The sequence below is a fragment of the Medicago sativa genome, chromosome 5, assembly GCF_051527215.1.
Source record: "Medicago sativa cultivar Bolivia chromosome 5, Bolivia_mono, whole genome shotgun sequence".
NCBI classification, from domain to species: Eukaryota; Viridiplantae; Streptophyta; class Magnoliopsida; order Fabales; family Fabaceae; genus Medicago; species Medicago sativa.
In genome coordinates, this window is record NC_140753.1 from 52714313 (window position 1) to 52780923 (window position 66611).

Below are 66611 nucleotides of genomic sequence, written 5' to 3' on the forward strand. Positions count from 1 at the left end.
CATTCCAAAAAAAACTCTAGTATTTGATATATTAGTTTTGTCTTCACACATTTGAATGGCATGTTTCATTTTTTTTTTTTATCGTAAATAATAATACATTTTGGCATATAGCCATTTTTATTTATAAAAAGAACTTATCTACAATAACAACTTTAAATTTTAACTTTTATTAGTAACTTTTTAGAATAAAACAACATTTTCCCATTTATTTATATAGGCCTCCTATTAATAAGTGACATTAGTAATTATCTCAATAAAAACAAAATTGCTTAAGAAAGTTAATTTAGTTGATCATAAGACATCTTCTATCATTAGACATCTTCTATCAACATCGATAAATTTTAATGTATACTTTGACCCTGATGAGTCCCGAGCTAATTCACCCAAACTTTTTGTCATAAAAAAAGATTTTAAAATTGCATAAAGGAACAATATTTTTTGTTGAAACACTTTCTTTAAATTAAAGTCTATAATTTTTTAATACATTGTGTCCAGTTTATGTTACTTTGTGACAAATGGAGGATTCTTAGTTTTTGTTTCTTCTTTCCTTTCTCTTTGTACTGTCAACCAAAACCTCTAAACTCTCTCACTTCTCTTCTTCTTCTTCTTCACTCTTTTGATCTTGCTCATTCTTCAGGTAACATTTCTTCATCTTCACCTTCCATGTTTTGCTTCCATTTTTCTCTCTAACATGTCACCAAAAAACTCATGAAACTATCCACCAGTTTTTTTAGACCAATCCATTAACACAAGTATCAATTTCTATGAAATGGGTCATCAAAAAATTTATGAAAGTTTATATCTTTATGCTAAAATGGTGGTTGGAAAGTGATTTAGTTAATAGTTTGTTTCATGAGTTTTGCACTTAATTTAACTATGTTATGTTTTTGTTAAAGTACTATGTTGTGTTTTTCAATGTTCTTGGTTTAGGAACAATAACAAATGTTGTTTATTCTTTGATGTGTTTTTCATGAGTTCTACATTACATATGTTATGTTTTTGTTTTAGTACTATGTTGTGTTTTTCAATGTTTTTGGTTAAGGAACAATAACAAATGTTGTTCTTTTTTCATAGGGTATTGAAAGATTGAAGCTTTTTTTACTTGTTTGAAACTTTGAATTCATTGTGATGTCTCTACCAAGGCTAGGAATAGGTGATGAAGAAAGTAAAAACAATGTTACTTTGTTGGAAAAAAGTGTGTGTTTGAATGGTTCAAAACCAAAAGAGTTCAACTACATGGGATTATCATCCTCTAATTGTTCATCAGTGGATAGTTCAGTTCCAAAAATTCAATCTTTTAAAGATGAGACCAAAAGTAACTTGAATCTTAAAGCTACTGAGCTTAGATTGGGACTTCCAGGATCACTTTCTCCTGAAAGAGATTCATTAGATTTTTGTTTGAGAAGTTCAAAGCAGTTTGATGAAAAGCCTCTTTTTCCTTTGCACCCTCAAAAAGATGATCATCTTTTTGAATCAAAGCCTGCTGTTTTAGGTAACAAAAGAGGGTTTTCTGATGCCATGAATGTTTTCTCAGAGGTAAATTGTCAATTCAATCGAAAGTGTATGATGGTTTTAAATTGCGGTTCAAGCTATGCTGCGAACTTTTATATTGCAGTTAAAATGCGGAAAAATGCTGTTTATGCAACCCGCAATTGAGTTGCGGACTGCAATTTAGAACTGAAAGTGTATGATCTATCTAATTTTTTATAAAATAATGGAAGATTGTACTAAATATTAAAGTTCCCTCTGAATTGATTATGCAGGAGAAATTGAAGCCTAGCTCCAAAATGCTTGAGAATGTTGCCGGGCAGAAAGTGAAAGCCGATGAAATAGCAACAGTTAAGATTGGTCTTGAGAGGCCTAATGGTGTCGGTGAAAGCAAACCAAGTCTTAATGGTTCTGCAACTAATGGAAATAGCACTGCTCCTGCTAGCAAGTAAGTAGGGTGGTGTGAATTGGCATTAGAGTTTACCGCAAGGTTTTAAATTTAGGACATGTTACGTTTTTTGATACTGCGAATCAAATGCTGTTGATGCAGCCTGAATCACAGTTACTTACAAATGCGGCGACATCAAAAGCCATGATGTCGCAGCTCAGATTGCGGTCAAATAGTGGCCGCATTTCAATTTTTGTGATTTTTGAGAGTCATAGTCAAATGCAGCTGATGCAGCTTGAATCACGATTGTATCACGGTCATGCCAACATCAAAAACCACGATGTCGCGGCCCAGACTTCGGCTGCAAACTTTTTTTAGAAGCTTGGTTTGGCTTAACAATGAAAATGAACTCGGAATGGTGATTGATGAATCTTGTGTGACAGGGCACAGGTTGTTGGTTGGCCTCCAATAAGATCGTTTAGGAAAAATTCATTGACCACTGCTTCAAAGAACAATGAAGAGGTTGATGGAAAATTGGGATCAGGAGGTGCTGTGTTTGTGAAGGTCAGCATGGATGGTGCTCCGTATTTGAGAAAAGTAGACTTGAAGAATTACACTGCATATTCACAACTATCTTCTTCTCTTGAGAAGATGTTCAGCTGTTTCACCATAGGTAGGTAGGAATAGGTTCATTTTTGAATAAAAGAAAAATAGTCTTTCAACGATTTGAGGCAATTTTTGTGTCTGGATCAAGTTACTGCTTATGTTGATGTGATTTCAGGTCAATGTGAATCTCATGGAAATCAGATGCTGAATGAAACCAAGCTGAGGGATCTGCTTCATGGTTCAGAATATGTTATTACTTATGAGGATAAAGATGGTGATTGGATGCTTGTGGGTGATGTTCCCTGGGAGTAAGTTTATGTACTTGGTTTTCTTTCATGCGATTAATGAAGCACAGACACGGATATGACACCGACATCGTCGACATTGGTAGTATGTTTAGAAAATAGAATAATTGAATGTAACCACGTGTGTTGGTGTTGTGTCGGCACACATTCAATCTACATCTACATAAGTATACATCATCAACATTCTACGTAGATAAGTTTTAGACAAACGATTAATCACATTTTATTATCTTATCACGGCGTAAACACATAATGAAGTAGTTAAACTTATGTGTAAAATTTATTTATACAGTCTGATTATGCTGATAAAAATAATGAGTTGTTTTAAAATAATTAGAGAAATACAAATTTTGCAGCATTGTGATTTTAGTTTGAAATAGGTGGTCCATGTAAGGTATATTAATAGAAGGTAAGAAACTGCCATTTTTGGCATTATTGAAGACTGTACAAAAGCAATAAAAGCTTGAATGATAATGGATATAAACCATACTGTACTATTTGTACTGCGTTGGTGACACGTGAGTATAATCAGAACAATGTGACTTCAAATTAAAATGGACCAACAATTTAAGCCAATTCAAAACTTAGCGCTTGTTTAGATTAGCCGTAGTTAGACGAAATAATGGTGTAGCACAATAATTTTGACATAAGTTACACTTTAGAGCTTAAACAAAATCGCAGTGCTACCATGATTCCAATTTCCAAACATGCAGTCATACACTAAATGAATATGTTACATGGGGCTTAGGATTTTGATTATCCTGTTTTCAATTTTGCGTTTCATAGTATTTATTGCTTATTTCGTAAATAATCCATAGCGAATTTGATACGATTTTATTGAAAGGGATGAGGAAAATTCTTAGAGAGGGTCTATGTTTATAAACAAAGTTTTACTAACCTTGTTTACTTCACTTTGATTTTATATCTGCACCCTGCAAACTAATTCCAACACCTAATATATCTCAACTCTTTGCAGGATGTTTATTGATACATGCAGGAGGCTAAGAATCATGAAGAGCTCTGATGCCATTGGTTTAGGTTAGTATTCCATTCATTTAACACAATCAATCTTAAAAATTGTATTGCATATATATACAAAATGATCTTCAAAAAAAGAGATATTTGTTCACTTATCACAAAATAACAGAATCCTACTTCAACTTAATTTACTTTGCCAATTTCTATTTTTGATAAAAATTTTATATATATTATACTATATGTTAGCATTTCCAATTCAAGTACAAATTATGTGTTGTGGTCCATTTTGCAGCCCCCAGAGCAGTTGAAAAAAGTAAAAGCAGGAACTAAGCAGTATCAATAATGGTCACACACACTCTATCTATCTAACTGTCTATGGTGTGAAAATGTTTCTGTTTTTTTGCTTTTATTATTGTCACGATTTATATAATCCCTAAGACATTTTAGTGTGAAAGATTCTTATATGTCTTGTTGTGAAGGATTAGTGTGTGAAACTGTGAAATATTGCATTATATATGTTTGTGGTTTTGTGTGTTGTTGAAAACAAAAAACTGTTTAACTTAATATGGAATGTAACTTTTACAGTTTCTATGACATTGTTTTTAACTTTTGTTACATGTCTATGTCATTCGCTTGTTGCATATAGTAGTTAGGTGTTGGCAAGAACTGACACAAAAAAGATTGAATTCCCATAGTTTAGAGTTGGTATTATTTTTTATGATCACATTTTTAGCCAAACAGTGGTCCCCAACTTGTAACCTTTCTGAATATGGAACAAGATTCTAGTATGACACTTTGAATTGATGAAGTTGGCCTATGAAGCATCGACACTATTCGAATTTGAGATGTTTCGGTGTCGGACACACGTCGGTGTCCAACACTGACACAACACCTATGATTACACTGAAATATGTCATTTTCTCAAATTATTATCCGTGTCGGAGTGTCGGTGTCCGTGCTTCATAGTATATTGGTGATCATTCGATTAAAATAGACGAATTCATATTTTAGGCTCAGATTTTACAGCAAAAAATTAAAAAAATTGCATATTTTATGATATGTTCGATCTAAATTCAATGATCATCGATGTATTGATTGTGTGAATATATGCTGCAAGAAATCGAATTTTGTTGTAACCAATTTGAAAATGGTCATACATAAAACGGCAAAATCCGCGTAAATTTTATACGATAGAGTGATCTTTAGAAAGAGAGTGTTACTTACTGGCCAGACTCGGAGCTCTTGAATCAAAAGAAAGAATAAAAATGTTGTGGTTGGTGATGGTTTGAGTCATTTGCATTAAATAATAGAGATACTGTGACATTGTTGGATACGGTTGTCGGGTTGTCCAGTAGCATAGCATGTGAAGCACTGATTATTGGGTGCAGTGCAGTGCATGGATCTTCCTGCTTCATTCAACTGAAGCATGCACAGTCACAGAAGTGGCATCATCAACAATGCCGAGCCTTCATTGGCTCTTGTTTTTTTGTTAATGAAACATTGTTTGAAGTTCTCGAGATCAAAAAGTCCTTGCATATATAAGAACCTACAGGCTACATAGCCACCCTTTTTTTAGGGTTGGTTTATGTCATATAGACATGAATTTAAATTGGACAGTGATAATATGAGCTTTTTATTAACTTAACTAGGAAAGATACACCATTTAAGATTTGGAAAAAATTGTAACAAAAAAAAAGTAAATAATCACTTTGGTCTTTGACTCTGCACATCATTGCCACAAAGGTCTATGATTTAGGTGGTATGCATGAGATGTCATAGGGTTAAAGTAGAAAATGGTCACTTTGGTCACTTTGGGGATTAAATTCGGGATTTTGGGGATTTGAGATTCAATTTTGGTGTTATTGATTTTCAGTTCAAGGATCAAAGTGATCATTTTCTACTTTCACTTTAGTCTCTGTAATACCTCATGCACGTCACCTCATCAGTTTGCAGAAGTTTTTAAATCTAATGACTAAACTGATAACGGAAGTGCACATTCAGGAACTACTTTGTATTTAATCTTGAATCCAGAACCTTTATGACAACGAGGTACATAGTCAGGGACTAAAATGACCATTTACTCAAAAAAGATTTAGAAGAAATATTAATCTTTATTAGATGGCTGGATTTTGTATCGTTTGAAACTAGAGTGAATGACCATTTACAACATGTTTCTACGAAACTACCTAGCATTGACACCATTGCACATTTGGTCTCTGCATGTCATAGAGATTCGATAAAATTCTACATTTACTATCGAGGCTTAACACAACTATATCCTTTTCATCTAGGCTTGGGACCGACTATGTATAGCAAGGCTGACATATGCAAGATTATACATATAAAATTTAGATTCAATTCTATATATAAGGTAATAAATTAAATTTAAGTAATGTTAACCAAAATTCATAGGAAAACATATACTTATATAACTCATGATGATAATATATGGAGATCTGAAATTTTTGGGGTATTTAGTCATCAATTTTAAAGTGAAAATTAAAACTGATTTCTACATGTAAAAATAACAAACTAAATTTTATCCTCTGTAAAAAAAAAAATTAGATCCAAAATTTTAGTCTTGTAATTTAAGTGATGATGATAAATGGATTGCATATAAAATCAAATAACCACATTTACCTCCTTCTTTTAAATTTAATTTTTAATTTAATTAAATTGAGTTTTTCATACTAGTGATATTTTTTTTTTCATTTTCAATCAAACCAAAATTTTTGTTTATAATTCAATTAATTTAATATTTAAAAAATTAGATGATTATGAATAAATAAATAATTTATTGCAACCATTTAATAATTCTTTTGAGGTCCCCTAAAAAAATCTTATAAGGTTTTGAGTTTGAGAGAAGTGGTTACTAAGTATTAGTTATACGAAAACTGTTAAACACTCAAACAGATGTGGATGCTCTAAGCAGCGAAGAAGTCACGAAAAAAAAAATCTCAGATGTGGAGGGTGAAGACGTAGTGTGGAGAAGGACCCTCGTCCAACCTAACCCATCACAAAGGGCCCCTAAAGACCTCCCTTGATATTCTACAAGGACGAATGAGAAAGAGTTAGAAAAAATCTTCTCCTATAAGTCAAGTTTTATTTTTAATCAAAAAAAAAAAAATTCCAGAAGAAGGATGAATTGATGTGTATGAATGGTATTTCAAGGAAACAACTCATATAAGTCAAGTGACTCGGTGAATTGTTATTTTTGAAAAAAAATATATAGTGAAGTATTATAAGTTAATCTTTTTTTTTTCTTTCATTATTCTAAATAGAGCAATGCTATTTATCAAGAAAGATTTTATCAAGAATTCTTCAAGAATAAAGAATAGCCAATCACAATGCACTATTTGCCACAATTCAAGGAGGTGTGGCTGAAAAATAGGAAGTGGACAAATAAATCATCCAATTAAAATTTGCCAACTATTTCTTGAAAAATTCTTAAGAGGTGTGGCTGAAAAATAGGAAGTGGACAAATAAATCATCCAATTAAAATTTGCCAACTATTTCTTGAAAAATTCTTAAAGCTTTTTTTCTTGAGAAGTAGCATTTTCCTTCTAAATATTATTTTGCTCTCCTTCTTTTGCGAATTTGAATATTGACATATGATCCCAAAAAAAAAAAAAAATCACAAACAACCTAAATTGTTATTTTTGTTGATGCCGAGAAAGTTAACATTCAATATGAATTAGGGGGTATGAATTAGAGAGTGTACGGGATTAAGATTTTAAAAGACAATTTTTCTTTAAAAAAGTTTTGTGAATTTTAAAAGCACTAACAATATTCATAATAGTGTGTCATCAACTTAATTTAAGGTACAACAAGAAGTACGTGACACAACAAATGAAACTGGGAACAAGAAACAACATCTTCTTTGGCATAGATACTGTGTAATACATGAAAGAATAGAAAAGAAATAATCACAAGAATAATGACTCAAATTCTTGAAGGGATTATAGGAACATTGTTTAGTAAATAAGCACTTGCAGCAGCAACTCCACTTCCGAGCTGGACAGGGTAACCCACATCTTTGAGTGTCATCTCCACACCAGCAAGACAACCCAAAAGTTGCAACTGCAAATATATAACATATGAAATGATTATAATTTTTTTTTATAAATGACAATTTTGTATATTATAAATTTTTAACATTGTCTAATGATTTTTTTTATTTGTACTTTGATTTATTAAATTAATGTAATAGTATAAATAACAACATCAACAATAGTTAGTTTATGCTATTATGATTAAATAAAAGCTAGCCTATGCTATTAGATAATTGAATAAATTAATGTCTCTATCTAAAGAAAAGCCAAAAAAAAAAAAATCTTTGACTAATATCCGTGCAATCCCGGAAACAGACTCTTGTGTAAAAACGGGGTAAAGTTGCGTACAATACACCAAAAATGGTGGGACCCCTTCCCGGACTCTGCGTATGCGGGAGCCTTAGTGCATCAGATTGCCCTTTTTAATATCCGTGCAATATGTGACAGTGATGTATGTATGAAAAATAAATAGTTTACCTCATTTAGATGGCCAACATGTCCTATTCTGAAAACTTTCCCAGCAACTTTGTTCAATCCACCTCCTAAGCTTAAATTGTATCTCTTCCATGCCCTACTAACTATTTCACCACTATCAATGTTAGGAGGAACAACAATAGCAGTCACACTAGCACTATACCACTCCTCCTTTTGGCAACAATTCTTCAATCCCCATGCCTCTACTGCAAGCCTACATATAGCATATAAGACATAGGAAACACAATAAATTCAAGTAATAGAAATAAGAATTTTTCGATCCGCATAAAAATTACTTTGACCAAATCTCTAGTTGATGTGCGATTTCAACATATCTCTCTTGCCCAGAACTAGACATCTGAAGTATGGACAAATACCTGACTCAAATACACCGAATTATGAATTACCTGGTTGCTTTGGCTAAACGCTTGTGCCTTAAAATCACATTTTCAAATCCTTCCTCAAAAACCAAGTCAAGGGCTGCTCTTAGACCATAGAGCAACTGAATGGAAGGAGTGTATGGCCAATAAGTTCCCAAGTTGTAGCATTTCAAGTAACCATTCCAATCAAAGAAAGATCTAAGTGATGTAGCAGATTTTGAAGCCTCAATGGCTTTAGGTCCTGCACATACAATTCCCATTCCTGTAGGAAGAGAAAGAGCTTTCTGAGAGCTAGTCACTACCACGTCTACACCCCATTCATCCATGCGGAAATCAAGAGCACCAATGGAAGACACAGCATCAACAATAATGAGTGCTGGGTGCTGGTACTTGTCTGAGTAAAAAAAAAAAAAATACACAAAGTTGTGATGATGACAAAAATATTTAACATAATAATTGAATAACATTCATAATTAGAAGGGATTCTCACCAAGGATTTTTCTCACTTTAGTCAAGTCATTTGTGACCCCTGTTGTTGTCTCATTGTGAACAATACAAATTGCCTTTATGGTATGTGTTTTATCTGAAGCAAGTTTTGATTCTAGAGCATCAAAATCAGCACCCTGACCCCATTCACTTTCTACAACATCAACCTTAAAGTTGAGGCGTTTTTGTTGTTCAATCCAAAGCAAGCTGAATTGGCCAATTAGAAAAGATACAGTACGATCCCCGGGAGACAATGTATTTGTCAATGCACTCTCCCATGCACCGGTACCTGAAACAAAACAAATGAAGAGTCATATATAAACAGATTAATGAACAATTTGTCAAGGCCAATTATACATTACCGGTTGTGGGGATGAGAAATGGGATTCCAGAAGTAGTCTTGAAAATTTTCTTGACATCATCAAGTAAAGTTTTTGTCAATGTTGTTATTGCTGGAGTACGATGATTCTCATTGTTTCTGTTCATTGCACGAATAACATGTTCAGGAATGTTGGTAGGCCCAGGAACAAAGAGATGGTTTCTTCCAGGTCCATAAGCAAAATCCATCTTACTTCTATGCTTCAAATCTCAATCTTCAACCTATTTCAATTCAACCAAAATATAAAATCCATTAAAAATAAATATTTATCATGTTAATTACAATGATCCTTGATATCATTAATTGCCTTATAAGAACGATTTTATGATTTCCAAAACTAAAATTCTTTGTTGAAGAAACTTTCCTTGAAACCTCAGCTCAAATTTTTACATAATAAAAGTTGCGGCTAGAACAACCTAGAATAGCTACGCCTACTATGACACATTGTAGTCAATCTCGGATAGCGGTGTGTAGTGGCCGACCTAAAAAGTGGGATAATGTATAGTCGTATAACAAATGACGGTTACCGATATTTGATTATTTTTTTGGACAAATTACATGAACAATACTATAAGGTATAAATAAACTTATATATTTCTCAAAAAAAAAAAACTTATTTTTAATATAAAATTAAATTTAACACTTAAATCTCGTGAGACATTCATAAATCAAATTACCTAAAAACAAAAAATAGAGAACAAATATAAAAAACCATAAAACAAGAGAAAGCATAAGATAGAAGAGTGTGTTTCGTGGAGGAGAAAAAGAGTTGAAAAAATGTTCCGGTTTACAAAATCCTCAAAATGCCCTAAAAAAAAGTTTTAAAAATAGGGTCAATTTGAAAATTTCCTACTAAAACCAAATAGCGGCGGCCGCTATCCACTAAGCCGCTATAGCATCCAAAGAGGCGGCTATTTGATTACGCACGATTAGCATTAATTGCTGTTTATCGCCATTACGCTACGCGTGGCCGCTATAGCGTCGCTATCGGCCGCTATTGACTACTACGCATATGACATATCACAATTTTATGTGTTATGTGGGTTCTTCATAAACTCTCTTTGAGTCTACATTTCACATAAGATCATCTACTTTGTTTCACAAAAAACTTTGACAATAGTTAAGAGTGGTATCATCTATCTACCTCTACCCTCAAAACTTGAATTTTCCAATTCTAAAACATTTTTGATCGGAGAAAGAATAAGATTATAATGAAATGAAAGTTACATATACAAATATGTTTTTGAAGGCTCCAATTGACGAAATCAAACATAAAATACATGCAGATATATCAAATAGCACGTGAAATTTCTGTGCATAAAATAAGTACATGATTTGATTGAAACAATGATCATCATATGCTAATTTTTTAATTTTTCGAGAAGGTTAGATGGCAAGTGACAATGAGGAAGAAAGGAAGAGAAGTACCTGTGGCGGCCTCTTGTGATGCGATAGAAATTGTGTGCAAAGTGTTAATGAGTCAAAGCCTGTTTATAACAGATATGTAACGTATCATTAATATTAGCTTTTTTATATTCAAATTTCCTAATATAGAGACTATGGAGATAGGATCCATGTCATCATACCGTACGTGGCTGCAGATATATGTTAGGAGAAGAAACAGTCGTTCATATTTTTTCTGTTTTTGTTTTTTTAGCAATGGGTTTTATTTGTTTTCAAACTTGTAATAAAACATGAGTATTAAAAAAAAAACTTTAAATGAAATGAAAGTGGCGGAAGGATAGGACTTAATGCCTCATCATATGTGTCTCATCGATGTCCATCTATGAATTAATTAAGAGTCCGTTTGTTATAACATTTTTAATAGAAAAGTCACTTTTTTTAAATAATCACTTTTAAGAGTATTATATCTGTTTGTTACAGTTTTTAAAAAAAATCAGAATCTAAAAAAAATCTAAAAACAACTTCAAATAAGAAGCTGTTAAGAGCAGCTTCTCAAAAAATAGAATAGATTTTTTTTAGAGGGAAGAGAAAATATGATTTAAAATATTGAACTAATTTTGTAACAAAAAATCCCTTTTATATAGTTGTATCCAAACAAACTAAATTATTTGTTTTAAAAAAAGTAATTTTTATCACGGTAAACAAACTTAAAATAGATTCTGATTTTCATTTTTCATAAAATCACTAAAATATTTTATGTCAAAATCACAAAAAACATTTTTTTTTTCACTACCAAAAAAAATTGTTTTTTTAATCCTCGTAAATGTTATACATATTATATTATAATTCGTTAATCAACTCATATTAAACTTTTGAAAATTAATAAGCAAAACAATTTTAAAAAACTTGAGTTATGTATCAATAATTTACATAGTGTCCCGTAAGTGTAGCTCAGTTGGTAGAGGGACAATGTTTGCAGGGGCCGGGGTTCGAACCCCGGATTCCCCACTTCTCCACACTTTAAAAGTGTGTGATCTAGCCACTAAGCTATTGAACAAAAAAAAAAAATTTACATAGTTAAAAAAGTGTAAATAATTTAACATGCATGCTCCCATCAAACGTCTAAAAATAAACAAGCGAAATGACATTTATAAAAATTATTTTCTGAACATCGTCACGTAATAAAACAAGGGGAGTGCTATGTATAGCGAAAATAACCTCGCGAATTTATCCCGAGCGTACTTTTAACATGTATAGGCTACTAGCTTTCAATTTTTTTAGTGCACACTAACATTCAATATTTACAAGTTTTTAAACACATTAAATTTTTACAAGTTTGTTTTGTTATTTTTTAGTTTAATTTTGGTTTAATGACATTTTTTTTTAAAGAGTTTTAATGACATGTTTGGTCTCTGATGTTTATTTTAAGTTTTAAGTTTTTTTTTATTTGGTACAAGAATTTTAAGTTTTAAGTTAATCCCTTATATTTTAAAAGTTTCAAGTTGATGGAAAATGTTACTCACATTGAAGTAAGTTAATCCCTTCCGTCACTCAACCGTTTAAAGATTTAGGTTGACAATATGAGTGATGAAATTTAACTTATTTAAAAAGTCAGTTTTAATACATTTTTTAATTTTTTTTGTTTTATTAAACTCAGCATCATGCCGCGGAAGGGACTAACTTATTCCTACGTGAGTAACGTTTTGGACCAACTTAAACCTTAAAATAAGCATAAGGGTTCAAGCATGCAATTAAGCCAAAATATGTCTAATTTGTATACATTTAAAGTGTAATTTTTTTTGGCGTGATTTGATTGAATGTCTTAATAAAAAATTTACACTATCAATACATAAAAGTTAAGGTGAACACGATTGTATCCTGAAGTCTAGTTTGATATGTACACATCATTCAATTATTCAGTGTCATATTATATTTTTATATTTATTTATTTAAAAAACATTTGAAAGAATTTTGCCCGTAGGATACCGATACTCAACCAAACTTTAGGGTATCTAAGAATTTACTAAAAATTAATTTACTTTCTTTTTTATAACTATATTTTTATTTTCTATTCCAATAATAAAAGTCATGGAGTATCTCTTCAAAAACAAAAACAAAAAAGGTTCCCCTTAAAAAAATAAAAAAAGGTAATTGAGTAAGTAACCGCTTTTGCACAAAAAAGGTTCCCCTTAAAAAAATAAAAAAAGGTAATTGAGTAAGTAACCGCTTTTGCACTTGTGTCATGTGTGATGATTACTAAGCCAAAACGCAGCTATCCACTCAAAATAAATGTCGTGAGTCTATCGTGAAAATAAGTGTCGCGAGATTAAGCATTTCCGATAAAACAATGCTCCACAATTATCAAACACTCAACAACGTAACAATGTGGTTATTTAACAGATTAGGAGGGACATTCCTTTAAAATCCAAAATTGTTTTAACGTTTAAGTAACCAATTGATGAGTCCAATATTCCAAAAATGATCATTTTTCATCCAAACTCACGAAATTGCTTTGATAATTTGAACTTTAAAATTCTTGTTATTCAAAATGCCATAAAACGGAATGAAAAATGGATATTTGGGCTAAAATGGATAAATGGCAGAATTTTGACCCAAACAGATTTTGTGGATAAAATGGAGAAATGAAATGGAAAGAAAGGGACGCCACACTTTCTAATCCAAGAAAGTGATAAGTCTATGGGATTGAGGATCACCACAAGAAAGGATTCTTGATATGATCAAAATTGGTCCAATCCTGAACCAAAGAGCAATTGCTCAAAAACACACATGGTGTAGTTTTTCACTCAAAATAGTCTTGTTTTTATTCATAATTTTCGCCCCTTATATATATATGAAAGAGGTCACATGCTGTAATACAAGGAATATCAAAGAAAATAACTCATAAAAACTCTAAGAATTCAGCCATTAGTCTAACATTAATGCCTAGTGCTGAATAATTGCAAAAATGGTTACAAATTGATTTAGAATGAGATTGTGCAGCCACAATTGATGGTGGGGGCGTCTCCCATGATGCTAAAAACGTCTCCAATTGATTTCTTCAATGAATGGCCTGAAAGAAAACAATTTATTGTGCTTTAAAGTGTGGCAGCACCACTTCCTTCTTTCCCTTGATGTCATGTGCTATTTTTCTCCCTCCCATTAATGTTCTTGATTTCTTTTCACTATAGTTGATTCAGCATATTATTTTCTTTTTAAAAAAAAGCAAGCACGCCATTTAAAGCTTTTGAAAGCTTTAAAATGGATAAAATACACTAGAAATTCAAACTTAGTGTTTTTGGCCAGAATTGGTCCCTTACACTTTTATTACAACATAAAAATAAAAAACATCAAAATGGGCAGCAAGCAAGCCCTCCCTCCATTCCATTGTGGCCCTCATCATCAATGAATTGATTGATAGAATGATGCTACAGACTTGTTCTTACTCATTGATTTGCCAACAAAGACGCTAACTAAAAATGTAAAACGTAATTTTAGAGCCTAATATTGTTCAAAGATTGTCCCATTGAGTATAATTTAGTTGGTAAAGACATTGCACAATATATGCAGGTCGTCGTTCGAACTGCATACACCTCACTTATTAATCTTAAAAGGTGAATTGTTAATGCCTGAGATTTAAATGCTCAATTAATATACAATTTGCACTCTTTTATTTTTCTCTCACTCGCGCCTCTTATTCTTCTTCTTCTTCTTTCAGGTAGCAAGCGAAACCCTTTTCACCCAAAGCAAACCTTTTTTCTTCCTTGACCAAATGTTGGGCAAAGTAAATTTAACAAAATCAAAACGTGGGCTCTTTTATTTAATTTTAAATCTCAACCATCTACTTTTAATCTAATGGTTGATAATTATTTTCACCATTCTCATATAAGATGGTCATTCTTATAGTATACATCCTATATATATATATATATATATATATATATATATATATATATATATATATATATATATATATATATATATATATGGGAAATGCTAACCGTTGCCCCCAGGGCACTGGTTAAGGATATGAAAAAGGAAATTATATAGTAGTTAATGCATATCAATTGTGTAATTAATATATAATTTTACACTAAATTAACAGTTTACACCCGGTCTAGAACTGAATTATTGTTCCATGCAAAACATGGATGTCCTGTAGTTCCAAAGTGCTGTATGATTTCTAATTGCCCTCGTCGTTGAAACTTGCGATTGTTGGCTTATAGCAATAGCTCTACTCTCTCTGCCAGTTCAAGACCAACATTGTGAAACGAAAATACATACATATTGCTCAGAGAGCGAAGGGCAATAGAACTCTTCAAAACGAAAATACAACATTGTGAAACGAAAATACATACATATTGCTCAGAGAGCGAAGGGCAATAGAACTCTTCAAAACGAAAATACATACATACTGCTCAGAGAGCGAAGGGCAATAGAACTCTTCAAAAGGTGTAATATTACTGTTTTTTGGCTTAAACATTCATCAAGAATTCCAGATGATTTAAGAGTATATCACAAAGGTCAACATATAATTTTGGTGCATTTAGGGTGGATTTTTTTTTTTTTATACTTTCTCGTTCCAAATGCCACAAACTAACCTTACTCTATAATATAAACACAATCAGTGCATTCTCTAGGTTGGTCGCACATTTATTAGGTCGAACATTTTTTTTTTTTGGTCAAGTAGCCTAGTGGCTAGAGCTCACACAATTTAATTGTGGAGAAGTGGGGTGTCCGGGGTTCGAACCCCGGGCCCCTGCATATAATATGCAATAAATTAGGTCGAACATTTATTGAGACCTAAAACTAACTCAAAAATAGTGGCATTTTTAATGCTAACAGTACAATATTATTTATTATAATGATAATTATTATATCTTTTTTCGTCTATAAGATCTTTTACTTAAGGTTCCTATAAAGAAAATTGACACCTAATAATATACTTACGGGATGGGTGAACGCTCACGGCCTCATTCATAAAGGGCATCAATTTTTGTTTAATATAAATATTTAGATGTTCATGATTTTTTTTTAATATTTTTTTTTGAAGAAATCAAAATGATATATTAGAACAAAGGTCATCTTCCAGGTACAAGGTGTACCATAGAAAGATCACCACCAATTACATCAAACGTTCATTGACGAATAAAAAAATTAACCACTTCCCGCACATAATAATGGGGTTTGGCACTTCTCTAGTTTGTTTGAATGAAGCCTTTAACTTGAAGCTTGGTTGGGATATGCTGCACTCAAATGAAGAATGGGCAAATATTCTCAGAAGTAGAGCTATCAAAAGGAGAAAACCTATTATTTATCACATCTTTTCATCTTTATGGAATGGTATCAAACCTGAAATGACAGTGATCACAGAGAATTCAACTTGGCTGATTGGCAATGGGAAAAATGTTAATTTTTGGTATGATAATTGGTGTGGAGATTCTTTGCAAAACACTCTCAATCTCAGCAACACGGATGCTAATAATTATCCACAGGCTGTTTGCGACTTTATTACCAATTTTCACTGGAATATCCCTCATGATATCACAATCAAATTTCCGGCTTTGAATGATCATGTTAGACAAGTTATCCTCCCTCTTGAAGACAAAGATGATTTGCTGATTTGGAAGCACTCATCGTCTGGTACACTATCTCTAAAAGATGCTTATCAATTCAAAAAACCTCAAGCTGCTTCGATGAATTGGGCTTCAAAAATTTGGTGCAAAGACATCCCACCCTCAAAATCCTTGTTGGTTTGGCGATTAATGCATGATAAAGTTCCTACTGATGAGAAGCTAATGGAAAGAGGATGTTCTATCCCATCAATGTGCTCTCTTTGTTCCATACATACTGAGTCATCTTTTCACCTATTTTTTGAATGCAATTTCGCAATTAGGTTGTGGTGTTGGCTAGCTTCCGTTCTCAATCTTAACCTGCACTTTCAATCTTTAGAAGACATTTGGACATTATGTGATAGAGGATGGTCCCCACAGTGTAGAATAGCCGTGACTGCTGCCATTGTGAATATCATGGCTACCATTTGGTTTTATAGAAATCAGGCAAGTTCCATTCTAAAAACATTCATTGGAGATTAGCAATCAATAGTATAATCTCTAGTGTAGCTTTGTCAGGAAACAACACATCAAAAGCTTCTAATTCTTCTGTCAGGGACCTTATCATTTTGAAAAAGTTTAATATCAATATCCATTCCCCTAAAGCTCCAGTCATCAAGGAGGTGATTTGGCAGCCCCCTATTGCCAACTGGGTGAAATGCAACACTGATGGAGCTTCAAACACAACAAACTCTTCTTGTGGAGGTATTTTCAGGAATTCTGATGCTATTTCTCTTTGTTGCTTTGCTGAGAACATTGGAGGTGGTTCTGCATACCATGCTGAGATTTCAGGAGTGCTTAGAGCTATTGAGATAGCTAGCCAAAGGAGATGGTCGAATCTTTGGATTGAAACAGACTCTGCTTTATTTGTGATGGCTTTTAAAAATGAAGCTCTTATTCCTTGCAATCTGAGAAATAGGTGGTACAATTGTAAGCTACTGCTAAATGCCATGAATTTCATTGTTTCTCATATATACAGAGAAGGCAACCACTGTGCTGATAGATTGGCAGCTTTAGGGCTAACTGTCCAAAATTTAACAATTTGGTCAGAAGTGCCTCTTGATATCAGAGAAGTTTATGTAAAAAATCGTCTTGGTATGCCTAATTTTAGGTTTATCAATTTTTAGGAGGTTTTGGTCCTTTGTCCCCCTCCTTTTTCTCTTGTATTTCTCTCTTTTATAATGAAGTTTTGAGGTAGCAGACCTTTACTGCTCCTCTTTTTGGTTAAAAAAAAGGGGTTTGGCACCAGTTAAAAAAGCTATAATGAAAAAAATACAGCATTAGCTTTAAATCACCAGAAAGAAAGTAGCTTGGCATTCTCCAAAAGCTGTGCATGAGAGTTTTGATTACCTTGAAATATTCTAGCATTCCTTTCTTTCCAAATTACCCAAGTTCTAGCAAACCAAATCAAATGCATGAAAGAGCGTCTAGAGTGACCAATACCTAAAGAGGAACCAAACTGAAGAAAGTGGTCCATAATACGATTTGGATCCATAGAATGAACACCGAGCCAATTCCTAACAAGCTGCCAAAGTTGTCCAAAAAACTCACAAGATAGAAATAAATGACTCTCAGATTCATGAAGACTGCAACCACCAACACAATACTGATCCTCAGGAAGAATGATGCCTCTACGGAACAAATTAGTTTTAGAGGGCAAACGATTACGAAACAGACGCCAAGCGAACACCGATACCTTCAAAGGGACGTCCTTCCTCCACAAGAGATTTGCCGAAATATGATCAATGTTTGGCGCCATAGCTGTGAGTAAATGATAGGCACCGCTGGCTGTGTACCCATTAACTATGTCAGGGGTCCACTTCCAGGCATCAACAATATCAACCTGCAACTGAATGGTTAGCAATAAAGTCCTACACTCCACTACTAGCTCTTCCTCCCACGCCCATAACCTCCGCCGCCACTTCCAAGCCTCCCCACCCTCATCCCATCCCCACTCAAACATTTGAGCCACAGAGGAAAATTTGTTCTCAGTTAAATCATAAAGGCGACGGTATTTTACACACAAAGGAACATCGCCAACCCATCTATCTAACCAAAATAAAGTGTTAGCTCTGTTACCCATCTGAAGGCGTAAATTGTCGGTAAACCAACTACCCAATACCGTACTACCACCGTCACGAATACTAACAATATCCTTTCACCACACCGATCCCTCCCTCCCTCTTTTTTTTTTTATATGTCAAATAATTAGAGGGTAACAATTTTTTGTACTCGTTTGTCTTTTTATTTTACACATTTTTGGAAAACAAGAAAAATATAATTTAAAAAATAGATGAAAATAAATAAGAGAATAAATAAATAATTAATTTTGTTGATATTCTTCATCTAATATCAAAGTGGTAAATATATAATGTATAATTTTTCTATAAAACAATAGAAAGTTACTGAATCTTATACGATTATTTTTGAAAATTAATTCGGTTATTTGAGACATAGAAACATAATACATAAATGTAATAAGAGTTAAAACTGAGAATCTATTTGTATTTTTTACATATATAACATTTATTCTCACATGACATGCATGACCCAAAGAGACTTATTTAATACTCAAAAATGAGAGAGATATGTATTTTATTGGTGGTTCATGCATGTAGTTGGTGTTGTTGTCTATGATTGAAATACATGATTCTAAAAATTATATTTAATAGATAAAAAATAAAAAATGAGACATATATGTTTTCATTGCAAGAAATATTAGTTAACAATGCATGTAGTTTATGATTGAAATAAATTGCTCCAAAGTCATGTTTATTTCATGACCATAAGAGAAAGTCATGTGTGTGTGATTTATCAAATATTCAAAAAAAATTAATTAAAGTTAATTTTATATATTTACCATCTTAATTAATACCCCTAAGGACACTCTTTAACATTTTCCATAATAATTACTTGAATGTAATCCATTCGAGTCTCTTTTTCTATAGTCAAAACCTCTTTTGTCCAAGAATATATTTACTTACATATCTTTAGGCTTCTCTTGAAGGGCCATTTTCTCTTGATCAAATTTGATATTAAATTTACAAGAGAAAAAACTATGATCAATATTGTGATAATATACACAAAAGAGAGGTATTACAACTCAAACAATTATAAACAAAAGAGTGGTATATATGTGTTAGAATACAGCAAGAGTTGATCACATTTATTATTCATCATTGTGTAAATAATTATAGTTAATTGTACAATAACTATTCATCATTGTGTAAATAATTATAGTTAATTCTGTCTCTGAAATCTTCAAATAGTATGCGCGGAAGACCTTTCGTGAAGATGTCGGCAATTTGATAACGAGATGGAACATGAAGAACACGGACTTGTCCACGGGAAACTTTTTCACGAACAAAGTGAATGTCCATTTCAATATGCTTAGTGCGTTGATGTTGAACAGGATTACCAGAGAGGTATATTGCACTAATATTATCACAATGCACTAAGGTAGCTTTAGGAATTGGGCAATGGAGTTCCAAGAGAAGGTTTCGGATCCAACAAGATTCAGAGACAACATTGGCAACCCCTCTATATTCGGCTTCAGCACTTGATCGAGATAGAGTTGGTTGACGCTTAGATGACCATGATATCAAGTTGTCACCAAGGAAGATGCAATATCCAGAGGTGGAACGTCGAGTATCGGGGCACCCACCCCAATCGGCGTCTGTGTAGGAGATGAGACCAGAAACAGAAGATTTATATAGATGTAGGCCATGGTCAAGAGTACCTTGAAGATATCGCAGAATGCGTTTGAGAGCATTCATATGTTCATCCTTTGGGTCATGCATGTGCAAGCACACCTGTTGTACAGCATATGATATATCTGGTCTCGTGAATGTGAGATATTGTAATGCACCTGCTAATCTCCTATAGTGTGTAGGATCTTTGTATGGAGAACCTGATGAGGTACTTAGCTTAGATTTGGTATCCACTGGCGTAGCTGTTGGTTTGCATGAGGTCATACCTGCTCGTTCAATTATCTCAGACGCATATTTTCTTTGACTAAGAAATAAGCCACCTGCATGATGTGTAACTGCAAGGCCTAAAAAATAACTTAGAGTGCCCAAATCTTTCATAGCAAATTCGGAGGCAAGAAGTGACATAATAGACTGACGAAGAGCATCAGATGATGCAGTAAGAATGATGTCGTCAACATAGAGTAAAATATATGCCATGTCATTATCTTTCCTATAAATAAATAGAGAATGATCAGATTTGCTATGGGAAAAACCGATGGTGAGTGCAAAATCAGCAAACCGTTGGTACCAAGCACGAGGGGCCTGTTTAAGGCCATAAAGAGATTTCTTCAATAAACAAACATAATCTGGATGGATTGGGTCTCGAAAACCCATCGGCTGATGCATGTATACGGTTTCTTGAAGTTCACCGTGAAGAAATGCATTTTTAACATCTAGCTGATGAATGGACCACGACTTTGATAGAGCTATAGTAAGTACTATACGAATAGTCGTTGGTTTCACAACTGGGCTGAATGTTTCATCACAATCTAATCCAACCTGTTGAGATCTTCCATCACCTACAAGTCGAGCTTTGTACCTCTCAAATGACCCATCTGATTTCTTTTTGTGACGAAATATCCACATAGAGCGAATAACATTAACATTTTGTGGACGTGGTACCAATTCCCATGTCTTATTTTTAATAAGAGCATCAAATTCGTCTAACATGGCAGCTTTCCAATTCGGGTCGGACAAGGCTGCCTTAGGGTTGTGGGGAAGTGGTGATGGTGTAATTGAGGTGGTCAAGTTGAATTGAGTTTTAGGTTTATGAATTCCATGCATACTGCGGGTTGCCATGGTTCGGGTTGGTTCTTGATGGATTTGTTGTGGAGTATGCATAGGAGATGTGAGTTCAGTTGAGACGAGTGGATGGGGTAATGGGTTAATAAGTATAGGGGAAGACGGTATTATGCTTTGGTTTGTCACATTAATGGGTGAGGCCTGTGTTATGGCAGGTTGTGGTGATTCAGTTGTAGGTGGTTCCGGTTCATCTTGTTTTGAATCATTTTGGAGGTGGTAGTGTAGAATTGGATGAAGGCCGTCATTTAAGAATTCATAGGTGTGAGTGGAGGGAGTATGTATTTTGGCAAATGGGAATTGGGTCTCATCAAATATGACATGTCTAGAAATTATTATTTTCTTGCTAGACAAATCGTAGCATTTGTAACCACGGTGATTTTGTGGATAACCTAAGAAGGCACATGGGGTGGAGCGGGCTTGTAGTTTATTGATGGTGGTAGAGGGAAAGAGAGGATAGCACAAACACCCAAACACACGTAAATGTGTATACGAGGGATCCTTATGATATAAGTATTGAGTGGGGGAGTGATGTGAGAGAATCTTGCTGGGTAGAATGTTTTGAAGGTATGTGGTGATTTGTAGAGCATGGTGCCAAAATGATGGTGGCATAGATGAATGTGCAAGGCTAGTACGGATGAAATTATTAATTGCTCGTATTTTACGTTCAGCTTTTCCATTTTGTGGTGAAGTGTGTGGACAAGAAAAACGAAATACCATGCCATTTTTGTGACAAAATTGTGTAAAGTACTCGTTATTAAATTCTCGTCCATTATCACATTGAAAACATTTGATTGTAGTTCCAAATTGGGTTTTAATGAATGCATGAAATGAGGAAAAAATGGAAGGGACTTGTGACTTTCTTCCAATGGGAAATGTCCACACAAATCAATCGAATGATGACAGCTCTGATACCATGTAAGAATTATACTGCCTGTCTATTCTCATTGATTTGGCAAACATATATACAACAATACATTAACTTCAATTAAGGTGGGAGTTATTGTACAATTAACTATAATTATTTACACAATGATGAATAGTTATTGTACAATTAACTATAATTATTTACACAATGATGAATAATAAATGTGATCAACTCTTGCTGTATTCTAACAATATGTTCGCATATTCAATATTAACAACAAAATCGTAACAACTATTTCTAATTTTAGCAAACATGTGATTTGACTTTCTTAATCTAAGTTAAAATCATGTAAAAAACTAAGAAGGATTAATTAATAGTATTGACTTTACTTGTCTCAAAATATATGAGGTTGGTTGTCAAGTAAAATAATGTCATGACATACTTTCGGTTTTCCAAAATTTTTAGGTAGCAATTCATACCATAGCAAAGAGAGGACATTCATGGACTCGTCTCAATGTTTTTGAGTTGATACATACCTGTCTTGGTGTTATTATTGATTTACAAATACAATGAATTTATTTCAATAAAATAGAAATGGATTTTGGTTTATTTTGCTGAGTTTTGTTTGATAACTTGATAGCCAATATTATAGATCACGTAATAGAGAAATTTGAAGATGACATTCTTGTAGAAGAACCATGAAATAAACTTTGGTAAGGGAGTGAGAGGATAAAAAAGAAGAATTTGTGAGCGAGCATTGGTGAATCATTAAGACCTTGAAGAAAGTAGTGAATCATATCATGATTACGAATCCATGATACTGATTAAAGTAAAGGTGTTGCATCCAAGTCAAATTGTATGAGGGTATAGGAAGAAAGTTGTATAATTCATCTGAAAATTTTCTTATAATTAGGTTGTGAAATAGGTTGTAATTGATGAATCACCTTGCTTAAGGGAAGAATGATTCGAGATAATAGAGGTTTTTATTAACAAATGCTACCATAGTATATTTGAGATGCTAGTTCGTGATATAAGCTTAACATTATAAGATGATGAAAAGAAATTCTATAATGAAAAGAGGTAACACATAATTGTCTTAAGAACAACGATCAAACTTACACATGAGGGTGTTGTTTGAATGAAGATTTAGACAATTTATTTTTCAGATGTAATTTCTCTGGCAGAATTTTGTGTTTGATTTTAAATTGGTAGGTTTTGCTATAGGAACACATGGTACTCTGTTGGATCATCCCGCATATTTTGGCGGTCTTGGTGGTTTCTCAAAGAAGGTTCGGTTATCAATGAAAGTCTTTTGGCTTTCTAGTGGTTGGGTAATTTGGAAGAAAATGAATCGTTGTATTTTTCAGCAAAAGGCAGAGCAACTACAAACATTAAGTGAAAGAAAAAAGAAAAAAAAAAAGAAAAAAAAAGACGTTTTGGTGGTTGAAATCGAAATACATTACTTTCGACTTTGATGATCAGTTTAGGAGACTTAATCCTATTGATTGATTGTCTTTTTTTATTTTTTTTTTGTTCATCTCCTTGTTTTACTAGTCCTTCCTTGACTTTGTGATGTAATTTGGTAACTATTATAAATCTCTTCTAATACGTCTTGTACTAAAATGATTTCTTTAGTGTGCTGTGTTTAATTTTTTTTTTTGGCCTTTCTTAAAAAATAAAGTAAGAATAAATCAGGTATATTAATTACTTTGCCCAAAAAAATGCTAAATAGAAAGATTTTATTCGAAAATATCGTAATAAATTATCGATATTTTTTTATCAGAAATGATCGATATGGTTTATCATAAAAAGGAACTGGTTTACACAAAAAAATGTTTTTCAAAAAATGCCCAAACTTTAACAGTTCGGTTTGGATCAGTTTTTAGTCAAAAAAATGTCTGAACCAATGAAATCTTCATCGGTTCGGATTGACTCGGTTTTTTCTGTTTTTCAAAAAAGAAACAGAACCAAAACTAGTCGGTTCGGTTGATCGGTTTGTTTGAAAATACAATAAAAAAATTCATATTTTCACAGATTTGTGTTTCATGTATACAACATACTCAAATATTTCATAGAACTTTGTTTTCCATATTCTCTGTTTTTCAAACTACTTTTTATAACTAATATGCAAAAACTAACAAGAGATGGACGATCCCGACGGCGTTGAGGAACGATGAGTTAGGGGTGACCGACGACAAGTGTTCTTTTTTTTGCAGAAACAAATTAGATTGTGAGTGATGAGATGAAATGATGATGAGAGAAAATGAATGAATTAAGGAGTATTTTAGGTTGGACTTCAATTTTGAAATTTTGAGCTTAATCATAAGTGTGTGCGAGAAGAGATAATATTACTAAAATGGGGAGTCATGTTAGCATCGGTTCGGTTCATCGGTTTATTGGATCTCAAAATAAAAAACCAAGAACCGAACCAAACTAGATCGGTTTAGGTTGGTTTGGTTCGGTTTTGAACCGAACCAAACAAGGTCAGATATTTTCTCGGTTTGGTTCGGTTTAGATTTTCGGTTTCATTGGTTTTGTCCGAACCACTTACACCCCTAGTTCGAAGAACATCATTTTGAACAAACCTGAATTCTTGGTGAGACTTTACTTATTAGGCTCTTTCTCCTAAAATTCAGATGTTAACAAAAAATTAAAGATTATTCATTATTTTTTGAGGGGAAAAGATTATCCATTATTATTAGCACAAAATCCATAGAGTAATTTCATAATTTGAGATCAGTCTCAGATTTGATTATAATTTTTTTACTCTGTTTTTTTTAATAATCTTATAGCAGTGATTATTTGAAAAGCATGATGAAGATACCCTCAATGTGAACGTTTCTTACTTTGGGTATGTTTGATATTTTTTTTAACTTGAACACTTTATTAGTAGTTTTGCAATTTGGGCTCACATTATTTCAATCTGTATCCTTGCAACTTGATCACTTTCTTTCCTTCCTAGGCTTCTATTAACAGAGAAGTCAGTACACCTATTTTAGCTTATTTTTATATCAATTATGCTTATGAACATTAATTGTCTCGTGAAAGGCTTCTCCAATGCATCACTCACCAATCAAAAAATACAAATAGATACAAACTTGGGGGATATGAGGAGCTTTTGTTCCTATTCAAATTTGGGGATTTAGGTGTAAACAACTTTTAGATTATTGTATTTGCAACTATGATCCTATGCTTATACACCATTTAGCAATAACCATCAAATTGGTTTTAAAACATTATAAAGAATTTCAAACTTGATACAAATCTAAGGATTTTTTTTTGTTTTTTTTTTGTTTTGGTGGTGGAGGATTTAACATTTTAAGAAATTTTACAACATATTTTTTACATTAACAATAGATAAACAAGAATCAAGAGAGAAGAAAGATAAGAGTGGATTGCACTGATGACTTTATACGTTTTTCTTTAGATTTTTAGGGTTGATCAACGATTAAACATCTAATGAACGATTAATTGATAATTCATTAATAAATATAAAAAAGAAATAACATTACATCAAATGAAATGATAGAAAGTTGAGTATTATAACTAACAAAACCCTAGAATATAGAAGTTGCCACTTTATTTAAAAGTTAAAATAGAAGTAAGCAAATCTTTATAAGTAATTACTAACTACATCCACACCCACCGCCACCACCACAACCTCCACCGCCTCCATGCCCTCCGCCGCCACCTCCACACCCACCACCTCCACTGCCTCCATGCCCTCCGCCATGATCCCCTCCACCACCACCTCCAGTACCTCCACCACCATTTCCATGCCCGTGCCCTCCACCAACACCTCCAGCACTCATAATACACATGTTATCATTCTTGGGAGCACTACCACTACGTTTTGTGACCTTCGTAGTTTTTGAAACCTTGGGAGCACTACCACTACGTTTTGTGACCTTCGTAGTTTTTGAAACAGTGCCATCATTCTTAATCCCTGATATTTTTGACGTTAAGTCACTCTTCTTCTTCTTGTTTCCCTTATCATCATATTCATCCCATGTCTTCCATTCTTTGGAGGAACAACTTCCCATGAGGTAAAATTTTTATGAGAGAAAAAAATGATGTATTGTGAATATGAACTTCCAAAGACTTGTCATGTATATATAGAAAGTTGTGGAAATCAAAACATGAGATGAGATTTTGAGGCATCAACTTGAGACCCACGAAAAATCGCGAGATCAATGGAAGATTCATAGAAATTACTTTGCATTTGTTTTCTATGCAATAAATTGCATTGCTATGAAATATTTTGTGTGATTCTATTTCTGCTAAAAGTTTCATTATTCTTTGTTTTGTTTTAAATGCTTTTTAAGTGGTATCGTGGACCATTAAATCACTTCTAATCTTAAACTCGTATAATAAATAGGTTTCCATTAATCACCTCCTATATACTTCTTGAGAAGTAATCACGTCCCACATTTTTCTATCGAATAATCATTTAATTTGGTCATTGAATTATCACTTTGTTATCAATATAATCTCTTATTAAAGTCCCTTCAAAAAAAAAAAATCTCTTATTAAAGTCAATTAAAAAGTCATGAACTATTTTTTTTTTTTTTGAGAGAAAGTAACTTATATCATTTCATTTAAAATTAATTCAGTAATACATGTTGGAATTTCATCAAAGGTACGGAAGCTAGAACTAGATGTGGCTGCCTTAGCTAATGTATGAGCAACCTCATTTGCTTGCCTCCTAGTAAACTCGACATGAGAGTTTGTTAAAAACGACCTACAGAATTGGATACTACTATCCATTATGGAACCAAATTCGGTGACATCTCCTCGTCCTTTGTTGAAGTAGTCGGCTACTCTTTTCGAGTCAACTTCGAAATCAACATTTTCAAATTGAAGTTCATGAACCCACCGAATTGCATGATAAAGTCCCAGCGCCTCTCCAACATCAACGGAGCACAACGGAGAGAACCACATGATCTTTGAGCGGACATAGAATCCTGCTGAATCTCTAATACACATGCCCAAGCCAACCTTGTTGTTGACACCTGAAAAAGAGGCATCAACATTACATTTAAATCTGCCACTTCTAGGTTTCCTCCATCTGATGTTTGTTTCTCCGTCAACTACCTGGTTGTTGTGATTGCGAGGAAGAGTGGTAGAAGTGAGACTCTGACTTGTCGGATTTTGCTTACGATTAGCATTCCTCCAACCTTCTAAAAGATGAATAGCTCTTGCCAGGATTGTTGTGGTTGAGTCTGACACTTGTTGCCACAACTTAAGGTTTCTAGCTTTCCAGATACTCCATATAATGGTTACAATGTTCTCTATCTGGGTCGTAGGCAGGATTCGTAACAAATGGAATATGATATCTGATGCATTATCAAACTGGTTCAAAGATGGAGATATCAAGTGCCAAACATTGGCTGCATTCCAAACATCGATAGCTGTCTTACAATGAAACAATAAATGATAACTGTCTTCATGGGGATCTTCACACATAACACAATCTGAAGGGCAATTAACTCCCCTGCTTCGTAGCTTTACCCTCGTTGGGAAACAATCCCTACAAATTCTCCACACCAAACTCTTAACTTTCGGTGGTACTTTTAGTCTCCAAATACCACTCCAATAATCAGGCTTTCGCAGATGATCGTTATTAATTATTTCTTCAATACACATGCGATAAGCACTCTTAACAGAATAACACCCATTCTTCTCGGCTTTCCAAATCAACTTATCTGTGTGGACTTGTTGATGTAAAGGGGTATTCAAGATATTATTGGCAGTTTCTGTTGCAAATAACTGACGAACCAATTGTTCATTCCAAACTTTAGCATTATGATCCATTAGGTGTCCAACTGAGTAAGATTGAAGAGCCAGCATGTCAGGTTCAACAGGAGGAATACTAGACCCTTCCCCAATCCATGGCTCACTAATAATAGGAATATTAAATCCTGAACCAATTTTCCAACGGGCACCTTGCCTAACAACCACCTTTGCGCTGAAAATACTACGCCAAACAAAGCTTGGATTGTGTCCCAATTTAGAGTCCAAGTAGCTACTATTCGGATAATACCGAGCTTTAAAAATTCTTGAGACAAGACTATCCGACTCAATTTGTAATTGCCAACCTTGTTTTCCAAGCATGGCAACATTAAATGCTGCCAAATCTTTGAAACCCATACCTCCATGGTTCTTATGCACTGATAACTTTTCCCACGAAAGCCAGCGCATCCCTTTGTTATTTGCACCTCCATGTCCCCACCAGAAAGCATTCATCATCTTTTCAATTTCATCCAGAAGTGAGTTTGGTAATCTGAAAATGCTCATAACATACGAAGGAATAGCTTGAAGGACAGATTTAATCATGACTTCCCTTCCTGCTTTGGACAAGCATTTGCTACTCCAGCTGCTAATTTTTTGCCACACTCGATCTTTAATGAAACTGAACGTTGCTTTTTTGCTTCGCCCTACCATCGAAGGCAAACCAAGATACTTACCGGTACCTAATACCGCACGAACCCCTAAAATGTTTGTAATAGATTGTCGCAGCGGATCTTGGACATTTCTGCTATAAAAGATTTCTGACTTAGGAAGGCTGATGGCTTGTCCTGATGCTGCCTCATACCTCATTAAAACTTGCTTCATCACATTTGCTTGACTCTCCTCCGCTTGGAAGAACAAGAAACAATCATCAGCAAAGAGTAAATGGGACACCCTAGGTGCACTACGACAAATGCGTACACCTTGGAGATCTTCTCTGTTTTCAGCATCTCTGATCAACGCGGAGAGACCTTCGGCACACAGAATAAACAGGTAAGGAGATAACGGATCTCCTTGCCTTAGACCACGTCCTGGAATAATAGGTCCCACCATTTCTTTATTCACAATAACGGAATAATCAACCGTTTCTACACACATCATAATCCAGTGAATCCACTTGTCAGAGAATCCCAACTTGTGCATAACATCCTTGAGATAGGACCAGTTAATCCTATCATAGGCTTTACTGATATCTAGCTTCAATGCAACACTCTTATCATTGCCCTTTGTCTTTGTCTTCATATAGTGGACCACTTCAATAGCTACTAAAGCGTTATCCAAAATGGATCTTCCCGGTACAAAGGCTGACTGTGAATCGGCAATACACTTGGGTAGAACTTTCTTCAGACGATTTGCAAGGACTTTAGACAATAGCTTATATAGAACATTACATAAAGCTATAGGTCTCCAGTCTTTCATAGTTTTTTGATCAGTACCTTTAGGGATAAGTGCTATATTTGTGGAATTCAAAGAAGGAGGAAATTGCCCTTCATTCAACCATTGGCAGCACTCATTATAAATATCATCACTGCATACCGACCAAAAGTGTTGGTAGAAACCAGGATTGAATCCATCTGGTCCAGGGCATTTGTTAGGCTGCATGGAAAACATAGCTTCTTTAAACTCTTCTATACAAAACGGGGCTGTTAGCTGGTCATTGTCTTCATTATCTAAGACTGGATCCAACAAGTCAACCACAGGGGAACGAACACTTTCTTGACCCTCAAACAGTTCTTCAAAATAATTCTTCGCAATAGATTGCATTCCTGAATCATCTGTAACACGAATTCCTTCATCGGTATCAAGAGAAAGTATTTTGTTAACTTTCTTTCTAGAAGTAGCTGCAGCATGAAAGAACTTCGTATTCAGGTCTCCATCACGAAGCCAGTGTGTCTTAGCTCTCTGTCTCCAGTACATATCCTCCTGGACAAGTAGATGGTTAAGTTTTTTCCTTAAGTTGTCGAACTGAACCTCATCTTGAATACCATTAACACCACGACTTCTACTAAGCTGATGTCGACATTCTTCAATGTCTTTTTGGAGCTTGTTGCAATGAGTTTTGTTCCAATGCATCAAATCTTCTGCACATGTGGATAATTTATTAATGACACTATTTCCCGCACTCCCAAGCCAACTATTATGAACCATCTCATTGAGGCCGTCTTCAATTCTCCAGGCATTTTCAAATTTGAAGGACCTTTTAACTCTGTGGGATCGTATCACCGGTGTTCTATCCAATAAAATTGGGAAGTGGTCAGAAGATGGAGCAACTAGATTTTCCAGTTTAGCATTGGGAAACAGCTGCATCCAAGCATTATTTGCTAACGCCCTATCCAACTTTTCTTCTACAGCACGAGGAGTACCCAAACTTTTAAACCAGGTGAAGGGGTAACCTTCCATATGAACATCTACTAGATTCGCATCTTGAACAGCTTGCCTAAAGCCTCTGACTAGCCAATTAGGTCTAGTGGCTCTTCCTTTTTTCTCGTCGGCATGAAGAATATCATTAAAATCCCCCATCAGGCACCACGGTAAATTAATACTGCTAGCAAGACGACGAAGAAAATTCCAAGAGTCTCTTCTTCTACTAACTTCCGGGTAACCATAAAAGCCAGTAAACATCCAACTCCCATTACTTTCTTCAATTTTAGCACTAATATGATTCGAAGAATAGTTGACAATACTACAATTTATTGTATTGCGCCAAAATAAAGCAACACCCCCTCCTCTACTAACTCTATCGGGAGCAAAGCAAGAATCATAGCCCAACAAATAACGAAATTCCTCGATTTTATTAACTTGAACAATAGTTTCACTAAGGAAAAGGATATCCGGTTTATAATACCGAACAAGGAATTTAATTTTAGGAATTACACGCAGGTTTCCCAAGCCTCGGCAATTCCATGCTACAATACTCATTGGTCCCGGCAGGCCTGGTGACCAGGTCCCGCCGATTCGTTGTTTTTTTCAAAAACTGGATTGTTAAAAACAGCCACTGCTTTCTGCCCCTCCTTTCCTTGTTCACCTTCCTCAGCAAAATCTGTTCTGGACCTTTTCTTGGGCCCATTTTCTTCTTGAGGTCCACTACCTCTGCTGGCCCCACGTGCACTAGCCATGAAGGAGCCAGGCTGCACTGGGCTGCGCAACAGAGGAGGCTTGCGCTGCTTCCCATGAGTTTGTACAGCTGCTACAGCTTTGTCTTTTCTAACCAGCTTGGCTCGGCTTGGCTGAGTGCTTTTGTCCTTTGTGGAAAAAGCTGCACGGTAATCATTACCAGTAAAGATAGGAGACAAGGCTGATGATTGACCTTTATTGTCTCTACTCATCAAAGTTTGAAACTGGTCAACCTTTTGTACCTGTATGACACAATTATTATTACTAAAAGTAGCATTGATTGGCATTGGTGCAGATTCCTTAGTAAAAAGACTTCTGTAATCCGTGCCAGTCATTTTGTAATGAATGCTTAATGATTGCTGTGCTGGTTTTTGTCCCTGTGGGACCACCTGCTGTTGAGTGTTGTCACACAAGACAAGCTGGCCTTGTTTTGCGTGTGATGTCTGGCGGCTGTCCCCTTGTGGGACCCTGCTGTTCACACCTTTCTCTTCTTCCTTTCCTTTGGCCCCACGTGGGCCCCTCTGGCTGTCCCCCACCATAGAATTTTGTGGGCTTGCATTTTTTTGTTGGGCTTCCAAATCTATCAGCTTCCAAAGCGCTTCTGCACCTCCCCCATTCTCATACAGAAATTCGTCCTTCTCCGTCATTCCTTCTGCTAAGGCTTGATTTATTTGATCCGATTTTGTAAGATTCGGAGCAAAAATCTTCTTCTTTGTTGAGACCTCTTTTTTCTTGGGCCCACCATTAATCTCCTCAGTTGGATCAATTTCTGTCCACCACCTTACTAGCCCCGTTCCATCCGAGCGTTGACATTCCATGAATTTGAAAAATTTTAAAGCTCTTGATTGCACATCAATGTCAACTTTAATGCGACCATAAAGTTTATGACTTGAATTACCATCAATTACCGTTAAATGACTGCTTTGAATGCCATTAATGGATGTACCATCATCATTCCGACCACCGGAATTCTTGCTCCGGCCGTCAACTATCCATCTACTCGCCACCTTGTTACCACCACCAGAAGAGGAATTTTCAGCACGGAGGTAAGCCCCACATTTTTTCTCACTACTGGCAGCGTTGGTTTCAAACTTGTCAGTGCAAAAATTCTCCGTATGGCCTATGGCACCACAGACAAAACAGAATTTGCCTAATTTCTCATATTTAAGAACAAGTTTGATATCCTCACCTTCTTCCCGTTCAATCACGAGACTTTGTTGCTGCGGCTCCTCCAAAGCAATTTCAACTCGAACTCGCATGAATCTCCTCCACGGACCATAGTTATTTTCCTCGTCATACTTGACCATCCTTCCGATAAAGTCATGAACTATTTGTATAAAAAAAAAAGTTCCTAAACTATTCTCCCGTCGAAATATTTAGTCGATCGGTTAACAAAATTGTTTAAAGATTATATATTGATGTATTTTTCGTATTTTAGTTGATTTTAATAGTTTATAACTAAATTGGTGAGAGATGAGAGGATAATAATTTAGGGATCAAATAAACGGTTTATTCTTTTCTTTTTTATTTGATCTTAACTCTTCATATTGAGAATATGATCGATCCAAGGGTCAATGTGTCAACGTTAGGGCTTAAAATTTTGGCCCAAATTAAAACAAGTCAAATAAAAAATTAATTTAGTTATAAATATATAATTTGCTAAAAAAAATATATAATTTGCTCAAAAATGTTAAAAATATACAGTGATAAATTATTATTAAATGTTTGCTTAGCTTAATTGTTTAAAATGTCGTCCTCGTGAGCTTAGCTCAGTTGATATGGACAATGCATAAAAATAAAAAATATACAAGGTCCGGGGTTCGAACCTCGGCCACCACCAAAAAATGTCGACTTGATATTCTCTTTGGCCCAAGTTCAAACTTGATTTATCTTTCTACAAGCTTTGGGTTATATTTTATTTTATTTTAAAATGTTTTGTTATAATTTTTTTTTAAGCTCCTAAACAAATTAGACCGGTCTTGCGAGGAGGGATATTTTGTCTCCAAGAGTAAGTGTAATAACTTACTCCAAATCTTGACCTTTAATTCCAATTTTGATTAATAGCTTAGATTAATTGATATGGTAGGCTTTAATTCCATTTTCTATTGTAGTCAACACTTATCACCACAAAATAACAAAACAATAAATGTCTTTTAATTGGTTGATTTTTTTTCTTCTCCCATTGCTTTTTTTGGTTTCATGCTAAAAGAATTGTTTAGGGTTAGCAACAAAACTTAAAATCATTTCCATGAAATAAAAATTTCAAGATTCACTCATTCTATTCCTTAAAAAAAAAGATTCAGTCATTCTTCTTTTTTTTTTTTTTTTAAAAAAAAAATAAATAAAAAGATTCACTCATTCTATATACTTAAATAATTCAAGATTTTAAAAATCTTATACCACAATGGAAAATAAGCATAAAGTTTTTTATTCGACCACAATTTTTTCTTTCTCCCTTTACTTCCTTTTACGCTAAAACAATTGTAAAACAATTGAATGTATTTTTTTTTTAAAGAAAACAATTGTAAAATTTAAAGAATTGCATATTTATTCTTCTCCCGTTACTATTTTTTATACTTTTATTTGGTTTCTTCATTATAATTCTGATCTTTTCTTAAAATTTTTGTATACGACTTATTTATTCTTTCCATTGAAAATGATTAATAAATCCAAGAATAATTGTTTGAATTTTCATATTTATAAGAAAAGATCAGAATTATAATGAAGAAACCAAATAAAATATGTCGTATAAAAAATATTAACGGGAGAAGAATAAATATGCAATTCTTTAAATTTAACAATTATTTTCTTTAAGAAAAAATATATGCAATTGATTTAGTGTAAGTAAAAAAGTAAAGGGAGAAGAAAAAAAATTGTGGTCAAATAAAAAAAACTTTGATTCTTATTTTACCATCGTGATATAAGATTTTTAAAATCTTGAATTATTTAAGTATATAGAATGAGTGAATCTTGAAATTTTTATTTCAACGAAAGGATTTTAAGTTTTGTTGTTAACCCTCAAAAATTCTTTAGCGTGATACCAAAAAAGCAATGGGAGAAGACAAAAAAACTGAATAAATTCAAAGAAGTTTACTGTTTTGTTATATTGTGGTGATAAGTGTTGACTGCAATAGAAAATGGAATTAAAGCCTACCATATCAATTAATCTAAGTCATTAATCAAAATTGGAATTAAAGGTCAAAATTTGGAGTAAGTTATTACACTTACTCTTGGAGTCAAAATATCCCCCCTCCCGGTCTTGCTCCTTACATTTATTTATATCAGCAACATTTGTACGTTAATAATTTAGCGTCCAAAAACACCAACAAAACCAATATAATCTTATAAAGAAAAAAAAAACTCATTGCAATACTCAAGTGGTTAAGTTAATGAGTTTTCGTTAATGTTGAATCGATCGAAAGTATTCAAATTATTCACTCCATGACACGAACAATTTTTGGACATACTTCATTTATCTATTGACCGAATTCAAGATTACTATGCCTCTTTACTCTTAAGAACAAAATAGTTAAAACCAAAGAAACTCATCAGAGTGTTAACAAGGGACAACTCATAGGCATGGAATATTTGTGATTATAAATACAAAGCTAGCCACAACTCTATTTTGTACAATATACACTAAAGATTCAACATGTCATGAATCTAAATACATAACCAAAAAAATAAACAAAGGAGACTTTCATGTTTCAATCAAGATAGAGATATTACATGATTCTTTCTCAAGCCTTTAAGGGTAAGGATTTTCATCTTCCATAAGAAAATAAATGAGTGTAAATGTGTAATAATCAATGAAAATGGTGTGATGTTAATCCTGCTGTGGTTTTCGCTCCACCTTAGCTCTAATCTTTGCTCCAAAACAGAAACCTCAGTTTCAAGACTAAACATTCTATTCAAATTTCTATTCAAAGCATGCATGTTCTCAAGTGTCTCACTCAAAACGACTTATACTAAAAAAAAATATTAAAATTGTCATTAATAAATGGTATGAGAAAGATGTAAAAAAAAAATGAGAAACATAAATTAAAAAATTGAAAGAACAAAAAATAATAAATAGTTAAATCTATACTATATATAAAGAAAATAATTCATTTCAGCCTTTTTAGGATGACTTTTTCTGTTTCAAAAAATGTCATCAATTTTCAATACAAATAACACATGTAACAAACAGATAAGAATAAATTTAAATATTAAAAAATGTAACAAACACGATATGAATATATATATATATATATATATATATATATATATCTTTTTATTTTCCTTTATCATTTAATTAAAAAATGTAACAAACTAGAAGAGTATATTTATATTTACTTTTTCATTATCCCAATTATACCCTTAAATAATTTTTTATATAATAAAGATTGTTATTGGTGTCATTAAAAAAAATTATATTTTTTTGTTGTATTGTTAGTGTCATTGAAATAGATAATCATGAAAACGTTGAAGCAAAGCTTTGATAGTACGATTCCTTGGGCGATTTGCGATTTGCAATTCTCCAAGGCTATTTGCGATTCTCCAACCGCTAAGTAAATTAAACAAAAAAAAAAACCTTAGGAATAGAAACCCTAGTGCAATGAGTTCTGAGTTTGTCTTCTCCGCTCAAGATGATCCAACCCTGAACCACACAAAAAAGCCACCTGACCTTAAGCTTTCACCGCCAAAGCCTTCCTTCCGCGATAAACTCTTGGGATCCTCTCAAGAAGGTCCAACCCATGAAAGAGAAAACATGATCGAAAAGAATTTGGTGCGAATTGAACTGGAAGATGGAAACAAACTACTCCCAAAGGTTTATCTGGAACCAACGGTGTTTCAGGAACTCTGCACACCATGGAAAGACGCCCTCGTCGTCAAGCTGTTGGGCAAAACCCTAGGTTACAACACCATGAGAGATCGGCTGCACAGAATTTGGAAACTCCAAGGAGGTTTCGAAATCATGGATAACGACAACGGTTTCTATATGGTGAAGTTTGATCAAGCAGCAGACAAAGAGAAAGTTGTTACTGGAGGCCCTTGGTTAATATATGACCATTGTCTGGCAGTCACACATTGGTCACCTGAATTTGCTTCTCCAAATGCCAAAGTGGAACGCACAGTCGTGTGGGTTCGCTTTCCAGGTTTAAATTTAGTCTATTATGACGAGAGTTTTCTTCTAGCCATGGCTTCAGCAATTGGTCGGCCAGTCAAAGTGGACACTAACACTCTGAAAGTTGAAAGAGGTAAATTTGCAAGAGTTTGTGTCGAAATTGATCTCACTCTGCCAGTTGTAGGAAAAATTTGGGTGAACGAACATTGGTACAAAATTCAGTATGAGGGCCTCCACCTAATATGCACCAACTGTGGGTGTTACGGCCATCTGGGTAGAAACTGCACCACGCCCCTCAGAACCGCCCCTCCCGAGACACCACAACAACAGACTGCCGACAACCAACAAGAGGACAGCCAGCCGCCACAACACATCAACCAAACCATCGACCAGTCACAGTTAATGTCGGAATCCAGTAACGGTAAGGCAGTTAATTATGTTCCAAATGATTTATCAGCAATTAAGGGCAATATAATTAGCATTGATGAAGGGAATAAAGAGCTTCATGGAGATTGGCTGCTTGTTACAAGAAAAAAGAAGTCAACCAGTAACCCCACCTTAATTTCCTCAAAACCTGTTACCAACAAAACCAATAGGTTCACTCCGTTGACATCTGTGACCGAAAAAAACAGACCTGCCCCACTAAACCAGAAATTTCCCCCACGTCCTAATCCTAATGACATAACACGTGCAAACAAACCCACCAATGACCCCAAAAGACGTAGGCAAGAAGAAAACAATTCTGACCCCGTCATGGAATACTCTTTTGCTTCCCCAACCATTAATACCAAACCTAAGTCTGTGAATGATTGTTCAAAAAAGCATGCAATACCAACTTATGTGGTAAAGAGCAACTACAGAGCCAATAACAACCATGAAACATCCATCCCGTCCCCACACAAACTCGACCAATCTGTTCCTTTTGAACCAAATTTTGGTAACGTCACCATCCTTACCCCCACGCATTTGAACCCCCCAGCCATCACTGACCCTCACACAAGCCCAATCGCTAGCCACAATCACGTTACCAGTGAGGACACAACTGATGATTGCATTGCTTCTATGAAGAATAATGATGACTTTGGTGTACGTGATGAAGACATGGTCACGTAAGTATCTATCTCTGTGGACCTTTTTGTTTTCCAGTCTTGTTATGGATGCTTTGATAGATACTTCAATCCTCTCTTGGAACATCAGATGGGCATACAATAACAATGCCAGAAGACAACTGAAAGATATGATAAGAAAGCACAATCCAACTTTCATGGCTATTTATGAAACTCACATACCTTTTACTCGACTCTCATCCTTCTGGACTAATATTGGCTACACTCCAGTTCACATTGTTGAAGCAAATGGTCATTCTGGAGGCATTTGGCTCCTCAAACATTCTGCAACCAACATTTCCTTAACTATTCTTGATTCTAACCTGTACTCCATAACCTTCTCCATTGGCCGAGATACTGCTAACACTACTTGCACTTGCATCTATGCTAGCCCGAACTACTCCATGCGACCCAACCTCTGGAATTATCTCATGAACATCAGTAATACCATGGACGTACTGTGGATGCTCATAGGTGATTTTAATGAGACCCTCCTCCCCAGTGAACAAAGAGGCGGCATCTTCCATCACAATAGAGCTGCCACTTTCTCAAACTTCATGAACAATTGCAACCTCCTCGACCTTACAACAACAGGTGGTCGCTATACTTGGCATAAAAACAACAATGGCATCCGTATTCTCTCTAAAAAGCTTGACAGAGGTTTGGCTAATGTTGACTGGCGTCTTTCCTTCCCTGAAGCTTTTGTTGAAGTCCTCTGTAGATTACATTCAGATCACAATCCTCTCCTCCTCCGTTTTGGCGGCCTCCCTCTTGCTAGAGGGCCCCGACCCTTTCGTTTTGAAGCAGCCTGGATAGACCACAGTGAGTATATTGATGTGGTCAAAAAATCTTGGACCACTTACAATCATAACACAACCGCATCTCTAATCAAAGTCATGGAGAACTCAATCACTTTCAACCATGATGTCTTTGGAAACATTTTTCAAAGGAAAAAACATGTGGAACAGAGACTCAAGGGTGTTCAATCCTATTTAGAAAGAGTTGACTCATCTCGACACACTCTTCTTGAAAAAGAGCTGCAACAAGAATACAATCATATCCTCTTCCAAGAAGAAATGTTGTGGTACCAAAAGTCAAGAGAACAATGGGTAAAGTTTGGTGACAAAAACACTTCTTTTTTTCATGCTCAAACTATCATCAGAAGAAAGCGAAACAGAATTCATAGGCTGCAGCTCCCAAATGGCATCACAACTTCTGACAGTGCTATTCTCTAAGAAGAAGCCCAAAAATATTTCAAAAATTTCTTTTGCGGCAACCAACCCCCCCATAACCGAACCTTCAATGAAGGAAGCCACCCCGTCCTTGATGACACCGGTAAAAATTCTCTAACCTCTCATGTTACCAAAAATGAAGTTTTTGCTGCCCTTAACTCCATGAAACCTTACAAAGCCCCTGGACCCGATGGTTTCCACTGCATTTTCTTCAAACAATACTGGCATATTGTTGGTGATGACATCCACCATCTTGTCCAAACAGCCTTCCTAACAGGTCATTTTGATCCGGAGATCTCAAACACTCTCATTGCACTAATCCCAAAAATTGATCCTCCCAAAACTTACAAAGATTTCAGACCCATCAGTCTTTGCAATATAGATTACAAAATCATCACAAAGGTTTTAGTTCATCGACTGCGGCCTCTTCTTAATAATATTATTGGCCCCTATCAAAGTAGTTTCCTACCTGGTAGGGGCACATCTGATAACTCAATTGTTTTGCAGGAAATTGTCCACTTCATGAAAAGATCCAAAAGAAAGAAGGGATGTGTAGCTTTCAAGCTTGACTTGGAAAAAGCGTTTGACAATGTTAATTGGGAGTTCCTCAACTCTTGTCTACATGATTTTGGTTTTCCAAACATTACCATCAAGCTTATCATGCATTGTGTCTCCTCAGCCAACTACTCTATCTTATGGAACGGAAACAAGATGCCTCATTTCAAGCCCACTCATGGACTCAGGCAAGGTGACCCGCTTTCTCCCTACCTCTTCATCCTGTGTATGGAAAAGCTTTCAGTTTCTATTCATGATGTTGTTCTTCAAGGGAGGTGGGAACCGATTCACATCACTCATGACGAGCCTCAGATATCCCATCTTCTCTTTGTTGATGACGTTCTTCTTTTTACTAAGGCTAAAAGCTCCCAACTTCACTTCATCACCAGTTTATTTGACAGGTTCAGTCGAGCATCAGGTTTGAAAATTAATATTTCCAGTCTAGAGCATTATATTCTTCTGGCACCCCAAATGGCAAAATCAACAACCTCACTGCTATTTCTGGTATTCAAAGCACAACTTCTCTTGGCAAGTACTTGGGTTTTCCAATGCTTCAGGGTCGACCTAGAAGAAGTGATTTTAACTTTATTATTGAAAAAATGCAAACCAGACTTGCATCTTGGAAGAATAGACTCCTAAACAGAACAGGTAGACTGACTCTAGCAACTTCTGTTTTATCCTCCATCCCTACTTACTATATGCAGATTAATTGGCTTCCTCAGAATATCTGTGATAGTATAGACCAAACAACCCGTAATTTCATCTGGAAGGGCTCTAATAACAAAGGGATCCACCTAGCTAGTCAATTGGAAAACAGTTACTAGACCGAAGAATATTGGTGGCTTGGGTGTTCGCTCAGCAAGAGATGCTAATACTTGTCTGCTTGGGAAACTTGTTTGGGACATGGTACAATCCACCAATAAGTTATGGGTGAATCTCCTCTCTAATAAGTATTCAACCGGTCCTAACATGCTTGATGCTAAAGTGACTAGCAGCAGCTCTCCTTCATGGTCTTCCATAGTTCGAGCCAAAAACATTCTCAAAGCCAGTTATACTTGGCGTGCAGGAGCGGGCACCTCCTCTTTCTGGTTTAGCAATTGGAGCTCTCATGGTTTACTTGGTTCCCTGGTCCCTATCATCGACATTCATGATCTCCATCTCTCTGTCAAAGATGTCTTCACGTCCGATGGCCAGCATACTGATGTTCTCTACACCAACCTTCCTCAACACATAGCGAACACCATCAATAATTCTGACATGAAATTCAATGCTCATATTGAAGATGCTCTCATTTGGAACCATAACAAGAATGGCGTTTACACTACCAAAAGCGGGTACTCCTGGCTTCTCTCCCTCTCAGAAACAACGAGTAATGATACTTCTTGGTCTTGGATTTGGCGGCTGAAAGCTCCTGAAAAATACAAGTTCCTTATTTGGCTTGCCTGTCATAATGCAACCCCTACCTTATCCCTGCTTCATCGCAGAAATATGACAGCCTCAGCAACTTGTTCGCGTTGTGGAGAAAATGAAGAAACTTTCTTGCATTGTGTCCGTGACTGCAAATACTCCACAGCGATCTGGCACAAAATTGGTTTCGATAACACTGCTTTCTTCACTGAGGGTTGTGTGCAAGTCTGGCTTAAGACCTTCTCTTCTGGGTCTCGCGCAAGCAACTTCCTCGCCGGTCTTTGGTGGTCTTGGAGGCACCGCAACATGATGTGTATCAGCAATGAAACTTGGCCATTATTTCGTATCAGTTTCCATATTCAGGATTCAGTTAATGTTATTGAGGCTAGTTTTAAAAAGATTAACGCCACCCCTCCCGACCGTATGGTGAGATGGAATCAAAATAATCATCTTTGTCACATCCTCAATGTGAACGGGAGTTGCCTTGGTTCTCTAACTCGTGCTGGATTTGGTGGTATCATTCGAAACAACGCTGGTTTCTACCTCTCTGGTTTCTCTGGCTTCATTTCGGATTCGACAGACATCCTGTTAGCTGAACTCACTGCTCTTCACCGCGGCTTTCTCTTGGCTGCAGCTATGGGAATAGAGGATTTAGCTTGCTACTCGGACTCCCTCCTCTCCATTAATCTTATTACAGGCCGAGCATCAAATTTCCATGCCTATGCTGTCCTAATTCAGGATATAAAGGACCTCCTATCTGCTCACAATTTCTCCGTTCATCATTGTCTCCGTGAAGGAAACCAATGTGCGAACTTCATGGCCAAATTGGGAGCTTCATCGAATGAAGAATGCTTAGTCCATGCTTCTCCTCCTCATGAGCTTCTTGTTTTAATTAGAAATGATGCCATAGGAACCTCTTTTCCTAGAGCTTAGGCTTCTGCCTTTGTTTTCCCCTCTCTGTTTTTGTTTTTGTTTGATTTTAGCCTTGTAACAAAAAAAAAAAAAGATAATCATGGTTAGTTGGTTTTTTATAACCTGAAAGCAACAAACATTTATATTTTTAGTTTTAATCAAAATTTCATAAAAAACACTGTTCATATTTTTCAAACATTAGCGCAATAAAAAGAGCGGAAAGACGAGCACGTTCGCTAGTATATATACTATTGATTGATTGATATTGTTTTTTCCTTTATCAATTAAAAAGTGTAACAAACTAGATGAATATATTTATACTACTTTTTCACTATCCAAATTATAACCTTAAACAATTTTTCTATAATAAAGATTGTTGTTTGTGTCATTAAAAAAAATTAGATTATGTTTTTTTATTACTCCATCTGTCTCACAATTATTGTCTCCTTAGCATTTTTTCTTTTTCTCAAAATAATTGTCACTTTACAATACTAATGCAACATTTATTATTTTTTTCCACTATTATACCCTTATTTATTGAATTTCATCCAACTTAACTACTCCACTAACTACAATTAATAAGGGTGTTTTAGTAAATGATATTAATTTTACCATTGAAATCAACACAATTAATCATTTCCTTAATAACCGTGCACAAACCTTAAACGACTAATATTGTGAGACGGAGGGAGTATATTGTTAGTGTCATTGAAATAGATAATCATGATTAGTTTGGTTTGTTATAATCTGAAAGCAACAAACATTTATATTTTTAGTTTTAATCAAAATCAAAATTTCATAAAAAATTGAAATAAATAATCATGGTTATTTTGGTTTGTTATAACTTGAAAGCAACAAACATTTATATTTTTAGTTTTAATCAAAATCAAAATTTTATATAAAAAAAAAAAAAGACATCATTCATAATTTTCAAACGTTAGCGCAATTAAAAGAGCAGAAGACGAACGCACTAATGTATATAATAGAAAAAGTAACATGTAAAACGATTATAATTTGAAACAAAATTTTTATAATTTGGGATGGAGGGGTACAATCGAATGCCTATTTAACATGATAATTAAGGGTAGGGTTGCCATAACAAATTTTCCTTAAAACCTTTACAACGGATCCACCAAATACCAAAAACTTTGTTTGATATTCTGATCATATTTATGAATAACTTTTGTATTTTTTTAAATTAATTAAATAATTAATGTATCTAAAATATAAGAGCATTTTTAATGGGGGGTCCAACAATGACCACTTCCCGTTAAGGATCCTCATTGGAGAAAGAAAAAATGAGTCATTATTAAGCAACATGTTATTATATAAGGACTCTCTCTCCTGGCAACTAACGGGTCACACATTTAAAAGAAGTAATAAAATGTATTATTTAGTCCCACTTGCAAAAGAAGTAATAAATTATTTTTGTTTAATGATGTAAAGTTAGGAAGACTTACTGTATTTAAGTACTTTTCATTAGAGTCCTTGTTAATATATTGACATTGGAGTCATTGAGTCTTTAGCATGTACTTTTATTAAAAATTATAAATAATTGATTGCTAATGCTCTAATGCAATCCAAATAGTACATCATTTGTTCAATAAAAAAAAAAAAGTTGTTTGTAAACGTGAAGAGGGAGTAAAAGATAAGGAGTGGCAGTAATTTATGAACCCCATTGCCAAACAAAACAATGTGCAGGAGCAGGGGTAAGGTTGTCATACCAAAAAGCAAAACCTGGTCCTACAATTTATCTGTTTTGTTAAAAGTAATTTTTAGTTTTGTCAAAAAATAAAAAAAGTAATTTTTAGCAGCGACTTGATTTTCTTTTTTACTAGAAGACTTGCGTGCGATGGAGCCTTTGATGATTTCCAACCCTAATTTGCTTGATTGCTGCAAATGTTTTCAACCCTTAACTATTCCTGTCTTTCAGGTATGCATTTTCTTTTCATAAATTATTTTCATATGAGAAGAGCCAATGTGTTTCAAGCTCTGTATTCAATAGTGTCACGGACACAAAACACGACATGGACACCTTACGATGACTCTGTTGATAATTTGAAAAAATCACATAATTTAACGTAATTATATGTGTCGGGTGTCGTGTAACACTGGGACACGCCACACCTAATCTGATGAGTATACCACACCCCCTCATGCTCCAGATTAGACATGAGCATGACCCGTGACAACGAATCTTAGATAGTATTTGATATTTTCTTAGAATTTGTGTTGGGCATAAGGTGAAGAATGCCCCCACTTATTTACTCATATCTAGGTCTTAACAAGTAATTCACTTTACAAGATAAATAAAGTATTATCAAACCAAATAATTAGAAAATTAAAGATAAATATTAGAGGTACATCATAACAATCAAGAATTTTTAAGTTAACGACCTTGATTTTCTCGCTTTAGAGGAGCCAAATTCCTCTAAAGACGGCATTACTATCACTCCTCATCTTATGCTCAGCTTTGTAGGATCCAGGAAAGAATGGAGAACCAAGTTATCCCTATAGAGACACAAAACACTTGAGGTGAAACAGAGATAGATGCATAACGGTCTAGTAGTGAGGAGAATGAGCATGACGACGATGAATAAGTTGTTAGAGATAGTGATTCTATTTAAGTGTGAATGTCTTTAATTTTGTATATCCTTCTACTTTTGAGTTTTTACATGTGTATGGTATGAACTTCTCTTATTGTTTCCCTAAACTTTGATATAGCAACCATACCGCTACTAGCTATACCGCTGTAGCGTTTTGAGAAGAATATATTAAGAATGATTAGCTTTATATTGGTTATACTTTTGATTACAAAACTTGCTAACAAGCCTTGCAATGAATCTCTTATTTTATTCTAACAAATGGTTCAAAGTATAATTTGATGATTTTCTTTTATGTTGCAATACCTTTCAGTGTGACAATGGTCATATTGTTTGCTCTACCTGCTGTACTAAACTTAGGAACAAATGTCATGAGTGCTCGTTGCGCATTAGCTCAAAACGTTGTAAAGCCATTGAGAATCTATTGCTATCTATCGAAATGTCATGTCCAAATGCAAAACATGGTTGCAAGGAGAAAATAAGTTACACTGGAAATAGGAAGCACGAAGGCGAATGCATCTACCTTCCATGTTACTGCCCCCTTTCAGGCTGTGACTTTGCTGCATCATCGGAAGTGTTGTCCAACCATTTCAGCCATAAACATGGGGATTCTCAAATCAAATTTTCTTATGGTCACTCCTTCATTGTCTCTTTGAAGTCTAACGATGAAACCATTGTTCTTCAAGAGGAAACTGAGGGAAAACTATTTATTCTCAATAATAGATCCACGCTTTTGGGAAATGGAGTCAATATTTGCTGCATTGGTCCCAACTCGTCTGAGTCCGAGTATAGTTATGATATATTGGCTAGGTCTCGGATATGCAAACTGACATTACAGTCTTTTGCGAAGAACGTCCAACAGGTTGCTTTAGCAACTCCTTCATCAGAGTTGCTTGTGATTCCATTTGGTTCTTCTGAACCTCTCCAGCTAGATATTTGCATAACTCCCATGGTACCTCCTATCTCCTTTTCTTTGTTTTTTTTTTCTTTTTCAATTACATTTTTGTTATTTTCTTTTATGTTTTGAATTTATACTCTAGCATTTTATCTCAAATTCATCAGTTTTTGAAATGCGAAAACTAAGGTTGTTAGTGTTTTCTATTTTTGGATTAGTTCTTGAAATGTCAGTCTCAAATTTTCTTTTACTGATTTAATGGTATTTGTGGTGCAGATGCAAATCTACGTAGAAGACCTGACTGGAAAGACGATTCCCCTGAGGGTTGAGAGTTCAGACACAACAGTCGATGTGAAGAAGAAGATTCTTGACAAGGAAGGGATCCCAATGCACGAGCAACGTCTGATCATTGACGGTAAGCTACTAGAGGACAACCGTACCCTTGCCAGTTACAATATCCAAGAGAAGTCAACCATCAGCCTGGTCCTCCGCCTCCATGGGAGCTAGCTGACCAGCACGCCTTATCGCCAATTACTACATCCAAGAGCAGGCAACTTTCCACCTCATCGTCCACCGCTGTCGGCGACCCTTATCATGAAGACAATCACCCTATATGTAGAGAATTCATGCATCATTGATAACATAGAGTCTGACTTTTGCTTTTCTTTTTAAGAATTTGACTTGTTCTTTTTCGATTGCCTTGAGCTGTATAATGAGATTTTTACTGGGGATGATTTTCTGCAACTGAAGAAACCTATTTACTGGGGATCAAGCTGCTTAATTGTTGTTTCTCACTCTTAGATATTTTCTTGATCCTACATTTCCTGAAATTTTTTGTACGCGTGATATCTAAATATAATTAAAATAATATATGTTATCAACATGAGTTGAGTCTAGCGGAAGATGTTAGATTCCCACAATTGTGTTGAACCAATTTACTAATTCTGATTGAAAGAGGCACACACATTTAGGCTCTATTTACGAGTTTAGAGGCCACAACTCCTCTATTTTGTACAATATACACTAAAGATTCAACATGTCATGAATCTAAATACATAACCAGAAAAACAAACAAAGGAGACTTTCATGTTTCAATCAACATTACATGATTCTTTCTCAAGCCTTTAAGGGTAAGGATATTCATCTTCAATAAGAAAATAAATGAGTGTAATAATCAATGAAAATGGTGTCATATTAATCTTACTGTGGTTTTTGCTCCACCTTAGCTCTAATCTTCTGCTCCAAAACAGAAACCTCAGTTTCAAGACTAAACATTCTGTTCAAAGCATGCATATTCTCAAGTGTCTCACTCAAAGTCCTACTATCACTCCCATCACATCTCAAATGTTGCATTGGACCATGAAGCATTTTATTCACAATCCCCTTACTAAGATCATCCACAGCTTTTTGTGTCTTCTTATTTATATCATCACCCATTTTACCTAAACATTTCTCAAGTTCAGCAACCCTTAATCTTTCAGCATAAGCCCTTAATTTCTTAATGGTTGGAACAGTTTCTAATGAGTCTCTCCAAGCTTCAAATTGTCCCGATTCTTCGCCGATGATCACTTGTGCTTCCATTGCTTTTCTTAGCCTATCCTCTTTGTTGGCAGCCACAACCTCTTTAAGATCATCAACATTGTAAACCTTAACAGACTCAAGGTCATCGACACATGAACCTACGTTTCTCGGAACAGAAATATCTACGAAGAGGCGTTTCCCTCCCGTTTCTTCGCTTGCTAAAGGAAGTTCCTTAACATTTTGTTTCAAAATCAAAGGATTCTCTGATGCAGTGCTTGTGAAAACAACATCTGCTTCACCAATACATTCGAGCATTTCCGAAAGGGGTTTGTAAATTATCTCAACATCATTTATTTCTTCACGGATTGCTGCAACTCTCCCTTCAGTTCGATTAACAACTACCATCTTTTTACACCCTTTTGCAACCAAATGTTTGATCACAAGCTTCCCCATTTTGCCAGCTCCAATAACTAGCATTCTTGCATTGCCTTGTGAGGCTTGATCAGGTAACTTCATCAAGGCTAATTCAACTGCAGCCGAGCTAACAGAAACTGCACCAGCTGCAATGTTAGTCTCAGTTCGGACCCTTTTACCAACGGTGATTGCGTGCTTGAATAGACCACTGATGTTTCTACCAAAGCCATTAACTCCTTGTCCTGCTTTCACAACTTGTTTGACTTGTGCAAGGATTTGACCTTCTCCCATTACAAGAGAATCAAGACCTGCTGATACTTCAAAAAGGTGTTGTGTTGCATCCTTGTTGTATAGCAAAAATAGATACTTCGACAGCTCTGATGCAGGTATACCACTTGTCTGCAAAACAAGAATATAACAGAAATATCCAATATGTATCAATGCAATAGAAAACAAAAACAAATTGAGTGTATGTTTGGATTGACGGTGTATATTTGGATTTCGGCAAAAGCTATAGCTTGTAGCTTCACACTTACCGTGGTTCCAATCATGCACTAATTCTTGTACGAACTCGGTATTTATCATCAGATTCAATTAATAAAAAACTCACTGAATTAAGTGCTCATCATGTAACTCCTAATGCATAATCTATTTCTATAGCAAAAGATAAAATAAAGTCAAACCGTTTTCGTATAAGCTATAAGTTGTTTTCATGAGCTCACTCAAATAGTCTTACTAATGCTTATGTCTATAGATAAACTTAAACATGTCAATCCAAACATATATGTAGATATTTAGCTTTCACAAGAACTGCGTATAGAGAAAAAAATGAACCTACATTGGACATCCATTCAGTGACTTCTTTGACACCGCGGTGCTGAGAAAGTGCGACAACATATATCTCCATTCGGTTGCAGGTGCTCAGAACTGCTGCTTCTTCAATATGATTCAGATTACAAAGCTCACCAATGGCTCTAGGCCATTCTGCTTCTGGTATGGCAAGTTTTTCGCGCACATCGACTGGTGTAGTATGAATACTTAGCCCGATAACGACAATGCTGCTCCTTTCCTTTGTATATCCTGTTGAAAGTCAATTTCATAAAGTTAATTTCATGTAATTGAAATATTCACTAACTTCGTCGATGACTAATATCTTCCGAGGAATATAACATAATAAAGTTTGCATGTTCTATTCTTTTCTATTTTCAGCAGAGGTCTAATACTCTTAATGAATTTATATGGATATAACAAGGTGTCACAATTCATTAACCATCCACCAAACGTAAATAATCACGATTTTAAACGTCATTAACCATAACTTTCATGTGTTTAATTTTGCATACATGATATCCATTAACCACAATTTGTGATCAAATGTACACCTGAAAATCTTGGTTAACTATGTTCAAAATCATTGTTAATTGGCATAACTTTATGATTAATTAATTGCGACACCTTATTATATTCATTAACCATCTACTAAACATAATTAACCATGTATTCAAACTGCATTAACCAACAAATTATTATTAAAAAAAAATAATTTTATATATTTTAATTTGTAACCACTAATCTAAAGTTTTTAACCATATAATTGAACCATTCATTATTTAACTAAAAAACATTCAAAGAGGACTTACTATCAGCAGCAGAAGCTTTAAGCTGTTGTAAAGCAGAAACAGATTTAGCATTATCACTAGGATCAACCAAAACATCAGAAGATGAAGCGTCACAACGAATTGAACCTCTTTGAACAAAGCTCTTTTTGTTACTACCAAAAAATGATAAATGAGCAGTAACATAAGAGGATGATGATGTTGTTGAAGAAGAAGAACAACATTTAAGGAACAAAGGTTCCAATTTAGCACCATAGAAACTAGTTGAAACAGCCATTGTAATTAGTGTACTTAGACAATAATAATAGTAAGTTTGGTATTGTTACTTGGAACTAAAACTATGTTTATGTTTGTGTATGGTTTTGGTTTGGTTTTTGGAGTTTTTGTGTGGAAATGAATAATGAAATGATGTGGCAAAAGATGTGGCGTATGGAAAGTTTTTGGAATTATTTGAGAATGTGTGATTTCTCTGTGTTTTGATTGGTTGGGGAGTACACGTTTTATCCACACTCCTTCAATTCTATCATCATCCCTCTGTCCCAATATGAATCTCATGTTTAATAAAAAAGTTGTACATATATACTTGGAATATACCATATTTTATTTTTAATAATTATTATTTTGTTTTAATATTATCTTTTCATATTAAAGTTGGTGTTTGTAATATCAGTCTTATTATGTAGGCTTAATTGCAGTTTTTGCCCCATAACTTTCCTAAAGTTGCGATTTTGGCCCCCTAAGAAAAAAAAACTACAAAACCACCCTCTAAGTTTTGCAACTGTGACAGTTTTGGCCCCAAGGCCAATTTTGACTCGGTCTACGCTGACGTGGCACCTTAAGTGAGGTGTCACGTGTCTTTTTTTTATTTTTTATTTTGCCTTGGGGGGCCAAAACTGCTACAGTTGCAAAACTTAGAGGCGGTTTTGTAGTTTTTTTTTCTTAGAGGGTCAAAATCACAACTTTGGGAAAGTTAGGGGCTAAAACTGCAATTAAGTCTATTATGTATAGTCCGTCTTGAATCCGGATAAAAGAAGAGAGGGTTGTGTTAGGCAATCAAATCTTTATGATATGATGACTATCTAACGTAAAAACTTTTGTTGAATCTCTATAATATGAACTAAATATGTAATAATGTGAATATGATAAAGTGTTATGACGTCTAATCCATGCAACTGATCTACTTAGTGAAATAAAGCTCGGACAATAAAAGATAATGTTGTTTGTAACATACGTTTGATATTTATTTTGCTGAGAAATTGGACTAGCCATTTTAATGGATTTTATTTTTTTAAGAAATGAAAATGATATGTATTAACATCGGCGATGAAAAATTCTCAGTGCAAGATGTACCAAAGAACTCACCCCGTAAAAGAAATGTTTAACAAAATATTACAATATAGATCAGTCGAAACCCAAACAAAGCAAAGGGTCCGACCACCATCTTTGAGAACCATACACAAAATTGGTGTTATTAGCTTTTAACCACCATAACGAATGATATTTTGCCTTTTCTAACAACTGAGTGATCGGTGTTTCCTTGTTTTTGAACAACCTGTTATTACGTTCGTTCCAAATCAACCAAACACACAGTAGCCATATTAGTTGTAAAAATGATCGACGTGCCTTCGAGTAACCTGTGTAGTGAGTAAATTGATGGAAATGCTCACTTATGTTATGTGGATCTACTCCAGACATACCAATCCAAGACCTAATGTGCTACCATAATGAACCAAAAATTTCGCAATGAAGAAAAATATGGGAGGCGGTTTCTTCCATACCACAACCTGATATACAAGCGGTGTCTGTAGGTGCAAGTATTCCACGCCTGTGAAGGTTGCTTCGAGTTGGTAACCTGTCCTTCATTAAACGCCAAGCAAGGATGGAAACCTTCAGCGGAACCTTTTTGTGCCAAACGAGAGCTTCACCTCCATCGACTGTTGGTAAGTCCTTAGATGTTAATGACTGATAAGCACCTCTTACTGTATAACCATCAATAGGATCTGGATCCCACTGCCACCTGTCAAGAACATTAGACTGCACAACAACATTAGCAAGTAAAGCCCTACACTCCCCTACAAGTTCTTCCTCCCAAGCCCACAGACATCTCCTCCAACTCCACGCCTTTCCCTCTTCCTCCCAACCAAGTCTAAACATGTCAGCAACCGTGCTAAGCTTATTTGTTGCAAGATCAAACAAGCGAGCAAATCTCCTACACAAAGGAACATCTCCAATCCATCTATCATACCAGAAAAACGTATTCGATCCCTCACCTAACACCTTCGAAACCCTCCCTGCAAACCAGCCCCCATGCGCCTCTCCAACGCCATCCCTAATCTTCGCTACCTCCTTCCACCATGGTGATACACTCCGGCCCCCAACCTCCAACCTCCCTGCCTCCTCACCATATCTCGCCACCAAAACCCTATACCAAAACCCCTCCCTATCCACCAACATCCTCCAACACCATTTACCTAATAGAGCTACGTTAAACTCCTTTAACTGTCTCACCCCCAATCCTCCACACTCCTTTTTCAAACAAATAAAACTCCAAGCAATCCAGGAAATTTTCCTGTTCTCCTCACTCCCTCCCCAAATTTTTTTTGTAAAAATAGAGTCAATGAGAGTCAATGAGTTAATGGATTTTATTTATCTCATCCACCATTTATTCATCTTATGTTTAAGAGATTTTAATCTAGTTTCATTAGCCGGTGGGGTGTATTAGGTTTGATTTCAAAATACTTGTGTTTTTTTAGTAAAAAAAAAAAAACTACCGTAGACAATATGTAAATCTCTTATGCAAATTATTGGTGAATTTGGAGTTCCTTATCACACCCCTAATTTAAATTGTTATTTTACTTTCTTTTTTTTTGACAAATTGTTATTTTACTTGATGGTCTCTCCTCTTGCAAATAAAAAGTTTTGGTCTTTTTTGGGAGTGAAAGGGTCAAAAGTTATTTAAAATATTCAATACGAAAGGTCACAAAATAAATAAATAAAAAATATTTTAAAAAAAATAGTAAATAAAACAATGATATTTTTGTGGTGTACATACCATATTTTGATATTGACGTGAGACATGACACAATTTGAAAATTACGTGATAGTGGCATTCTATTTGCTAAAAATTAACAAACATTAATAATGAATGGGGAAATCTGAGAGCAATGCATGTTTTTAAAGAGAGGGAAGATGATAATAAACAAATGGGAGCATTGATATGTAGCAGGGAAAGGTTTCCAGGATTACTGGATAATTCTTAGCTGCAACTTTCATCACAAAAAGTGGGCACACTAGAGTTACACAAAATAGAATGTGATTATTTTATGGGGCAAAGTTTGCTCAAAAAGTTTTTTCAATTGGTCGGATCCTAATAAGATAACTTTTATATTGAAAAGATAAAATTTTAAATTTTAATATATTAATGTACAATTTATAAAAACATATTTTATATTTAGCTTCTAAACTTGGGCTAAACACACAAGTTACCATTTCCTTCTTTTAAATAAGAATCGGGACAACCGTCCTTATTGCTAAAACTATTATGAAAATGAATGGCACATTTTTGTTGGATGTGAGAAAGCGAAGCAAATATGGATGGAAGCGGGACTGTGGGAAACAATTGCTGGTTTTATTAACACTGCATCTGATTTTGCAGACATGTTCTTTTCAATTTTCTGCAAGTTATCGAGAGATGTGGTGACAAATATCATCATGATCATGTGGTGTCCATGACGGAGACGTAACGAAAAGGTGCGGCATGACGAGGTGAAGGAGCCACATATACCCATTCAGCTAGCGCGGGACAACTTAAGGGAATAGTTATATGTTCGAGATCACAAAACAAGTTTTGTTGCACAATAGCTTGTTACAGGCACGAATTGGAAACCACCAGCAAAGGGTTATGTGAAGTGTAATGTGGATGCTGCCATTTTTTATGATCAACAGCGTTTTAGTATTGGAATGTGTATTCGAGACACTTAGGGATATTTTATTATAGCGCTAATGGAATGGTTTGAAGGAAGTCCTCCTCCAACGGAAGCAGAAGCAATTGGGTTGAAGGAAGCTATAATTTGGCTTGGTGAGCTGGGGCTATCAAAAGTGTCCATTGAGCTAGATTGTAAGCTAGTGATAGAAATCATTGGTGATAGCTCGGTGAATCCGTCTAAATTTGGCAATTTATTAAGCATATGTAGGTCACTTTTAAATCAATGTCCAAACTTTAAGATACGTTTTATTAGGAGACAAACTAATTATGCTGCTTATTACTTAGCAAGGGTGTCACGATATAATGCTAGTTACCAAATTTTCGAGTTGATGCCATCTTGTATTTCCCATATTATAAGAAATGAAATGATATCCTTATTTATTAATTTTGTTACGTTTGCAGCAATTTAACCTAATTTTTTCCCGCTCATTTGCTTTATTAGGTTTGCAATTATTTAACCTAGCAAATTCCGTCTAAAAAAATGCATTGCACACCAATTTCATTTCTATCCGCTTGTTTTTTTTTTCGAAGAAAATATTTTATACCATATCATTGATCTTACGGGTTAAAGATTATTTATTGGTCTCTATTATAGTCGAGAAAACACGTGCGACGCACGAGTCAAAAGTCTTTTTTTTTTTTGGTTACACACGAGTCAAAAGTCTAGTATAAATTTATTGTTGTAAAAAAAAGAAAAGCGTTAAATTTGTATGTGACCAAAAATATTTAACCCTCGCTAAAAAAAATTAATTTAACCTTTCCTTAAAAAAAGATATATCCCTAATTTTTAAACCAAATCAAAGGCTTAGATCTCTTTATTTTCCCAAGTCGTCATCAAATCTCAATCCTTAATCCCCATAATAATCCGAAACACCTTTTTTTTCCACCCAAACTGCTACCACTGTGAGGAGCTCAACGCCGTCAGCCTCACCGTAATCCGCCGTGAAACTTCCCCGGAGCCCAACCCGCCACCGCCATCTTCTTTTCATCTCCTTTTGGTAAGTTTCTCCTTCCCTTTACTCTCTCTATTGTTCCCCTATTTTTCTTCCCTCAAAACCCTAACTCTACAGTGCTTGAATTCGGTTCTGCATTCATGTAAATTTCAAGGTTATTTGATTTCTCAATGAGTACTGTTATTGTTCTCAACAAGCTATTTACTATAAGTTCATATACTATAAGCTAGCTTATCAGCTTTCCGCAATTGCTGCATAAATGTTGTTAAGGATGATGAGCTAATGATGGAAATTTAGGTACTTAATAGCGGTTAATAATTGTGAATATAGTGCAGAATTGGAAATTCATATTAGTAAAGAAAGATATCAACAGTTAAGTTCGTAATGAGTTCAGTTTAGAACAATGATAGGTATCAATGTTAGAATAGTGATTGCATAGAGTAGTAACTATTGAGTGTGCCAATTTTGTTGGATTTGTGATGCCATGGAAAGTAAAATCTTTATTTGTTCTAGGTTAGTTGTTACAATATAAGAAAAACTCTTGTAATATCAATGTTAGACTTGAAGCATGGGTACTCCTAAAATGGTGAAGTAACCGTACCGGGTATATACCAATACAGGTACATGTATGGTAGTCGTATCATACGTACCAGACCTACCCATTTTTAGTTAGTTGATTCGCAGTAGTGGATACAGCGAAAAGGTGCAGGTCGTTGAAATATAGCAGAAGTCATTTTGATTTTTTACTGTATTTCAATTCTCTCTCTTGCTTTTGATGAAAATAGTGGAGGTGGTGGACAAAAAAAGTAAATCTCTGAAGCATGACGATAGAAGTGTGGTTATATACATGGTTAAAAAACGAAAAGTGTTATACTATTTTTATTATAATTGGATTTTTTTTTTCCCAAGCATGTTTCTACAACAACAATGGTAGAGTAATTCACTGATAAAGATATTTTCTTTGATATTTTATTTTAACGTACCTGTACCTTCATTTTTTAACAGTTTCCGTATTCCGTACCTATGCATCATAGATGTTAGACAATCGGCATTTATCTTGTACTTTTTTTAAATCTTATAGCATCTCGTATGATTAGTTTTCTTTTAAAATAGCAAATATTAGTTGTTCTTGTGTTAATCTTAACTCATGACCTCTATGATCTTCCATCTCTTATTGGGGGAGTCGAACCCCATGACGTATTTAATCTTATAGTATCTCTTATGATTAGTATCTCTTATGATCTTAGTGTATCTTGTGTCCCTATAAAAAGGTTAGTGTTTAGTCTTTTCAATCAGGCTAGTATAAAATTAATAGGTAGTCAATCCCAGATGGTGGTGCGGAGCGGTCGACCTCAAAAGTGGGAGAGCTTGTAGTGGGATGGCCGCTATTTGATCAATTTTTTAACATATTACATGGTTAATACTGTCAACACATATCTAATGTAAAATTAAACGAATAACTCAAAACTCACAAAATATTCATAGTGAGCAATACAAAGTCTTAATAAATGAAAAAAGAAAAATACAAATAATTTTTGAGCAAAACAGGAACAACAGGGAAAATACAAAACCTTGAATAAGTAGGAAGAAGAAAAAAATAGGAACGGAGGAAAACCATAGGACTTGAAAAAGAAAAACAGAGTACGCAACGAAAGGAAGCAGGAAACAGAACACAAAAACTGGAAAAAAAACAGAACCTGGTCATGTGGGGCTTCAGTGGAAGCTTGGGACTGTTTGATAGTGGCGTGGAGCTGAGCCGAGGTGGTGTCTCTGTCTGTCTTGCAGAAAACGATAGGAAAGAAGAAATGAAGGAGGAAGATGGTTTTCAATGCGCATGACGAAGAAAGCAGTTTTGCATTTGCAAAGAAGAAGAAAGTTGGATTTGCATGTGAAATACGCCTCTAAAGTCTCAATTTTTAGGGAAAAATGGAATTTTTGTCAGAACCATAACTCTTGCGGACAAGATGTGACGCACCGCCGTGTGCCGTGGTTTTCTGTTTCTGAAAGTGCCTGTTGTGGCCGCACCTTTTATACGTGAGACTCGCAACCTCACCTTGGCGGCCAATGGCCACTTAGCTTCGCAACGCCACGATTGCACCGCTTTTGGCTACCTAGAATTCATATCAATTATTAGTTAATCTTATTGTTAATTCCGATCCCAAGCGTGTGGTCAATGTAAGCCATGAATACTTTTTTTTTTTTGACGATGCATGCCATAAATACATGATAGACATAGTTGATGACAAAACAAATGGATATAATCGTATTGATTATTAGAAAGATATGGGTGTGTTATGCTAATTAGATTAGTATATAAATATAAAGAGTATTTAATATTGTTGTGTGTTTGGGATTTAATTTTTGGTGAGCACCCTTTTGGTTTGTGTCCGTGACTTTGATGAGAGAATCAAGATGTTTGCGTGTGATAGAATCAAGATGTGTTTATTAGTTTACTGAAAGGGACTTTGCTGCAAAAGGAAGACTATCCTAATGTAGACATGTTTGCCAATCTAAATTATTTCGGGAAGCAAAAAGTCTCCCTGTGCAGGCTAATACGTGGTTAGATTACCTTTTTATTTAATTGTTTGTATATTTGATGTTTGAAATTTGTCATGTTTGAAGACGTTTAAGTTTTCATCAACTTCTTAATTGTTGGATTGTGTGAGTGTATATATCTACATATATAAAATCTTGTCCTTTTTCTCTTCATTTTTTGTTAGCACATTATGCCTGATCATTACCCCACATATGCAGGCTCAGAATAATACCGAAAATTAAAAATATCAAACAAAGGTTTGGCTCTTGCTTGGCTACTTCCCTGCAATGGATGATATACGAATCTTTAAATGTCAAAACTGTCTCTTTGTGGGTTCTGTTGACGATTCTGATGATGGCTTCTTCTACTGCCCTAAGTGTAATGTTCGGTTTGATGGTGTTTTTGACAATGATGTTGATGATGTGATCGATGTCTACACTCTCAGATTCCGACGCAAGCAATCTGCTGCAATCAAAGCCGAAGAAAACTCTCAACCTTGCTCTGAATATGATGCCTGGTCCAAATTTGTTAATAATCTCTTAGAAGATGAAACTCAACAGAATGATGATATTCATGTAAAAGAACAGAATTTTGATGGGACAGGTGTCTCACATCCCAGAGATTTTGGAAGCTCTAAACTTAAAACCTCAAAATACTACCACGACTACAACCAGATAAGGATGCGGTACGTGATGGGGTTGCAGATGATTATTGAGCTTCAATGTGAAGCACTAGTGAAGGAGTTTAAGGTTACTCCTTTAATATGTGGCTTGGTTGGACCAATATGGTTGAGGTTTATCTCCAAGACTGGTGTTTTTGATGATGACCAGGCTTATACAGTAATGTGCAACTCTGAGATGCAGAAAGAAGGTAATTATATGAAGCTTCCTCGTGTATAGTTCTACATTCACATTTACATTACATTACAATGTGTACCCTTTTTTGTTTAATGGTCTGATTCTGTATGAAGAAATCCATTTCTCAACATGGAAGGGAAGCTATTTAATATAATTTTTGTTTGTTAACCAAGTGTCTAGTATGGTTTTTTTCACCACCCTGAATATGTTTGACTCAGTTTCCTCAAGTATATCTTGTAATTTGTTGATTTTATTTCTTCCTTGTTCTCAGGAGAACCAGAAGATTATAACATACGTGGCAAATACAGAGCAGAACCCCACAACATGTTTGGTCAACGATTTGTAATGATATGGTTTAGGTATTTGAAGAACAGGATTCCTCTAGCTTGTACAATTGCTGTTTCATATCTGGCATGCCATATTGCCAGGGAAGCCATCCTACCATCAGACATGATGAAGTGGACACTCGAAGGGAAGCTTCCATATTTTTCTGCCTTTGTTGAACTCGAAAGGCTCATGAAACATGAATGGCTTGCATGTCCCATCAGTTCAAGTGTTATGTTCAAGCCCCAGCGAGCTATACCGGTACAAAAGCTAGAATCATTTGCTGCATCAATTGCTCATTGCATAGGCTTGGAGTTACCTCCTGTGAACTTTCATGCAATAGCATATCGTTACCTTAAAAAATTATCTCTTCCTGTCGAAAAGATTCTTCCTTATGCATGCCGTATTTATGAATGGTCGATGCCTCCAGACTCGTGGTTATCTTTTACCAAGGATTATTTTAGGTTACCTACTCATGTTTGTGTTGTATCAATTCTGGTGATAGCTATAAGGATTTTGTATAACATAAATGGTTATGGAGAATGGGAGAAAAGTTTATCTCATAATGTTGGTGCCAAAGACAATGGCGAAATGGATACCACTTTTGCCTCTCATGACGGGCATGTTTTTGGTAAAGATTCTGCCAACGATCCAATAGGATGTCAAAAACACAAAATGGATTCTGCTGTGCTTCTCCAACACCTTCATGCAATATATAATGAGATTGCAGATATGCACGGTAAAGTTGTTTACTTGCATTATTATCTTGTTGAACCTATGTTGTGAGTTTATTATATTTTCTTAACTCTCCTTTTCACTGAGAGGACATTAATGTTTACTGAGAGAGATAGAGAGAGAACATAAATGCACAATGTTTATAGAGAGACATTCACATTGCTAATTGCTCATTAATACATAAAATTATCAGTAGTCAATATATGATGATCACAGCTTTTCTTTTTAAATATTTGTGAGCATAACAAGTATTAATAGGTATAGCTAAATATTTTCCCTCCGCCTATATCAATATATATTCTTAACTATGAATTTGGCACAAAAATATACAATTTTGTTTCTTTAGTAAGTAAGATGTATTGGACATTGGACATAATGTCCAATGTCCAATTTGAGAAAGATGAATCATGAATCATGAACCGATTGGAAGGTGAAGGTGAAGAGAAATCATACAGAGAGAGAAATCGAGTTACAGCTTTGAGAAAGAGAGTGCCAGAATTTGGGTTAAAATCCGGATCCGAATTTCAATCGGTTTGGATATCCAACCCGTTTAAAATGGGTTGGTTGGTAACCATTTACAAAAATCTGGATATTTTAAAGTGGATCTGGATATGGTTATGGGTTTGGGCCTCAAACTGGTTATTATGCACACCCCTATGTATAATGTACATATGAAATTGTGTCTTTAGTTGTTGAGAAATGTCAGAGATGTTTCTTATAAGTATTTTTTTTTTTCGTTGAATGACAAATGTTAGTATGTTAATTATTCTGTTAGTATTTTTCTCCTTCCATATATTCTTAACTATGAATTTGGCACAAAAATATACAATTTTGTTTCTTTAGTAAGTAAGATGTATTGGACATTGGACATGTATAATGTACATATGAAATTGTGTCTTTAGTTGTTGAGAAATGTCAGAGATGTTTCTTATAAGTATTTTTTTTTTTTTTTTGTTGAATGACAAATGTTAGTATGTTAATTATTCTGTTAGTATTTTTCTCCGTCCAGGACTTGAACCCTGGACTTTTTACAACCCACCTCCTTTAATCCCTTAGCTCAAACCAGTTGAGCTACCCAACCCTCTACAATCTTATAAGTATTGGTGAAAGTATTTTAAAACTAATTTAAATTATTATCATACATTTTGGGTATGTATTTGGACGTATCGGTTGCACACCAGTATCAGATATGTGTCAGACACTGACTGATACTCTTCATTTTTGAAGTATGTAGGCTTTATAAATTTTTACCACAGTCAAAATGATTGTCTAACATCTTGTATTTTTGCAGAGTATTCAAAGGACTTACCTACTTATCTCAAATATTGTAGAGATGTTGTCTTTGATGGATCAAAAGAACGATCTTATGACAATTATGAGGAACAAAGAATGATTGAAATCCTATGGAATTTTTATCAGAATGAAGAGGTAATTGAAGACTTGGATGAATTGTTCCATGGGGATGCCCAAACATTTATAATTAAAATATCTTGGAACTACCGTCAACTTCTTTCTAGTTTTTCTTGGGGATGTGTCAGCAATGAAGTTGCATTGCCTTGGTGATTTGGATTTTTTTTTTTTTTCATTCATAGTGAATCTTGATAAGTAAATTAGCTATACCATCATTTCCTGAGCGGCTAAACGACATTAAACTTCATGAAAGATGTCATTAAGAAAGGAACTTATTACGTATGAGATATTTCCTGAAAATATAATGAGAGGCATTTTCTTTCTTAACAAATGAGTTGTCTTTGAATATTGAACAAAGTCTGTTTCGATGATGTTTATTATGAAAACTTGCCACAAAATGACATGGTATTTGTCCTCTTCGGCATATATCGGTTGAAATATTTCATTTTCATATTCTCTTGATAATTATGTAGTTTTCTTTTGGAATACTACGGAAGTCTTTTAATGCGTGTACATTCGCCGTGTAATGTCTAGTTTCTAGAAATTCCTTTTATTATGAAACTTTTTCCTTTTCATAATCTCTTGATACATTATGAAGAAAGCTTATCATGATCAATTCTCATTTGAAGATACTATTTTATTTCAGAATACCACCAAACCATCAGAACATGCAGGGAAATCCAATACTGCTTTTAACCGATCGAGGTTGACGGATGAAGGGCGCATTAGGAGGACATCTAAGATGAAAAAGGTAAGAAGAGAATGTTTCAATGAGCCCTCTCATGACGATGGCACCTGCCATGTAGATGACTTTCCTGGAAGTTTGAACAATGATAATTCCTCTGGGACATCGCCATATGGTGAAGACTCAGTTTCCAACAAGAACGGCGGTTCAGGAAAATCTGTGGTCAATGAAGCCATTACACAAATAAAATTAGACATGGAGGAAAACCTATTTTGTTATGTACCACCTCGTGTCAAGCCGAAGAACCTTGATCATGTTCACTATGTCAGGAAGAAGGATAAAGGTGCCATGACTTATGTTGCTCATGCTGATTATTACATTTTGCTTCGGGCTTGTGCCAGAATTGCACAAGTTGACATTAGGATTTTGCACATCGGTGTTTTGAGACTTGAGAAAAGACTTGCTTGGCTGGAGAAAAGGGTTGATCAATGCTTGCATTTGAAACCTTCCAGTATTTCTCGTCAGTTTTGTAGTGTTAAGACCACTGAAAATGTTTCAGAAGATGTACCTTAACTATCAAATTTGAATATTTAATTTTTATTAGCTTATAAGAAATAGAGTTGAGCAAGAATATAATTCATTTACCTTTTTTTTAATTTTTTTTTCTTCCAATTATTCCCACTATTAAACTCCTATATAGGTAATTGCTCTTTAGGCACCCAACAATTGCTCTCGGGCATCCAACGAACAGCAGTTAACCGTCATTCGATACTTTATTGATCAGTTAAGACATTTTTTTTAAGTTGGTTCAACTGATTTAAAAAGTAAGCTGAACGGTAGTTAACTACCGTTTAACTTTTAAGGTATCTAAAGAGCAATTACCTCCTACTTTATATTATATATGGGCAAAACAAGGAACAATATATTGCTTAAAAATTTGTGAAAACACCCATCGGTTCTATAGAAAAAAAAAACTCTATCGAAAGAAAAATTTGGAAAACTTGAGAAACTCAGGAGACCACTAAATCAATTTTCAAAAATGGAAAACTAAAAAGGTAATTATTTCGATTTCACATATGCATAAACATAATGTTACCTGAAGAATTTAATTTGTATATAACATATCACTGGTGTAATTTTTTTACACATACATCCAATTAAATTACATATTAGATAGATATTTATAGACATATTTTAAAAATTGACCCAAAAATGACATATTAGCATGATTTTATTGGATGCATATGTACAAAATATTTACACAATTAATGCATAAAAATTAATCTCTTACCTTAATTAGTTACATCATAGTTTTGTCATCCAATGCTAACGTAAAATTATTGAAAAAATAATTGAAATGGTTTTATCATACTATATTTATACAAAGTTAAAAGTTTTGGGTGACTAATGGCCATGCACACCAATGTCATAAAATTTGATGTTTGCGTAAAACTGTTTTTATAGTATATAAATTTGATTGATGTTTGCAATTTTTTAAGAAGTATTTCAACGCCCTCATTGTTGTACTTACACTATTCTCAAGATGAACAGAGATCAAAGGGTGTTTCCAAAATCTGTGGATTGGTAGACAACGTGACCCTATCAAAATGTTAGGGAAGGCCTTACTGGTTGTGGTGGTCTGTTGGGAGACTCGGATGGCAAATGGTTGAAGGGATACTTGCGGAAGATTGAGGATTGTGATGCCCTTCATGCGGAGACGTGAGCCATTTATTTGAGAATGAATCTTACTCATAAAGAGAAAATCACGCATTTTCATGTTGAAAGTGAATCTAAAGTCTTAATTGACATGTTGACATAGAAAATTAAATTCAAGAAAAATATACCCACTTTATGCTTCGTATTAGACTAATGTTGGAGTTGAGTGAAATATCTATCTGTCTCACACGTGGTGTGAAGACGAAAGTGCATTTGTTAGCCAAATTTAGTTACTTTCTTAATTCTTTCAATGTTCATTTTCTCGAGTCTTTCTCAAAGGAGCTTCAAAGTATTTTTTTTTTACGACATCTTTGGGTTTGCATGTACCTAGGAATGTCTGTCAAACTTTGTAGTTTTTTTTATTCTTTTGGGTTTTTCCCTCTTTGCACAAAAAATATATTTATTTTTCTAATAAATTATTTAATCCTTTCATTCGAATACATTTTTTGACTAATCATTCTAACAGCATTTGATTTAGTATAATGTTTTATTTATATGATATGTCTTACACTAGAATATTGTTTAATGTTTATCTTGGCTTCTAAGACAGATGTTGGACTGTTTAATACGCATGTAGTTGGCAATATGAACATGGTGTTATACTTGACCATAGCACTATATAAGCATGCTTCCGTATTATTACTTGTAATCATACACTATGCATTATGCATGTACCATCCCTAAAAAAATTATGCATTTACCACATAATTCGGTCCAAAATCCAAGTCAAAATGCATCACTTTAAAAGTTACAAAACATCAAACGTATATTCCAGAAAGAATAATTTTAGTCATAAAAGGATCTCTCTTACTCCCCTTGATTTATTTTCTCCTAGTGGAGATTTTGCCATATATTATGTTACATTTATAAAAAAAAATTACAAAAAATATTACTTCAAAATAAGTGTTATTTTGTATTAAAATAAAATAAGTGTTTTTTTTCTCATTCAATTTTTAGTGAAATATTAACTAAAAACATTTCAAATGTACATTTTAATTAAAATTTATATGGACCACTATCAAGATATATTATTGTAAAAAATTATATAAAAGTGGTATTCTCGTAATAATGAGACGTACAGAAGAATGATCTTTGCTTCTTGATTATTATTATTAGTTATTAGAGATATACGATGTTATAAATTAGTACTTAAGTTTGTTAGTAATTGATGAGCCTATGTTAAGGTCTTGATGTAATAATTTTCATCACGTTTCATTTTTATATCTATTAGATAAACTTGTTATTAGTTAGTATAGATTAGTTAGTTATCATTATTTGTTGTTATATATCTTTTTCTCATTTTCATATGAAATCATTTCACCATAATCATTACAATACATTTTCAGTGATTTCTCTCTTCTTTTCTATGGATGCCATGTTTCTTAACATCGATTATATATCATTCAAACTTTCTTTTTGAGGAATTACCATTCAAACTTGAACTGTGATTTCATGCAACACCAATATATAGAACGTGGTTAGTATGGTAACGATTGTGCTTACGTATCTTCAATTGTTATGGGAACATTTATATGATGCTTAAAACCATATGTCATATTCTTGACTAGGGCTAATTCAATTCAACCCTAAATATGTAGCTTTCATAGTGTCACTGTTTTCATTAGCGTTTTTGAACATACAAGCATTATCGTTTTGACTGCTGAGTGTCATATCATTCATACATATAGATGAAACTTGAAGTATTCTTTGACTAGCTAGAGATGAAACTTGAAGTTAACTCCACATGAAAATTTCCATATTGGATCTTATAATTTGTAAAACCGACCCACTCACTAAAAAGGTTGACATATAGTTGACCTATACTTTCTATTAGTTAAATATCTAGTCTCTTTTGTCTTGTTATGTTTTAATTAACCTTCTAGAATTTCTAGGAGAATGACTACGTCTTTGATATTCTAGAGTTTTAAAAAGTTGTTCTATTTAGAATTTGAATTTGGATACTTTTTAGTCATATCGACATTAACAGAAATCCATTAACCATGTGAATTCAATCTCACTCAATCTCACTTGATTGATACATCTTTATCAATTGGTGTTTAGTATTCGAGTGGGTTTAAGGATAAAATCATATACTATTAGTAAAAGTTGAAATAGCAACAAAAACTAAAGATGAAAACGCTAAAATTGATCACTAAATTACTCTTAACATTTAACGACAAAATTAAAAGCAAAATGTCTTTTACCGTATTTAAATTTTGGTCGTTATTACAACTTTTTCTTTTTTTGGTCCGTAGACGAAGTGGTAAAGACCAATGAAACTCACACATATTGCAAAGTGTCGGGTTCGAACCCGAATAAAAACGTTCAACCTAACAATTTCGACATTGTCAGATCAGCTTTCTAGTAATCCCTTTTAAGTCACAATCCACCACATTCAGCTTAATATTAATTTTATGATCTCACCTTTGTTTTGAATAAAAATACACATAACATATATTTTCTATTTTTAATGATTTCACTTTGAAGTCTCCCCATACTTTCAAGTCACGGACCCTTGTCTTAACATAACATTGTTTATAGATATGTTTCTAATTAACTACATTTTTTAGCTTCGCTTTATTCTTTCTCTCCCACTAATTGTTTTATTTTTTTGAAGGACACTCTCCCACTAATTGTTAATTAGTCGATAAATCAATAATCATAAACCTCTAAAAAAAATCAATAATCATAAAACCATGTTTATATATGCTTGTAAAGGTGGCAAATCTAATATTCCAAGCCAAGCCAAGCCAGATAGTCAAACTACCAGAACAACGAATGGAAATAGGTCAGATGTCATTTATTTAAATGGTACACAAAGTAGGAAAAATTCAAACCAAACACTAATACTTTGAGGCAGTGGCAAATATTGAATGGCATATTCACTTTTTGCTTTGTCTTCAATTAAAACAAAGATACAGCAACACAATCATATATGCATATGTTTAACAAAATCTCAGCCTCCCCACGATAGTTAAATTTATGTAAAAAGGCACATGTATAATCACGTTTTTGCAATTATATTTAAGATAAATGAGAGTATAAGCAAAATTAATAAATTGCCCACAAATTAAATGAGAGTATAATCACGCTTTTCCTTATATTTAAGATCAAGTGGCAGCAAAACTTTATGTATTGTAAGTATAGATTGGTACTTGCTTGTTGCAAGGACAATAATATGTTTGGAACCACAGATTCCACTCTTCTCCACCCTTAAAAATGTGAAAATATAGTGGCTTGACAAAAAAAGATATAATTTTATTTACCAAACCATTCTATATTTAATTTTTACATGAGAACTTATTTTATGGACATAATTACAAAGTATATTACAAATGCATGTTTTATACTCAAGAGTGCTTAAATGAGACGATTCAAGTCTATTACAATTTAAAGAGGTCGTGAATTTGAATCCAACCTAAAAAATGCTAAAACACTAAAACTCATGGGGGTTTTGCTGCTTACTAAAGTTTTGCCCGATTAGACAAATTAGCTTCTACAACCGTGTGGGCAAAAGATGCCCAATTCACATAGAAAAATACATAACATGACCCACTCTATTTTCACCATGTATGAATGGCATATAGTGGTTCAAGTGGGGGGGCTCATCTATATACGTAGGTGATCATGATCGGTTCCTATGCATGGCAGCTTTGCATTTTATATTTTTGTAATAATAATAATAATAATAATAATAATAATAATAATAATAATAATAATAATAATAATAATAATAATAATAATAATAATAATAATAATAATAATAATAATAATAAATGAAAAATATTTTATTTTCAAGCACTTTCTTAATTTGATTATCTCTTTTTGCACATTTTTTTCTCCATTTTTTATCAATTATTGGTAACATTTTTCTAGAACCGAAAATTTAAAGGAGACACAAACTTAAACTCGAAGTAATACCAAAAAGATGATAAATGAGCTAGAATTTTATTCTAAAAGCTGCTTCAGAAGAAGAGGGTGCTCAAACATCTTTATATACGCAATAACACGATAATTTAAACAATGTGAACTTCAAACAAATTCTAAGCAACTTCAGTATTCATCCTCACGCATATATAGCACATAGATGCTAGGTCAAATTCTCACATACAACTCCTAACTCAACTTTAATGTCATGTTAAATAGATTTCAATCTCATACAAAAAATAAGCTCAAAAGATGATGGTGTCTAAACACATATTCATAAACTCAATAGTCTTGAAACCTGAGCTATGTGAGACTTCAAATAACTTCAATAAGGGAATGGATTGTCTCCTGTCAAATTTTCTGCAGTTTCCTCCTGTGAAACAATCACAGCCCTTCATTCCTTTTAATGAAAATCAATGGCTATTAATAAACACAAATTAAATCACATTAATTTTCTCTATTTCATTTACCTCCTTCCTCCCTCACGACATCTCCTTCTTCACAAACCCATCTCAACCTAATTCAACCCAAAAATTTCAGATTTACTCTATGATTTTAACCTTGTTCTTTAACAACTGGACATCATCAAATTCCAATCACTATTTCTGTCATTGGAATACAACTCACAAGTTGATACTACTAGGATTGGAAAGTTAAGGTATTGTTTCTGAATTGGTGAAATTCCAGAAAGAATTTGAGATATGGTTTCTTTGGAAAAGTTATACCAATTGCTGGAATTATACCAATTCTGTCGTGCCAAATTGCTTGGAGTTAAAAAAATTATGCGATTTTTGGGTGGTATGTTTGATTATGGTGGTTGCCAAAATTTTGATTTCATGTCTCGTTGAAATTTTACTTGAGAAATTTAAACATAAATTGCTTAATAGAGCACACGATTTCACTGGGCTGTGTTGTTGTTATTGAAGAAGATGAAACAGTTTTGATGTTTTACAGGAAGCTGGTCT

At 34.4% G+C, this 66611-nt stretch overlaps 8 protein-coding genes across 10 annotated transcripts; 4 read left to right on the top strand and 4 right to left on the bottom strand.

Moving 5' to 3' along the window:
- Window positions 1-487: 487 nt before the first annotated feature.
- LOC146922935 (auxin-responsive protein IAA8-like) lies at window positions 488-4359 on the top strand. The gene is made up of 7 exons (XM_085715711.1): window positions 488-637; window positions 1075-1536; window positions 1764-1936; window positions 2320-2549; window positions 2658-2790; window positions 3764-3825; window positions 4058-4359. The coding sequence occupies exons 2-7, from the start codon at window positions 1129-1131 to the stop codon at window positions 4093-4095; spliced, it is 1044 nt and encodes a 347-aa protein (XP_085571837.1). The 5' UTR covers window positions 488-637; window positions 1075-1128; the 3' UTR covers window positions 4096-4359.
- Window positions 4360-7509: 3150 nt separating this feature from the next.
- Window positions 7510-11081, bottom strand: LOC146922936 (serine--glyoxylate aminotransferase-like). Its single transcript, XM_085715712.1, has 6 exons — window positions 10965-11081; window positions 9520-9757; window positions 9162-9446; window positions 8699-9065; window positions 8295-8505; window positions 7510-7845 (listed from the first exon to the last, which is right to left on the bottom strand). The coding sequence occupies exons 2-6, from the start codon at window positions 9722-9724 to the stop codon at window positions 7708-7710; spliced, it is 1206 nt and encodes a 401-aa protein (XP_085571838.1). The 5' UTR covers window positions 9725-9757; window positions 10965-11081; the 3' UTR covers window positions 7510-7707.
- Window positions 11082-17840: 6759 nt separating this feature from the next.
- Window positions 17841-18632, bottom strand: LOC146922937 (uncharacterized). Its single transcript, XM_085711635.1, has one exon. It carries the CDS (start codon window positions 18630-18632, stop codon window positions 17841-17843), a length of 792 nt encoding a protein of 263 aa, XP_085567761.1.
- Window positions 18633-34785: 16153 nt separating this feature from the next.
- On the bottom strand, window positions 34786-48876 carry LOC146922938 (glutamyl-tRNA reductase 1, chloroplastic-like). 2 transcript variants are annotated; one of them, XR_015012648.1, is made up of 4 exons: window positions 48543-48876; window positions 47741-47982; window positions 46090-47301; window positions 34786-34896 (listed from the first exon to the last, which is right to left on the bottom strand). XR_015012648.1 is itself a non-coding variant. In XM_085715713.1 (3 exons), exons 1-3 carry the CDS (start codon window positions 48793-48795, stop codon window positions 46168-46170), a joined length of 1629 nt encoding a protein of 542 aa, XP_085571839.1. In that variant the 5' UTR covers window positions 48796-48876; the 3' UTR covers window positions 45879-46167. The 2 variants fall into 2 exon arrangements, 1 of the variants encoding a protein (XP_085571839.1); XM_085715713.1 differs by lacking the exon at window positions 34786-34896 and having other exon boundaries at window positions 45879-47301.
- On the top strand, window positions 35748-38598 carry LOC146922939 (uncharacterized). The gene is made up of 2 exons (XM_085711637.1): window positions 35748-37366; window positions 37455-38598. The coding sequence occupies exons 1-2, from the start codon at window positions 35748-35750 to the stop codon at window positions 38596-38598; spliced, it is 2763 nt and encodes a 920-aa protein (XP_085567763.1).
- Window positions 43260-45767, top strand: LOC146922940 (E3 ubiquitin-protein ligase SINA-like 10). Its single transcript, XM_085715715.1, has 3 exons — window positions 43260-43402; window positions 44386-45024; window positions 45244-45767. The coding sequence occupies exons 1-3, from the start codon at window positions 43322-43324 to the stop codon at window positions 45472-45474; spliced, it is 951 nt and encodes a 316-aa protein (XP_085571841.1). The 5' UTR covers window positions 43260-43321; the 3' UTR covers window positions 45475-45767.
- Window positions 48877-50234: 1358 nt separating the features above from the next.
- LOC146922941 (uncharacterized) lies at window positions 50235-50972 on the bottom strand. The gene has a single exon (XM_085711638.1). The coding sequence runs from the start codon at window positions 50970-50972 to the stop codon at window positions 50235-50237; it is 738 nt and encodes a 245-aa protein (XP_085567764.1).
- A 2381-nt stretch (window positions 50973-53353) lies between these two features.
- LOC146922942 (TATA box-binding protein-associated factor RNA polymerase I subunit B-like) lies at window positions 53354-60631 on the top strand. Of its 2 annotated transcripts, none has more exons than XM_085715720.1 (5): window positions 53354-56015; window positions 56211-56862; window positions 57121-57912; window positions 59200-59336; window positions 59965-60631. In XM_085715720.1, the coding sequence occupies exons 2-5, from the start codon at window positions 56280-56282 to the stop codon at window positions 60574-60576; spliced, it is 2124 nt and encodes a 707-aa protein (XP_085571846.1). In that variant the 5' UTR covers window positions 53354-56015; window positions 56211-56279; the 3' UTR covers window positions 60577-60631. The 2 variants fall into 2 exon arrangements, with proteins under 2 accessions (XP_085571846.1, XP_085571845.1); XM_085715719.1 differs by having other exon boundaries at window positions 53354-53501.
- The last annotated feature ends 5980 nt before the right edge of the window (window positions 60632-66611 follow it).

Coding starts and splice junctions, on each gene's coding strand:
- LOC146922935 (XM_085715711.1), top strand. CDS start 1,129: ATGTCTCTACCAAGGCTAGGAATAGGTGATGAAGAAAGTAAAAACAAT. Junction 2,791..3,763: donor GTGGGTGATGTTCCCTGGGA/GTAAGTTTATGT, acceptor AACTCTTTGCAG/GATGTTTATTGATACATGCA. Junction 3,826..4,057: donor CTCTGATGCCATTGGTTTAG/GTTAGTATTCCA, acceptor TCCATTTTGCAG/CCCCCAGAGCAGTTGAAAAA.
- LOC146922936 (XM_085715712.1), bottom strand. CDS start 9,724: ATGGATTTTGCTTATGGACCTGGAAGAAACCATCTCTTTGTTCCTGGG. Junction 9,447..9,519: donor ATTTCTCATCCCCACAACCG/GTAATGTATAAT, acceptor GTTTTGTTTCAG/GTACCGGTGCATGGGAGAGT. Junction 9,066..9,161: donor TAAAGTGAGAAAAATCCTTG/GTGAGAATCCCT, acceptor TTTTTTACTCAG/ACAAGTACCAGCACCCAGCA.
- LOC146922937 (XM_085711635.1), bottom strand. CDS start 18,632: ATGGGTAACAGAGCTAACACTTTATTTTGGTTAGATAGATGGGTTGGC.
- LOC146922939 (XM_085711637.1), top strand. CDS start 35,748: ATGAGTTCTGAGTTTGTCTTCTCCGCTCAAGATGATCCAACCCTGAAC. Junction 37,367..37,454: donor CGTGATGAAGACATGGTCAC/GTAAGTATCTAT, acceptor TTGGAACATCAG/ATGGGCATACAATAACAATG.
- LOC146922940 (XM_085715715.1), top strand. CDS start 43,322: ATGGAGCCTTTGATGATTTCCAACCCTAATTTGCTTGATTGCTGCAAA. Junction 43,403..44,385: donor TAACTATTCCTGTCTTTCAG/GTATGCATTTTC, acceptor AATACCTTTCAG/TGTGACAATGGTCATATTGT. Junction 45,025..45,243: donor ATATTTGCATAACTCCCATG/GTACCTCCTATC, acceptor TTTGTGGTGCAG/ATGCAAATCTACGTAGAAGA.
- LOC146922938 (XM_085715713.1), bottom strand. CDS start 48,795: ATGGCTGTTTCAACTAGTTTCTATGGTGCTAAATTGGAACCTTTGTTC. Junction 47,983..48,542: donor TAAAGCTTCTGCTGCTGATA/GTAAGTCCTCTT, acceptor GACTTTCAACAG/GATATACAAAGGAAAGGAGC. Junction 47,302..47,740: donor TCACTGAATGGATGTCCAAT/GTAGGTTCATTT, acceptor CTTGTTTTGCAG/ACAAGTGGTATACCTGCATC.
- LOC146922941 (XM_085711638.1), bottom strand. CDS start 50,972: ATGTTGGTGGATAGGGAGGGGTTTTGGTATAGGGTTTTGGTGGCGAGA.
- LOC146922942 (XM_085715720.1), top strand. CDS start 56,280: ATGGATGATATACGAATCTTTAAATGTCAAAACTGTCTCTTTGTGGGT. Junction 57,913..59,199: donor TGAGATTGCAGATATGCACG/GTAAAGTTGTTT, acceptor GTATTTTTGCAG/AGTATTCAAAGGACTTACCT. Junction 59,337..59,964: donor ATTTTTATCAGAATGAAGAG/GTAATTGAAGAC, acceptor ATTTTATTTCAG/AATACCACCAAACCATCAGA.